This window comes from Pseudopodoces humilis, chromosome 1 (genome assembly GCF_049639895.1).
Source record: "Pseudopodoces humilis isolate 2021_Gansu_Grassland_sample_001 chromosome 1, ASM4963989v1, whole genome shotgun sequence".
In the NCBI taxonomy this organism is placed as follows: Eukaryota; Metazoa; Chordata; class Aves; order Passeriformes; family Paridae; genus Pseudopodoces; species Pseudopodoces humilis.
Window position 1 is genome coordinate 122767112 of NC_142200.1, and position 64340 is coordinate 122831451.

The 64340-nt window shown below is 39.1% G+C and overlaps 3 protein-coding genes across 3 annotated transcripts; 2 read left to right on the forward strand and 1 right to left on the reverse strand.

Annotated features, from left to right (window-relative positions):
* The first annotated feature begins 749 nt into the window (after nt 1-749).
* Nucleotides 750-9431, forward strand: AGR3 (anterior gradient 3, protein disulphide isomerase family member). Its single transcript, XM_005518853.2, has 8 exons — nt 750-799; nt 2764-2893; nt 5008-5071; nt 6381-6433; nt 7079-7155; nt 7409-7472; nt 8449-8532; nt 9297-9431. Exons 2-8 carry the CDS (start codon nt 2788-2790, stop codon nt 9344-9346), a joined length of 498 nt encoding a protein of 165 aa, XP_005518910.1. The 5' UTR covers nt 750-799; nt 2764-2787; the 3' UTR covers nt 9347-9431.
* Nucleotides 9432-34269: 24838 nt separating this feature from the next.
* Nucleotides 34270-39591, forward strand: AGR2 (anterior gradient 2, protein disulphide isomerase family member). Its single transcript, XM_005518851.3, has 8 exons — nt 34270-34355; nt 36021-36158; nt 36470-36533; nt 36608-36660; nt 37653-37726; nt 38105-38168; nt 38588-38671; nt 39268-39591. The coding sequence occupies exons 2-8, from the start codon at nt 36029-36031 to the stop codon at nt 39315-39317; spliced, it is 519 nt and encodes a 172-aa protein (XP_005518908.1). The 5' UTR covers nt 34270-34355; nt 36021-36028; the 3' UTR covers nt 39318-39591.
* A 4795-nt stretch (nt 39592-44386) lies between these two features.
* On the reverse strand, nt 44387-60429 carry TSPAN13 (tetraspanin 13). Its single transcript, XM_005518850.3, has 6 exons — nt 60305-60429; nt 48364-48531; nt 47238-47318; nt 46425-46538; nt 45981-46091; nt 44387-44846 (listed from the first exon to the last, which is right to left on the reverse strand). Exons 1-6 carry the CDS (start codon nt 60365-60367, stop codon nt 44772-44774), a joined length of 612 nt encoding a protein of 203 aa, XP_005518907.1. The 5' UTR covers nt 60368-60429; the 3' UTR covers nt 44387-44771.
* Between the last annotated feature and the right edge of the window lie 3911 nt (nt 60430-64340).

Here is a 64340-nt window from a genome sequence, read left to right on the forward strand (position 1 = left end):
ACATGGGAGAAGAAGAAGCAAAAGAGGATTGCTTCTAATTCCCCTGCAAAAGCTATTCAAGGAGGAAAAAGGTGATCCAGTTCATTCCTTCTTTGTGCAAAGGTGATGAATAAAGGACTTTACTTGTATTCATCAAGTTCAGTAAAATTATATCAAGCGTCATGTCCAAAAAAGTAGATATTTTTAAACTACAACTCCCAGGAGCAATAATCAGGTAGTTTAAACCATAGTTTTTAAATAAATGATTTAATTTCCCTCTAAAAAAAAAAAATAAAGTTTGCTTTATTTGTTAATTACACTTCTCTACACAAAGTAACCCTTGTGTCTTCCTATTAGGTTCATTCCTATCTGCAAGCACCAGTGAACTCTGCCATTCTCTGGGAACAAAAGCACCTCCAGTTCCAGCTTTCATCAGTGGTTTCTTTTTTCACTGGACATAAGCCAGACTCAAACTGTTTGAGGGGGGAAGTAGCAGACACACACAGCCACTATTTATTTCCATTCCTCATACAAGACACCTGATACAAGCCAAGATGAAGAGAAATGCAAGGATTCAGTGTACAAGCATGGGAACTTGCAAGAGAGAAAGTTGGAGGCATGGCAGAAAAGGAAGGGGGAGGGTGGAAACACATTATTTTGGTTTTCAGCTCAAAGGTTCCTCTGATTTTTTCCCAGGTGAATGTGCTGCTGTTGTTACACACAGACCTGGGCAGCTCAGGTGTTCTGTGCTTAAATCACTGACTTTTAGCTAACAAATTCCGGAAAAAGGACCTTCAATCAGGAGAATTGGTTGCTGCTGGTGAGCATGTATTTCTCATTCTTAACTCTCCTTTAGTAAAGCAATGAGGTTTGGTTCACAAATGCTTTACAAGGCTAGTTATACAAAAAGAAAAATGATAGATGCATAGAGATTAGCTAGCAAATGTTTGTTCTGGCAGGGAATTGAAGGCAATATATGTGGTGTTGGCTGTCCTTTTTTCCTCTGAATCAATTAAATAACATTGGATCATGTAGCATCAAAAATACGGAATATTAAATTTAAACTGCCTCCAGCTGCATTTCCAAAGCCCTCTTGATTTTCACTGGAATAATAATAAATTATTAAGCTTCAGATGTTTTACATGTGATTTAAAGAGATTAACACTTTGATTTATTTTTTTATGAATGCATCATGAAAGACTATTTCTTACTATAAAATGACAATTCCTTTTTTTCCTAGCTCTTGCGTATTTTAATGTACAACTTTTTCTCCAGACACCTGAATAGGATGAATTTCTGTAATTCAGATTGCCAGTTATTAGAAATAGAGTTTTAATCTGTTCACAAGAGATTTAACTGCTAACAGTGATTCTGTGATATGAAGAGATTTATTAAAATAGTACTTTTCATACCTCTCGGTCCTAAAAAGTATGAAGCATTTTCTTTTGCAAGTGCTCAGGGTTGCAATACGATACTAATATAAATTATAAATACAAGTAGATATTTTCTTTATCACTATAAATATATATATAGATATATAATATATAAATATAATTTAATGTATTATATTGTAATAATTTAATTATTATATTAAATTATATTAAGTTATTATTAAAATATATTATTTAATAAGTTAATTAACTATTATAACATTAATTAAATTAATTAATTCAGTGACTGATTTATTTATTATTAAATTGTAATAATCTAATTTTTATATTAAATTAATTAGTTTTAAAATTCATAATAATTATAATATGTTGAGCTGTTATATATTAATATATTTATAATAAATATATAATATAAAATATAAATATTGATATATAGAATATATATCTTGAAGGGTCGTTGTAATTATTGTTCATTTGGTTTGGGGTTTTTTTATTTAAGTTGAAGTAATTTCTCAGTGAGGCATCCTGGTAGCTCCTAAAGCTCAGCCTCTGAAAAGTGGAATTTCCAGCAAGATGACTGGATGTTTTCCTGGCCTACATGCATTACATTTTTTAACTCAGTTGAAACCATCTGATATCCACCTGAATATCAGATCTTTAATGCCTAAAAGTGATTGTACTGGCAGCAAGTAGACTTATCAATTAAAAGCAATTTGGCTTTGTAACGCTTTTTCTCAACTCTTGCTTTTGTTCTCTGACTTTTATCAAGGTCAGTAGTTACTGAATTTCTTATAATGATCTTGGTGAGGAAGAGACTACTGAACCAGACAGAAACACAGATGAATTGTTTTATTCACTAAGAGTTGTGTTGAAATTCAATGTAAAAGATGAAGAATGGGAAAATTTTTAATGGAGACTTAAAAAATTACTGCAATTTCAACATTTTGGATGGATTTGACATTTAAAGAATATTATTCTCAGAGCAAATACTTGCCAATCTTTCTACTTAATTAAGTAGCATATTATAAGACATCTTTTGACAAAAAAACTCCAGCATAAAAAGAAGTAAAAATCCCATGCTGTTATGTTTCACTGAAATTAAAAAGCCTGGAGCAGTGTCTTGAAATTGTTGTCATCAAATATCACAACACTGTTCATGAGAATCACATGAGAACAGTACCCTGCAGCCTAATTTTGACTGCTGAAAGTAGCATTGCACAGTAAAATTAAACACCTCTAGTTTGCATTTTCCTCACAAAGACAAGCATGTCCAAAAAATAACCAAAAGTGTCTCTGAAGTACAGATTGTTAAGATGCCATTAACATATTGATCTACTCTGAACCATGTGACAAATCCATGTGACTAAAGCTTCTAAAGTTTTTTGTTTTCCAGTTTCCTTGCATTGGAAGGGAAATAATGCTCCATTCTACCTTGGCCTTGTCCCTCCTGCTAATTGCAGTCACTTCCAACCTTGCAATGGCAATTAAAAAGGAAAAAAGAGCACCTCAGACACTATCAAGAGGTATTGTAAGTTCACTAAATGTAGTTACCTCCTTACCCCACCATATAGACCAGCAAATATTTTTATTTTCAATGAACATGTATAGAATGTGTATCTGTACATATGCACACACATGTATGTTTATAAAACATACATAGAATGCACATATATACTTACTGAGGTGTATGTTCTTTAGTGTTAAGTGATGTTCTAATTAATACATGTTCTAATTTCACATCATTTGACTCCATCAGTTTATTCTTAAGGATACAACTGAGGGCCTCATATAACCTGCATAAATTTATATAACTCACAGTGATCTAACAGAAACAAATAACCTAAACTGAGTCTCTCAAATCAAGATGCGCAGGTAGGACTATCAGTGAAAAAATATTCTTTCATAGACTGTTTGAAATATGTTTTATTATTGTAATCTATCATAACATCAGTTGCTATGGAAAAAATTTTCTACAGACTCATTTTTGTACACAGAACAGTTTGAACCACTGGTGGGGTTTTCTGCATGACTTTTTTTTTGCTTTTCTTCAGATGTCCAGTGCAAAGCATGACTGTGTGCAATTCATTTCCCTGTGGTGCAAAATTTTCAACTTGTTAAATTGTTAAATAATGTTAGAGGTTAAGATCCTGTTTTAATTTATTTATATCTGATCAATCCTTAGAAATACAAGCAGAAAAATAGCTTAGCAAGCTCTTTTTCCCTTCCCCATCTTTTTTCTCCTTTTGGGACTAATAAAAAAAAATAAAAAAATCTCCATTTCCCTTCCTAACCTCTTCTGCAGGCTGTACAAAGCCTGCAGATCCCACAGCTCACCTCTGAGTTTTCCCTATCCTAGCAAAGTTGCACATCTCTCAGGGGTTCCATTTGAGCCTAATTGCTCAGAGACAACTTGACAAAATCATGTACCACCTGGACTAGCCTAAGAGAAATTTAAAAATATTTTTTATAAACAGAAACCCTGGGAAAAGGTTCTTATCAATTCAGGATTTATTTCCCAGTTTGCCTTGATCAGGATTTATTTTTTCCCAGTAAGCCTAAATGGACAAAAAAAAAAGATAACCAAATCATTTATATTATGTCGGTTTTGGAAAAAAAACAAAACCAAAAGCAAGCTAACTACAAAGGAGTCACAGAAAACAGATGTAACTTTTCTAATGCTGACTTCAGGCCTATTGGGATGCCAATTCCAGGGCTAGGAAGGCACTGGTCAGCATCAGCCAGACAGACCTGTGTACTGAAAGCAGACCTAGGAGCATCACAAGCAATTGTCCTGTGAGAAGTCCAACAGCAAATCTGGGCTGGTCCAAGCACTGTCCAGACAGCACAGACAAAACAGAACTTTAACCTGGTCCAGGTCCAGAAATTGTTCTACAATTCCCATGAGAGTTCTCATGAATGGAGCAACACTGCCTAGGATGCAGGGGTCTGCTGTGCAAGGGTTGCCGTCCTTGGGACCTGAAGGCACAAAACCAAGTCAACAATATGATTTTTGGGGTCTGCATATTCCCAGCTATGGATGAGCTATGCAGCTGATGTTTGTTAGGATTTGTTTCAGTACAGATTTTTATTTAACAGACATTACTTTACTGGATTATTTAATTAAATGAAGGGTTTGCAACTTCAGGGATTGAAGTGATTTTGGAGTTATTTCTATACTCCAAGACTATTCCAATGACATTCATATTAAAGCTGATCCTATTTGAGCTGTCATATTTTATTTTTCTCTCATTATATGCCAGCTTCTCTTTAAGTCCCAGGGTCTACATGAAATACTGAGCAGACAATATGAAAATACAAAGGACTTGGGGGCTGATTTAGGGACCTCTGAGGATTTAGAAAGATAACTAACAAGTCTATCAAAGGACTTGAACTGAGTATGCAACCAGCTGTGATTTTTGGGGGGGTTAGGTTGTATGGTTGAGGTTTTTTAACCTTTTAGTGTACCTATCAGGAGATGTGAAATTAGCATATCCACAATGTTAGAGAACCTTCGACTAAAAACTCCAAATTTATTTGTATACAGAAGTTAATAGATGTAAAGAAAAAAGATAAAAAAACTGAATTTGTTATGAGTTTCTTGCCTGGCCAGAAGCTAGTCCTTCTATTTTATTTCTAGGGTGGGGAGATGAAATTACGTGGGTACAGACTTATGAAGAAGGGCTTTATCAGGCAAAGAAAAGGTAAGAGATTAAAAATTAGTATGAAGACAAAATTGTTATTCTGTCTTTCTGGAATATACAATAATGAGACAGAACAAAGAAACACCATGAGAGCTGATCTGCAGGCCACCCAGCTAAATAAAACAGACTCTGTCTATAAACAAAAAGACTTGTAGGACTCATGACTCTGAAGTAACATCATGGGCCAATAATGTAATGCTGTCATTTCTTTACCACAAAAGAGGTGTTGTCATTTTAATTATCAGTCATAAATAGATACCATAATTTTTTAACTACATCTATTGTGTTTTAATATCATGTACTTCTGATCACTTCCTTGAAATCTGTTACATTTACTCTTGCATGATGATCTACTGCCTTTGATGCTTCCCCCAACACTTTATTAGCTGGAATACATTTGTCTTAGTTTAGGGAAAATTAGGAAGGAAAACTCCAAATGGGGATGATATATTTTCTCACTATCTTGATAGAAATAGAAGTTCCAAACTCAGTCTTCTCTGAGACTCAGCTACAAATATATTTGAGAATTCATAACAATACCTATTTAAATATCTTTTACAGGTCATTGTAGATCACAATAGTGATGAACTATTGAAGGCAAATTATTAAATTGAAGGCAAATTATTTGTAAAACATAAAGCAATTTCATCTACCCTATGTGAAAATGGTTAGAAATTAACTCCTGACATTGAAAGCAGACTAAGCATTAGTTACTGACCTGCTGAACAGTAAATATAGTTTAAAAAAATGTAGGAGAAAATGCACAGAATTTGTGTTTTAACATCCAAAATATAAAATTGTAACACTTTGTCAAACTATTTACAGAAAAGAGGTAATATACTATATACATGTTCAAGAAAGCTTAAAACACAAGTAACTTTTCATGGAAAGTATTTGATGTTAAACTCAATCTTATAAAATCTATTTTATTACAGTTCATACATATTACTTTTATTTTCTTAATCCTGGGCAAATTCACACCTAAGCAACATTAAATACCTACTTAGTCTAATTATTTACTGTCTGGGAATGAAATTATGGTGGGTCTGTTGTTTCTTCTAGAATCTCTTACTACAGACAGCCTATTTAGACATAGAAATTCTGTTTCTCTGTTTCTTCCTTTATGAAGTGTTTATGCTCTTTTCCCTTGCTCAGAAATTTCTGTAATATTTTATAGAATGTCTTTATGGTTTTACTGTGGGTTAACATAAGATTAAATACAATTTGCCTTTTTCAGTCTGCTTGTAAAATCACCCATCTGAATACATGTCAAATGACTTAACTACATCTTTTATTATTATTAATAAAGTAACAAGCCACTGATGGTAATTCATCATTTGGAAGACTGTCAATACTGCCAAGGTAATTTTGATTTTTTGTGTGTTAAAATCCTGTGAATATTTTTATAAGAAACTGAGCCTATCTATATATTTACATTGCACTTACTGAAAATTATTCAGAGAAAGAGGTAAATGAAAATGTAGCTGAAAATTGAAAAATTTATTACCATTATTTACAAAAACTCCATTATGAAACTATGCAATAAAGAACATAAAAAATTCTCACTGCTGCTGTATTGCTATTCCAAATGCAGCACTCAGTCTAAATTATAGGGCACAAATTGGCTACTGACTCATTGAACAAATTTAATATTGTTTAGCCCTCCTGAAATGGTAACTGAAGAAGGAGGCAAGGACAGGACTGCTGAAATTGAACTAACAAGAATTTTCTGAGAATAATGCACTTTTGTCAAGCCAAGACATGGTATCCATTGAGACAACAGGCTTCATAAATAACTGAAGAGAGCTTCCATTTTCATAGCCAGAGGCTGTAGTGCCATAGGCCAAAAAGCCCCCAAAAGCAGTGATAGAGACTTAAGTGTCTCCTCAGGAATGTGAATCAGCAGAGACAGGAACAATATGGCCCAGTCTCTGGCCAATGTGGTCCCAAGCACAGAGGGAAGGGCAGCGTTTGAGATGGATTTCAAAGTGATCCTGTCTTTTCTAGCACTGAAGAAAGCTTTCGCAGAAAATGAAGAAATACAGGAAATGGCCCAAAATAACTTCATTATGCTGAATCTCATGGTATGAAGGGTTTGGGGCTATTTTACTGGTATCATTTCATGGTCTGTGTTTTCTATGTCCTGTTTTTTCATGTTGTTTTCAATAATATATCTGACATTTTAGTTATTTAAGTAGAGGCATTTGTGCATGTGTATTCACACACGAGTAGTACCTTTTTTGGTTTTGTCTTCTAGTACCAGGTTATTCATAGGTGGTGTTATTTCAGCAAAATTTACAGAAACATTTTAACAACTAGCCTTAATTTTTATACCAGCATGAAACCACAGATAAAAACCTGTCACCTGATGGACAATATGTGCCTCGAATTATGTTTGTAGGTATGTAAAATATTTATGTATCATCAAAGTTGTTATACCTGAATTATGCCACTGTCATCCTGTGGGGACATCAAAATGATTCATTTTGCCAAAAGAAAATTTCTCTGCCTCAGTTGTATGCTTTGACTCTTGTAAACTTCCTCTGGTTACAGATATGTCCTGAAGGGTACTAATTTGGACTTGAGAGCAAGATGTTTAGAAGTCTGTTAATATCTGGGCTTTTGCTCTCGGTGATGCTTGCTAGTGCTGTTACATGACAAAGTTCACTGAAAATGTCAAATATCTGACTGAATGTAGACGGCTATAAAGTGGACATTACCACAGAATAAATCAATAGCCAGTGACATCTAGGGATTTATTCCATTGTAAAGCTGACTCCTGGAATGGCCAAATTAATCATGCCCTAGAGTGTCTGTTCCTTCTGGCTCGCTGTTCAGGGAGCCTGGAGTGGCTAGCTCTGTGGTGGCATTAAAAGTTCAGCCCACACTCAGACAGAGAGCAGTGTAGTTACAGCAATCAGTAAATTAATAAAAAACTTGGAAGGGTAACTGAGAGAAGAGAGGTTCACAACTTGTTCCCACTCTGGGAACATTAGGAATCAGAAGATTTTCATTCTGAAGGGTCTAGGTAAGTCATGCTATTTATTGCCATAGATAGGCATGACCTCCACTATGTGTGCATCTGGTCAGATTAACCTCTTCTGATGTAAACTCAGAACCTGTAAAACAGGATATTTTTCTTTAAATATAAATTAAATTCACTTGTAACCTAGCATTTAAAAACAGCTGTGTAATATAAAAATTAGCTTTTGGTGAGGATTTTTCCAAGAAAACTGCAGTTGTTTGGAGCAGAGCATAATGGCCTCATAATTGCTGTGTTGATGAAATCAGAAACGGGGCTGCCAAAGTAATGCCACCACATCACCCTCAGCTCTTGTGGGAATGGAAGGCAGTGTTTAACCCAAATACTTTTTCAGACCCATCTCTCACAGTAAGAGCTGATATCACGGGAAGATACTCCAACCGGCTTTACACTTACGAACCGCAGGACATGATGTTCCGTAAGTGCCCCTTTGCCCTGTTACACTGCATTTCACATTGTAAGCAGCCAGATACCCCCCATCCTGACCACTTGTGCTGGAGAATCCATTAGGATCTCAAAGTAAAGAATAAATACCGTGTGAGAGAATTTGCAATAAATTATAATGGTCTAACTTGTTCTGGCAAAACAATCACACGCATTGTCCCATTGAATTTATTGGGACTAGTCAAGCAAGAAAAATTGAAAGGTCATGGGTGAGAACCCTCAGGATCAAGATCTGAGCAATTTTATGGAGAATGGTGAAAGTCACTATGCTCAAAAGTATCCGACTGTACAATGTAAATAGTCACTGGTGGGAGGGAATCTGTAAAGAAACGCAGGTGGTTGTGTCCCTACCCCTAACAGCCACATTTCAGAAAGGAATGTGATTTTTCAGGTTGAGCCAGTTCTTACTCTATGCCATTTATTTGACACCAATGCAGTATCTCACCACAAATACACACATCACATCTGATTACCAGGCTTGCTGTTGAGAAATGAGGGAGTTGAAAGGATTCTTTTCAAATCCCTTAAGTTAAACATTTTGATTAATGAAATTTCTTACTTTCTGTTTTAGTACCAATGACATAATTTTCAAAATACAGATCTCTGAAATAAAATGTGTGATAATAAATCAATTTCAGTGTGAATAATGTACTAAATCAAACTAGGTTGCTTTTTTTTTTTAATTGTACAAATGTACTTCTAATCCATTTTCACAGTTCTTATTTCTTTTTCTTTCAGTAATAGAGAACATGAAGAAAGCACTACGCCTCATTCAGACAGAATTGTAACCAGTAAGAGTGAAATGACCACAACATCCACGAGGTGAAGCTGCACCTCTCTCTCTCTACTTGCAAACTGAGCTTTTATCAAGCAGATTTTGTATATCAGATTTAAGAAATGTATATGTACAACTTGGAGAATAAAGACAGAAAGAGTAAAGCACCCATTTGGAAAACATGAGGAGAAATATATTAAACATCTTGAAATTAATTATCTAAATAACTAAAAAGGATGGGTTTAAGTGCAGCAAATTTGAGCTGTATTTTAGCAATCCAACTATGACTGTTAGGTCAGCTATGACTTCTGAAGAGGAGTTACTAGCAACTTTTTTTTTTTTATGTCTATTTGCAATTTATAATATGAGTTAATATCTGCATCTTGTGCCTCCATTTTAACTTCTATTGCAAGAAGCTTATTAGTTGTTAATGTACCCCTGCTTTATACAGTCATTTCTTGTTAAAGTAAAGGAAACTTTGCTGTCAAATCAGACTGGAATGCTAATGCTATACATTTTGGAATAGCTTACATAGAAAAAAACAAACAAACAAAAAAACAACAACAAACATAAAACAAACAAAAAAAACCCCAAAAAACCAGAAACAAACCACCCCAAAAACTAAAAGGAAAACAAAACAAAACAAAAACCATACTCCAGTGTTCTGGGCTTATCCTTCTTCTGTACACAATCCTTTAACTTTTGTTGTGGTTGCTTAAAACAGAGAGACTGAGCATGAAGTCCCAGTGAGGTGATAATAATCAAAGGGCAGCTACACATTTTGCTCCAATAAAGATACAGTGAAGCAAGAGAGATGGAAGGAGATAGACCCAGAACTCCAATCCTGAGGCTAAGTGATGTTTGTAAATTCTGGCATGGGAAAAATGAGAGGGTTATCCTAGCTCTTTGCATTTAAATGGCATTTCAGTCATGTGAAGCTCATCCCAGGTCATTCCCCCTCCTTTTCTGCAGCATTCCACCATGAAGGTGGCAGCTCACTGAGGGAATCTGGACATACAAAATCTTGGCAGAATTTTCGCAGGATTACTGTATGTAAGGGTGGACACCTGCTTTGAATAAAAAGCTGAAGTCAATAGAAATGGTTAATTATCCCAGCAATGTGAGTTTCTGTTAGAGCAAAATAGACAGCAATTCACCTGCAGTAGTAGCATGTATTTTATCTATAAAGCACCTGTGTCATTTGTTTGTGCCACCGTGCTTGCTGTGATGCTGCCTGTGAACACATAATAGGTGAGAGAAAGATCTCTGCAGGAAAGCTTTGCTAATTTACAATACCTAGTATTAATGTCATAAGCGAGTTATATTGCACACATCCGCATTTTAATAATTATGTAAAATTTGAATATAAGCGTATATTCCAATGGAGTGGAGATAAATGACCTGTACACTAAGAGAAAAAAAAATTATTTCAGTCATTAGAAATGTATTGTCTTTACAATCAGCATGATGTTTTTAACCTATGGGGAAAATGCTAGCATTAAAATTAAACAGCAAATCCTATTCCTTTGATTTGTGCTGAGCTCTACTCATTTATGTCTTTATCTGTTCCAGATTTGGCAAGATTTCCCTGTCTGGGGTCATGCCCTCTTTTGAGCATTCCAGAGATATTCTGGAGAAAGGAATGCAAACTAGCTGCCAGAGATGACCCAGGGTAGGCATAACAGCCATTCATCTTCCTTTTCTCCAGGCTAAACAATCCCAGTACCCCCAGCCACTCCTCATGAAGCATTATGCTCCAGCCTCATTGCCCTTCTTTGGACACACACCTGCCTTACTGACCTTCCCCCAGCTCTTGCCCATGGACACTCAACCCTGTCATCACCATCACCAAGCTCTAGGCAATCAAAACTCCCTAACATACAGGGCCTCCCCTTCCTTGCCTGTCCCTTCTGAAGAGTTCATAGCCATCCAGTGCAGCTGTGCCAGTCATCCCACCATGTTTCCATGATGGAAACCTACACCAGTTTTCCTGCTTCACAGGGGCTTCCAGTTCTTTTTGTTTGTTGCCCATGCTGTTTGCTCTGTGTAGATGCACTTCAGCTGGGCTATTGATCCTCACACATTTTTGAGGTGAGATCTCACGAAAGCTTAACTTCATAATCTGTCTCAGCTCAGTGCTGTAAAAGGAAATAAATGGTAGAATTACCACTTATTGAAATTGTGGAAGAAACAAGTAATTCCAACCTTAGTCCTGGAAGGCTACTGTTGTTCTGCTTATTTTTGGCATTTGATATTGAGCCAGCAGACAGGAAACAAACTATGTGAATTAAACAGAAAAAAACCCCAAATTTCCAGAACAATGCCATGATCACTGACTTAATTGTCAGACAAAAGCTAGCCTTTAAGTTTACACTGCAGTAAATGTTGTTGTAACATTTGAAGAAAATCCAGATTAATTTCCAAAGGTATTATTGATAATGATTACATCTGTAACCTTGAACAGTATTTGCTGCTGTGGAAGTTTGTAACAGTTTTAACAAACCACTCACTCAAGGAGAGAGTAGCCACTTTCTAGAGATGTCACAGGCACATGAGTTATGCTGAGTCAGATGAAATCTCTTTGCAAAGTAAAGGGGATTTCAATCTTGTCTTTCATTCTCAAATCCCCATAAGTACCACGCTGAAATCTGTTCCCAGCCATAGGCTTCAGAAATGGGACTAAATCTTTGAGATTCTTAGAGACTCAGAACGAGTCCTTTTGGTGGAGCTAGATATTCAGGTAAAAGGCACCCTGTATGCACATATTTCTTTATTCACAACTTAGTTCAACACTCAGCCCTAATTTTAGAGCTGCTACTACATTTCTGCCTTCTCTTTGAAGACTCTTTTGCCAGGTAACATTTCCGCTGATGGAACAGAAACTCAGATCTCAGATGAAAGTCTCATTACTCTGAGACAAGATAGTAAGCCTGTAACCTCTTCAATAACAGACATATGACTCTTTCCCCTCTTTTTCCATTAAACAAACGGCATGATAATCTGCTCCCTCTTTTATTCCCTGCTTTTCTGCTTACACACCACACAAATTTATTCCTAATATTAGTTGGCAGATTTTTATTTATATTCTTTACTTTCCACTTTCTTAAGGAAAGAGTTGGAAACTTCCTTTTGTTCCTTGGTTATCTGGAACTAAACCAACCAGGTTAGAGCTGAAGGAAGAGAATAAAAGACTGAAAATGTGAATGTGAGAGCAGAAGTTGTTTTACACAGAATAAATTCAGTCATAGTATAAGGACCAATAGATGAGAAAACCTGTCTGTGTAGACTTTGTGCTTTAACAGAATTTATAATCTTTATTCTCTGTGTTTAGACCTTAATATTCACATGGGCATAACATAGCATCAGCTGTGGAAATCCATGTTTCATACAAAACGATTTCTCTGAGTTTTGTCTTTGGTATGAACACAACATATTCTGGGAAGCAAAATTACTGCCACCTGTTCACATATCCGTCTCTACTTTACTGTCTGGACTTATCTGGTGTAATCAGACCAAGAGCAGACAAACAAACGTGGATTTAACGTCAGTGAGGTGAAGCTCAGGAATCTGAGAACTGACAGAACAGGATCCTCCCCTGTGTATCCGTCCCAGCCCAGAAAGGCGTTCCCTTTTCCAGGCAGATGGCTGATCTATTGGTCTGTGGAGCTAAAACATTTTCCCATGTGCAAATATTTGCGCCTGACCAGAACAAAAGAAAAGGCACCATACCTTTATGTACCATGGAGGTGAGAGACTGTGGGACACATCAGCACTTAAAATGCAAAAGTAACTTGATCTTGCAGAATAAGACTGATATAGTTAGGCTTGTTTCATGTACTACACACTTTCTTGCCAAAGGCTGACATAGAGAAATTTCCAAATGCTGAGGTGTCCTCCACAGGATCAGCCAAGTCACTGATCTGCTTCCTTTTGTTTGTTCCTTTTTTCAAATGGATGTAGAGATCTACAGTACAAGTCAAAAGGAAATAAATCATCTCCATGGCAATTAAAAAGTCCAAAACCACCAGATAGAAAGGGAGGAATATTTACTTTCCCACCAGAAAATCTACATAATTTGAAGTCTATCTATTAATTCCTTTTCCTTGCTGCTTGAGACGCTAATACAATTCATCACTTCCATCTTCATTTGCTGCTGTGTATTGTAAAGTAACTGTCCCCCTAGTCACTAAAAGTCCATCTATTTCAGCTGACTGTTTTCTCTTTTGAGGTATCAGATATTTGCTGATCCCTTTAGAATCAGAGAAGACACGCAAAAACTCCTGCTTCCCCTATTTTTGTGTAATTAGAAAAAAAAAATCCAAATAAACAGAATCATCTTTTAGTTCATACTGCCATATCAAGAACTGCAGTTTGAAAATTCCCTATAGTGCCAACTCCAGCAGACATTCATTAAGTCACCCTTGGTATAGGTCTAAGTCTGACATGTGAGAAGGAGAAAAGACACCCTACGCAGTAATTTTCAATTTTATAAGACTCAAAAGACAGCACTCCACACGGAGTGTGTTGGTGTTTAGACTGTGTTACTGTTTTAGTAAGAACATAAAACTGTTTCAAAACGATCTGCTGTGTCTTCTGTTACCTTTCTGAGGTATCAGTCGTTATTCCTTAGCACACCCTGGCTACACGTCCCCAGGTGATTGTTTGTAAAAGGCTGGCACACAAGAACCCACCCTGCTATTTAGCACTCAGCCAGCTGCAGAGAGACAAGTTCACGGATGTATAAAAACCACCAGCCTCATTGCTCATGTTCGCACACAGGGAAGACAACAGTGACTACCTGGAGGAGAAGCTACACCCTATGGAGAGGAATATTGCATAGGATGGAGACAAAAGTAGCCTTGCTCTGCTAAGGGATTTTTTGCTTCAAGCCTATAAGTTGTTGGGGTTGCAATTTTACACAGCTCTTCAGCATTTTTATCAGAGCATAAGAACAGAAGGAGAGCATGCATCTTCCAGACCTCCACTGCTTCACTTGGAAGGCAACTCCATAACCGATATATCAAATTATTATGTTATCAAACACTTTTGTATATACATTCCTACTGAGGAGCATTCTTGCCCTAATTGAAAAAATATTCCCTCGTGACCTCAATGGCTTAGTTCTCAGTAATTCATATGCTCTCGACCTTGACAATAAAAAAAAATTAAAAAAAAATAATTCCTAAATCCCATAATAAATTCCCAAAAGGGAATTCAAAGACTCAGAGCAGCAGTTACCTTGGACCTGGAGATTAAATCTTTCCTTCTTTGGAAAAACACCCTTTCTTATTTACCTACCAAACAAATTAATACAGAGGGAGTCATAGTCCAGTAAAAATGTATTATGGGTTGTCCTGCATTCTTGGACTAAAGATATGAGATGCAGAACAACTCCATTAAAGAGAAATAAACCTTTAACGTTTGTTTGTAGTTTATAAAAGCCAAGAAACAGCTTTGTGGATATCTCATTTAAATTTTAATATTAAATAGAGAATTTTAAATAAATAAACATTATTTAATATGTTATTTCTAGAAGGCAACAGTGCAAATGTGAACTTTTCTGAAGCCTTTATGTGGTAGCCACTTTATTAACACCATCAAGTATGACCACTGGGGATACCTTCAGGCTGCCTTTCCTGACCAAATGTGTAGACTGCACAGATGGTGAGCTGAGCTTGTACAGCCCCAGGTACAGCTGTAGGGCATCTCTGGAGCACAAAGGACCAAACACCTTAAGCACTGGGCAAAGCTGTATCCACAGACACCTGCCTGAAGGTGTCGTACCACATAGAAGCAGCATTAAAGAGACTGACAGCTCCTTCGGTAATTTATCCTGAACTGAGTTGCAGGAGCTAAGGATGTTTAGTTTTCCATATATTTATACAGAAGGACCAAAAACACAAGCAGGTTAAGATCATACAAAAAGCATGTAGCAGGTCAAAGAACTGGGGATGCCTTTATCCAGCTAGTGGCAAAAATCACCAACTAATTAGCACTGACTCTTTCTGATTGTGTAATTTGTTCTAGCAGTCATTTGAAATCCTGGAATTAAGGGAGAAAAGGCATTGTGCTAAGACAAATGAGAGCATCCACAATTTTGTAACAGACACGTAAACCATAAAACGTTTCCTTCCTGCACCTAAACAAATCAAAGGATATATGTCCTTTGAGAGGATGACTCACCAAGATAGCTAAAGAAAAGCCTTCCTGTTCTATAGTTTCATAACATGGTCTTCTGAGCCATAAACCTAGAAGTAACAATGTCTTTGAAAAAGAGTGAATTCCTAAATACTTTTGGTAAACATAATTCCACAGAACATAATCCTACAGTGCTAGAGCGGTTTTAGTAGCTACCATGTCTCCAGGTAAGGCTGAAATTCATATAAAGAAGAAACTGTGGTTCCAAGTCTGACAATAGCAAGCATTGCCAGTGCCAGAAAATACTTTGGCATTACACTATATGTATATTTTAGTCATGGAGGCTCAATATGTTTGTGGCAGTATGCTGCTAAATGATGGAAATATTCAAACTACCTAGGGACTACAGGGGCAAGTTGCCAAAAAGCTGTCAAACTCATAGCCACATTTTGAAACAGCAAAGTTGAAAAACAAGCAAAACCTCCCATGAAAGTAATTATAATAATTTAACACAGTGCAGAGAAAAATTAAAATCTTGTACTTTTTATGCATCATTTGTGAAGGTATTGGCTATGCTTGCTAAATGGGGAATAAAGAATATACTTCTAGGGGTATTTCAGTTATGAAGCTGTAGATTGCTTTGCATGCTGATACAGGGGTGGGGGAAGGACAGGTGGCAGGATTGTGGCTCCCATCCCCTTTGTGGGTGACTAATACAACAGGGTGCCTCTCTATACTGCCTGTCCACAGACAAACATGGCCTTGGGAACAAATGGGAGGAATTAGAGGTCTGCATGCAGCTGCTGGGCTTACTGGGACTCTAATGGTAGCGTTCAAGGCCATCTTGGATGGGACCCTGAGCAGCCTGGTCTACTGGAAGGTGTCCCTGACCATGGAAGGGGCTTTGGAAATAGATGGTCTTTAAGGTCCCTCCCAACCCAAACAATTCTCTGATTCCATGGAGTGAGGACAGAACTCAGACAGCACCCTGACAGCACATATTGCTGACATGAGCACACTTCCCCTTTTTAGCCATTATGCTCTTCACATGCTACTTGAAGCGAGTGATTGCTGCAGAAGTAAATTGCACTATTCCTACTCAACCATACTGGCTCTGTCTTGATGAAGGGAAAGCTGTGGCAGCTGCCAATGTTCTCCTTGGTTCATCAATAATCATAATCCCTTGACTGTTATGAGTTTATCTAAAGTCTAACTAGTAACTAAATGCTAGTAGGCCTTGTACAAATTAAGGAGAGAAGCTTATGATTCAAGGGCAGAATATACACTACAGCCTAAGGCAGGTGGCAGGAGAAATAAAGGCTTGGCACTGTATCTACTAAATATGAAGCTGACTTCTATTTGGAGAACAACAATTGTCTCAGAGCAGAGCCTTGGCCTTCAGTGTGCAGCTGGTTATCGAGTCCTGAAGTTTCCTAACAAGTTCTTTCCTCTTATTTTAGGAGTATTACTCCAAAATCAGATAAACCATTAGCACAAAGTGCTTTGGTTTGGTTTGCCTGAATTCCCTATTGATGCCTGAAGGGAAGTGTGCACAAGCACATGAGGACCTGTGATTTACCTACACAAGTGCTTTCGTGCAATGCTAATACATATTTGGAACGTGCTGTCTCTCCTGTATTGGGTGGTAGTGTTTTTAGTGACTGATTTTATTACCTATAAGAAGGATATAAGTTTACTGTATGAAACATCAAACATATTGCCAGTGTGTTTCTGCAGTTAAATTGTGAGTGGTTATAATCTCTTGTTATAAAAAGCTTGCTATAGAAAGGCTGCCTCCTCCTGGCATATGTTGGTTCTAATCACTTCTTTATGCACCTCTTCACACAACAAAAAATATCTCTAATTATCCTCAAAGGTACCAAGGCATTTACTGTGTGGTCATCACAGAAAATTTTCAAACTCTTCTCCTATATAATCTAGACTTTGTGAAACCAGAGTAGAACAGCTACATAGAAATTAGCTTGTTTAATAGAGAAAGGACAGCTTTTACACAATTGAAGTGACAATGCTAGGCAAGAGAAGATCCTGAATGAAACACAGATTTCTTTGTTAATTTTAGGTGCAAATTGATGAAGTAAGTGATAACTTATATAAGCAACTTATATAAGTGTAGCCATTCTACGCATTAAACTTGAAAAAAGTATTCTCTCTCTCTAGCTGTGTTATTTCCTTTTCGTGTTGACAAAACCACTTATACCATATGGACCTAAAATTCATCTTTATGCTTCAAATAATTATTTGGATAAGACAGCAAAGGGGACTATAGGTGGGGTGATAATTCAGCAACCCGTGCTACTAAACCATGAGTTAATTTATTGCAAAATGTTGCATACTAGGGAACATAACAGTGATACACTTCATTAATTTGTTTTTAAAATGTGTACATGCATCTCAATTCTTCTGGTCATTGTTACCCTGTCTGAAAGGTAAAATGTTTATCCCCTCTTGACTTAAGAGGAAAAACATTAAAAAAGCAATGCCAAGAGTAAGACTGAATTTGGAAGACAGTAGAGAGAGAAAGGATAAGCTTTCACTGAATTCCTCACTGAAAATTTCCTCTGTATATCTTAAATTATATTTTCCTAAACTCTAGCCAGGATTAAGCCAAAAACTAAAGCCTTGAGGCTGTTATTCTCTAGGAAAAAAGCATGAGTCAGCTGTCAGTGACTGCCTGAGGAAAGCAGGGTCATCACTGACAGGTATTTAAGACAAATATTATAACATATAGTCTTGTCCTACTCAACAGAAGACGCAGTGATACAGGCTGTAAAGAACAACAGTGCAAAATGTGCCTTTATAGGTTCTTTTCTCCAGGGAAGGAAAAAAACCAAAACAACAACAAAAAACTGCATCAAAGAGAGGTTGGTCTGAGCTACTTTAAACTTCCATTTCCCAGCATGGATTTCCTAGGGAAGGAGCTCTGGAATCTGGCCTCCCCATTTACAGGGATTACATATTGCTCTCTCTCTCTCATATCTCCAGGCCATGCAGCTTCCTTGTGTAGGCAGTTTGTACCTATGTCCTCCTGGTCCTTCCTGGAATGAAGAAGGAAAGAAACTGTGGGCATGACCAAAGGAGGGCCACCTGGATTGATTGAGCTGGTAAATTAATCAAGGAAGTCAAGGATTTAACTTCCACAACAAGGGGTATAAATTAGGAAATACTTCTCCAGTGGATTTCTCTCACAAGCAATCAGAAACTTATTTTATCATCAGGGCACATAACCTAAGTAATATTCCTAAATCAAAGGAATTTTCACTATCAGAGAAAAACTACTATAATTAAAATACGTATTTTTAGGTAAAACTTAGGTATTATAGGGTTTTTTTCCCACCAGAACAGCATTTTGCACTTTTCTGAAATATAAACTCAATTGCACAATTAAATAACTCAGAAATGGGCATGTATCCATGACAGCAAACTTCCAGCTCCTGCACAGAATTTTGATTGTTGCTCAACATTTCTTTGTCATTGGTTTATTATATCACTGATTCTATTTATCTTCATTTAGAGATCCCTTTTTCTGAAACACCTAGGAGAACAGAAGTGAGCCAAGCCCTTCACAATGCAGCTATTCACTGTGGACTCTGCTAAGCAGTGGCTATGGGTCAGTCATGTCAGGAGTGGTTGCAATCGTTCCTTTTGGATGTGGGATTTTGGGAGGTTTTGTGGGAGACAACAGCATCCTTTCCTACACTACAGGAAGTTCACACCATAAGCATGTGCATCACCACCCTGACTTTTCATTTCCTCCTCCAGCACAAAAGTGCCTCCAGGCAGGAAGAGCTGCCAGTGACCATCACACCCTCCCTTTTTGGCAGAGAAAGCACAGGGCAGCTTTCTTTCCTTTTCACCACATGATGACTCCTGTGTTTCATCGAGGACCCTGTGCATGGCAGGCAAACCAGTCCAAGCTGCTGCCCGCCTTCTCCTTGTCTCCTGCATCCACCCAGCTACGCAAACAGGGCAAGGCAAAGCTGTGTTCAGCTGCAGCAGCTGCCGGCCTGCACAGCAATGCCACTCCCTCTGCAGAGGCACAGCTTAAGCTTATTTTCCAGAACACATCCATCCTCCCAGGTTGGCTTGCACAAAGCACTCTGTGTCCCTTAATTCTTTTCCACAGATACAAAACCTTCACTGAATGCACAGCAGGGCCTCAGCCAGAGCAATGAACTTAATGTGACCAGCTCGGGGATCAAAGGTCTTACTGCATATTTACAACACAAAAAGAGTTGTCAAACAGTATGACAAGAATGATCAAGCATTCAAGAATCATTCCCTATCACTTTATTTGATAGGATAAGCTGTTTCCTATGCTCTGTCAAGACCAGAATATTACAGAGGGCAAGAAGGCAGAATATTAATCTTCAATAATCAGGCAAGAAGGAAACAAATAGCCTGGGTCAGAATGACAGCAATGCCCCAGCGTGGGTATATTTAGGGGCTTTGTTGAACAGGCTACCATGTGAAAAACCTCCCAATAGTCCTCCCAGCACAGCAGCTTAGTGCAGTAGTTTAGTCTCTCATTTCTGAGCTCCTCGCCACAGGAGCACAATTAGAGCCAGCACGGAGGCATTCCTCAGGCTGGGCTGGCAGGGGTGACCTCCTGCCCTCCCCCTCACCAGAGAAGCAGTGATCTCAGCGAGCACCAACAACATCATTGACATCACACTAGGCACTGTAATGAGACAGCGTGTCCTTTGTCAAGGGGAAGATTCATCCAACTTGGCAGTCCCCAGTCCCAGGCATGGCTTACTGGTTCGGAAGAAATTCACACGGAGAGGAGCAGGGTTGTCTGATGACCGCAATGGAAAGACCCTCTGATGGGCAGTCTTGATGTCTCTCCTCACAAAAAGTCACCAGAAAAGTCCAATTTTGCAACAGTGAGAAGTGGTGTTAATATATATCAAGTGTTTAAAATGACCACCATGAAAGAAGCTTGTTTCCTGTTCCTGAATATTAACTGAAAAAAGGCCTTCTGCATCATTGCTCTGGCAAGACCTTTTGTCCTTGTCCTTTCTGGGCCTTGCATGTGTATGGAGATAGATAGAGAGACAGACAGACAGATAATATTTTTAGAATGTAGATTTGACAGACAGGGAAATTTGAAATCTATGGATCAGATTTTAATGATATATAGAGATTTGCATTTATAGAAACAGTAAACAACAGGAATAAAAGGATTAACAATATTAACAACAGGAATAAAACACAAGGTTTGGGACAGGTCTGAGATTCAGGACAAATTATTTAAGGCTAATCAACCTAGAAATAATTGCTTAATACTAAAGGAAGTTCTTTGCAACTTAAATTAGCAGCAGCTTGACAAATTGAAACCATCATTGATAAATATAGCATGGGTATATTTATTCCCTGAAACTCTTCTTGAAAACATCAAGTCAGTCAGGAATAGGCAGGCAGCCACTCACAAGCTGACACGTTTTCTCTCCATCAGTAAAAGTGATTTGAAAGGGATTTGCATTACAAGAACACTCAACAGATTTGCTATTGCTTAGCACAACATGCTGCAAATAGAACATTTGCAGCAGACTTATTATCTGACCTAGGTCATCTCCTGATTAAACATATATAGATTGGAAGAGATTAGTCATTAAACAAAGTAGAAGTACAAGCCAAGCTACTGCTTACATGAAGAAACTATATCCAATTAGCTTTGCAAGTGAGCTAAATGCAGGAATTAAGAGGAAGGTAGTTCCAGGACACTTCCACCAGCACATCCTGTTCAGGATGCCTGAACACACACCTGCTACACCACTGCATTATATTGAGTTATATTTCCATATTCTGGGCCACAGGGACAGTATTTCAAAGATTATGAAATATTGATATCACTATAATTGGGAAAAAATTAAGGATGAATATAAAAACTTGAATCAGTAACAAAGTTGCTCTGCCACATTGTTTTCATACCAAGAGTTATAATCACAAACACATACATCATACCCCCAGGTCATTCAGGGAGAGGGCTGAGATCTCACTCTAAGCTGATGCTTCTGTTCCAAGCCAGTCCCCAGGAACTGGACAGGAACCAGGACACAACTGAACACTAAGACTTGACACACAAGATGTACCTCAGGCAGCTTAACCTTAAAACCATGTCTGGCAGAAGTGAAACTCTTCATATAGATCTGACAAAGGAAGGGCTACTCAGCACTATGGCAAAGCTCAAGAAGAAAGGGAAGTACTTCAGTGACAGAAAAGTAGTTTAGGAATGAAGGCACTCGGCTAAGCAGTTAACAGATTACCCATAATGGTGAGCCCTGTGCATTTCATCTGTCAAAATGACAGTGTGATCACTGTGTCCCAAATAACCCCAGCAGTGCTTAGGCCAAGTTTTGCACATTATTATATCAGATAAGCTAGAATTTACCACTCAAAAGGAGAAGCTTTTCCAAACGTTTGTGTGGCTGTGTTGTGACCTGCCAATTACTCCGCTGCTGTGTGTACATACAACAGTCTGCTCCGGTAATTCTGGCATCAACCTCACAAGCACCCTGTGCTCTGACATCTCCAATTACATAATTTCTCTTTTTGTTATTATAATAGTAACACTTTGCCAACACAGTTTCATTACTGCATTGATCTATATGAGTAACTTTAGAGCTTGGTTATTTGGTTTCATCTTTGGAGACATAAATAGTAGAGCCCCAAGGAAAACCAGGATTCAAAGTGTAGATGTCATATTAAGATGCCCCACAAGAATTCTGGAATGACCCAGGTTCATGTCCAAAACAAACTCTTTCAGAACGGTAAAAGCTGTAGTCACTGTGCAGTGCTAAACGCCTATACCATATTTAACAAAGTGTTTCTAATCAACAAGAACATCAGGGTGACTTAGTAGAAAGTCACAAGTAAATTTAGTAACAGTAGGCACAAAATGCAAATCCGGGTTGTAGATCCAAGTGTTGAGTCCAATATTGCTGAGATTTCAGTGGCATTTTGTCCCGAAGTTGCAGGTTGAATGAATATCAATTTCAAAAGTTTGAATCTCTTGCTTTAACAATTTTTAAAGCCCCTCTACACTTAAAGGAGCACTTAAATTCTCCATTTTACTCTATGAGGCAAAATTCCACTCTGATTTTCTACCAGGAGTGGGAGACTCTATGGAAAATTACAAATTTCATCTGTCATGCTACATCTTACTGCACCATCTAATTATGATTTAACCAATTTCATCTAACCAATCTCCTACCAGACTGTTCAAATGGTTAAGTCTTTTAAACATAGACTTTTTAACTGACTCATGCTTTCACTTAGAGAATTATTCACACTATGGATCTCCACAACTAGAAATAGACAAGCAATTCTCTGTGACAGTCTCATTTTGGGAAGTGAAGCCAAAATAATTACTTTTTCTAAACAAATTTTTACTTTGAGAAATTTTGCAAAAAGTCTTATTTTTCATATCCAAATAGATTTTTTCTTTTCTTTTGCAAAATGACAATTTGACACAGCAAAAATGCAAGTATTTGATCAAGCACCTTTTTATAAAAGTTACATTTTTTGTTTAAAATGTTTAGTTGACAACAAATAAGTCTCTGGATCCCCAGTCACCTCTTCTAAAAAGCTTGCCTAAATAATATTTTTCATCCTTCTGCAGAAGCCTGAGGAAAAAATATTTAAAAATGAATGAACTAAAAAAGAGTGGCCTGAATCTGACTCCACTGTTATTCTGAAGTTGCATGGTGCAGAACCTATGAATAGGTCCAAGATAACTTCATGGAAACAAATAACAAGTGTTATTACTCCAGCCTCCAAATATGCATTTATTTTCCAAAATATCAACTCTGGCACCTGTAGCAAGTGGGCAAAGAGATGTTGGTGGGTCTTTCATTAATATCTTTGCTAAATTCATGAATTAAGTTCAGTTAGCCTGAACTGGCAAATAACATAATCTTAAAAACATAGAATAATATAACAAAACCCCCAAAACTGCAGGGTGGGGCTTTTGTTTGCATTTAGTTTTATATCAATTAATTTCCCCTTAGCAGAATTGCAGCAATATTTTTGGTACAACTTAGCTGCAAGCTGCTGTTCAACCAGAAGTGTAAACCCAGCATTAACTTTCATCCATCTCAGACTTCCTGACCAAGAGCTGCATTCCTGCATTAGGATGCTGTCTCCAACACAGTCAGAATGCAATACCCTCTTGCATAGAACACACAAAGAGAAAGTAAAAGGGTATCTTCCCTCATGGATAGAATAAACTTTGTCATTTATCTGCCATAATATTTAAACCTCGTTGCTGTTATATGCCACAGGTAGGCTTGCTCTCTCTGTCTCTCTCCCAACCCCCTCCACTTCCTTAGTCAAACTAAAGGTAGCAAGTAGGATATTTTGATTATGAATTAAACAAAGCCACTCCCAAATTGCTATGGTGCCACAGAGCAGAGAACCAACACCCAGGGCTACTGCTATTAGAGATTCCTGCTCGCCAGCTCTGCGAGTCATCCTGGGTGAGACTCATAACAAGGCAGGCTTCAGTGAAACCAAACAAATTGGAGAACTGAACTGTTCTGGAATTTGTTAGAAAGCTTTGCAGAATTCAGCTCCAGCACAATGTATCTTCCACTTGAACCAAAGGATTTTATCTAGTAAGGTTTCTATATAAAGTGGTTTGCAAGGCGAGCAGAATTTATCATACCATCTGATGCAGTCAGGAAAAGCAAAGGGTGTTCAGTTTGAGATTCACTTAAGGGCTGACTTGAATATTAGCATTCCTGTACAAAAATTTTAAAATGACCTTTTCATAAGTGGCCAAGAATAGAGCTTGACTTAAAATTTTTAGAAAGAGCGGTAGGACAGATGCATATAGAATTTTTGAGCTAAAGAATTTGGAAGCTCTCTGCTGAGTGTGAACCAGATCACTGAATGAACTCACAAAAGGTTTGTTTGCTCACCAAACAGGCAACAGGAAAGAAACATGGCAACATGGTGCACTCTCATGAGGGCAAAACTCTTGAGACTTTCCTGGCGGGGTCTTTGCTAATAGTTTCACCTTGCTAATAGAATCAGAGAAAAAGGAGTCCTTTTTCTTTACATGAGCAATGTTAGTGACAGGAAGAAAACCTTATGATTATGTAGTAAGAATAATACCCCTGGAACAATATTGCTTTTCAATTTCAATTACCTGTAAACACAAAGCACGAGTTTAATTTTCCCCAGACCTTTGTGAATGTAACACTTCTTTTAAATTAACATCTTTATTCTCTTAATCTGACCATAGAAATAAAGAATATGCTGAGTTGCAAGGGACTCACAAAGGTCATCAAAGTTAACTCCTGTCACTGAACAGGATGCCCCCAAGAATCACACCATGTGCCCCTTTAAGCACCTTTAGTCTTCCAAGGCACGTGTCAGTTATCTGGAAAAGATTTGTTAAATTAAACTCTTTTTCCTCATTTCCCAAATCCAAAGGAACTAAAAAGCCTGTGAGTAATGTAGACCCAAGCTCTACTACAAAAATGCACATTCAACAACAAATGGCCCCACTACCTTTGCTGGAGTGCCTCACAGTGTTAAAGCATCTCCCAGAAACTCTTACAGCCTGTAACTGAAATAGTTAAAAGGTAGAGCTACTCATATCAGGAGTTTTATATTCCTACATTTTCTGTATTTAACAGAAGAAAATGGGGTGATTTTATTTCAAAACCAATCTGACTGACTCAAGGAGACAGTGGAAAATTCTTATTATTACAGTGCATTCATGCTTAAGTTTCATTGACATAGCAGTTTCAGTCATCAAAAGGATGGTCTCAAAGTTCAAGATGCAGCTTGCTGCTTCTTACAGTAATTCCTAGGCTTTTATAATGACTCCATTTTAATTTACAAGCTAGAAGAATTTTATTTTTCAGGCTGAGCCAGGACAGTTAAGACAAAAAAGTAGGACTTGTTTCACATAACAGCTACATGAGAAACAAAGTCAAGCAAGCTAGATGCTGATCTGTTGCACACATCAACCAGGAAGTTGGCGAGGAAATACAGGTGTGACAATCTTATTGGTCAATAGAAAGAAGAAATACAAGTATAAGGAACACCTCTCAAGACTACGAAGGCATCCTTAGTTGAACTGATCATCTGATGGATTCCCTTTCTTCTAAAAGAGGAAGAAAAAAAGAAAGCTTTTATAGGATATCATACCAAAGGTCTCAGCTCCTAACCATAGAGAACAGCTCTGCACGTACACAATGTGACATTTGCAATACCCAGGTGTCCACATGACACTCATCCAAAATGGAAACTACTTTTTGGCTTTTTAGGATTTTCAGTTAGAAAGTACAGGCAGCTAGAACAGATAGTGGAACTTATAAGCTGTTTACAATTTATTATTTAACCATCATATGAACCAGGTGAAAGTAGCACCTACCATATAAACCTGTAATGAAAATGATAGCAATAATTACTGACTCCCATGCCTGTGGTCTTCTGGCTGCAGCCACATGAATATAGTATTGAATAATTGAATAATTGCTTCTCTCCAAATAACTGACATAATTTACATGACTGACATCCATTACCTTCAGTTTGCCTTTTAGCTTTTTGATATTTGACATTTAAAACTTAGGACCACTGGAGGGGTGAGCACTGAGTCCTGAACTGGCAGCTTGGATTCAGCCCTGCTAACCAGCCCACCGAAGCAGCAAACAGCAGAGCTCCACAATAGCCAAGCAAAGACAGGCATTTCCTCCATTCTTTCTGTGCTGCTGATTTATATCTCCTCCACTCATTCCAGAAAGGAGGTGGGTGCTACCAGCTGGTCCCTGGTTATTTCTGCCCAGCAGCACCTGCAGAGTGTAGGAGGCTGCTGGTTGCAGGCAGCTCTCCACCAGCTGCCTGTTTGCTCTGCAGCCCCAGCAGCTGCATGATATGAAATAGGAGGGCAGGAACTGAAATCCCAACCTGCTGGTGTTTGTAATGACTATAATAATTTAGCTCTGATAACCTAGCTAGCTACAGCAGGATAGCTACAGGTCTCTCAACACAAAAAAAGACTGTATTTTTTTCTTCTCATTCAGACATGTTAAAAGCAGAAATGGGTCCTAATAGGTAATTGACACAGGAGCTCTAGTACGTGCATTTTTACGTTTACGGTCTCCTTTTGAGTTATCTGCTTTCAGATCACACTCACATCTCCATCTTTTTCCACACAATTTTTTTGGCACACAGAAATTAGACTACCTTTGATTTGACTATGTGGGAATTCCCTGCCTCCCAGGAAATCTCCAAGTGATACAGCTCGATATAGGGAACAGCTGGATGCAAAAAGACCACACTGCTTAAGCTTGCTTCTATTTCAGTCTGTCAGCTGCTGGAATGACCTTGTGGAGGGGGAGGGCAAATGAGAGATGGCTGCTCTGTCCCAACTCCTGTGTGTCTGTGCCAAGCACAGCTGGAACATATATCAGCCCTTTGACCACTAAGTGTTTCACAAGATTTGGGATAGCATTGCTTATGCCACCTCCAGGAAAAAAAAATTCAAAAAGAGCAATTTAAAATGAACATTTTGCATTTGAATACCAAGACAGAGCCACGTTATCATCAAGCCATCAGCTGGAACTGTGCCAGCAGGAGAATGGGAACACCCATCCTCTATCAGCTCCCTGTGACTGATACTGCTTGTTTAGTGTCACCACCTGCGGGGGTGTGCTTACCACTTCCAGGCCATGACGTTTAAAAGAAAATTTAAGTACACGTTGCCTAAAGTCACTCCAATTGTCTTGAACAGCCAGCTAGCTATCCTGATAGGGACATTACAACTGTATCTGTACAGTGTATGACCCACACAGTGGGGAAACAGGAGCACCTCATAGGTAAAAGTTAATAACCATTCATTACTGTTCCAGCAACAATATTCTAACCTGTGACCATAGGTTTTTTCCCATTAATTTAGCTTATATTGGGCAAGAGATCAGGCATAGCTGAGAGTAGGATATGTGTGGGTTCAGTTATAAATTCACCTTTGTACTATTTAACCTTTATTTTATACATGCTACATATGTAGATTTACCAAACGACAGAAATGTTGAATTTGGCAGGCACCTCTGGAGACTGTCGTGTTCAAGTCCCCTGCTCAAAGCAGGGTCTCACCTACAGCAGGTTGCTCAGGGCTATACCCAGCTGAGTTTTGAATATGTCCAAGGATGGGGATTCCACAACTTTTCTGGATAGCCTGTTCCCATCTTCCATCATCCTCACATTACAAAAGGATTTTATGAAATAAAATTTATGTTTGCATGCAATTTCCTGAATTTCAATTGACTCTCATCATATCACTCGATGGCAGAGAAGAGTCTGGCTTTTCCTTCTTTACTTAGAGTCAAAGGATCATAAAATGGTTTGGTTTGGAAGGGACCTTAAAGACCTTCTAGTTCCAACCCTCCTGACGTGGGCAGGGACTTTCCACTAGATCAGGCTGCTTAAAGCCCCATCCAACCTGGCCTCAAACACTCCCAGGGATGAGGCATCTACAGCTTCTCTGGACAACATGTCCCATACCTTTTCCACCCATTTAAAGGATTTCTTTCTAATATCTAATCTGAATCTACTCTCATTCAGTTTAAGGCCATTATCCCTTGTCCTATTCTTACATGTTCTTGAAAGAAGTCCCTGTTCAACTTTTTTGTAGCCCCCCCATTAGGTACTGGAAGATGCTATAAGGCCTCCCCAGAGCTTTCTCCAGGCTAAAACCCCAAATCAGTCCCTTGAAGACATGGTCCAGCCTTCTGATCATCTCTGTGGCCTTCCTCTGGACAAGGAGGTGCCCACAATCAGGTATTGGTACACACTGATGAGACTGCCCTGAGCCATCTCTTCTGCAGCTCAACAGCCCTAGCTCTCTCAGCCCCTCCTCGAAGGACAGATGTTCCATCTTTTCTCCACCTCTGAACCTTTTTGGTGGACTCGTTCCAGTGTGTGCATATCTCCTTTACTGGGGAACTCAGAACTGGAACCAGCACTGTGGATGTGTCCTCACCTTCTTTGTCCTGCTGGTAATGCAGTGGTCTGCAACACATCATTAAAATACTGTATAACAGAAGGATTTCAATCATGTCAATATTTGAAGACAAGGATTGTAGTGAAAAGCTTTCAGAAGTACGTTCAACATTCTGCATTAGGAACCACCTCACAGCATGAAGTAGCTGGAACTGGGTGCTCTATTATTTCAAAGTTCATGTTACAAACAGTGTAAGGTCAGGCAGGATAAAAGTACTCTTTCCAACCCCGTCCCCATGCATGACCACTGAGTAATGGCATTGAAAATCAAATAAGTTTGTTGAACAACTCTTTGAAACCTGGCAGAAGACTTATCCCACTACTTCTCTGGGTAACTTGTGCCAGTGGTAAACTATTCTCCACACAAAGATGAAAAAACAATCCCCACACTCCCCTGACAAAAAAAAAAAAAAAAAAGAAAAAAGAAAAAAAGAAAAAGGGAAAAAAAAAAGAAAAAATGTAAAATAGGAAGGTGAAAACATAGAGGATTTGATATCCAGTCTACATTTGGAGAGTTAGTTTTACAACTTTTTGGCTGAGACACAGATAAAAATATAATATTCATGATCTGGAAAATCCAACTCAGAAATGAGGCTGCTAAATCCCAGATTTAATCTTGACAAGGCAACTAGAACTGCCCAAAGACCCCACCCAGTTCAGAGTGAGGCAGAGAGAGGAAAACGGTACCATGGCATGGACACAGTGAGGAAGTGGTGGGACATCTAGGACATGGCAGCTGTGAGAGCTGCTGCAGAAAGGACTCGGCACTGGAGTCCATGAAAACTGCGCAGTCTGTGTGGCTGACTAAAACTGCACATTCTGTGATGAATACACAAGCCAAGGCAATGTCAAGAACTTGGGAGAAGATGGAGGGTTCTGTGCAGCACATCACGCAGCCCAGAGAGTGTCAACACTACGAGAGCCTGCACAGCTTGGAGAAAAATACCAACACTGCCAGGAAAGAGAGAAACTTGACAGAACAAATGCGTACACCTCAGTGCAGAGGTCATGCTGATTGGGATATTGCCCCCAAAGCAAAAGCAGTGTTAAAAAACAGACATTAGCACACAAGCAACAGTGGGGCTAAGAAAGCAGTTGTGTCAGTGGTTTCAGCTGGAATTTCACTGAAATGTGTTCACTGCTCATTGAAAAAAAAAAAAAGTTAAAAAGAACAGGTTGGAAACCTTTATCTTTGCAAACTTTCAGCTAAGCTAGCAAGAATAAAGAGAATAAAGAGAATCCCATCCATTATTATTTAAGGACCGTAAATTCTGGGACATCATGTCACTGATATGCACTGGAAGCCAAAGGTTTCTGATCTTTGAGACAAAGCATGAGGAAATCTAAGAGAATCTGGGTTACAGATAAACAGACATAAATTTGAAATAAGACTGATGAATACAAAGGAAGCCTACGGAGAGATCACAGCAAGGTGGCAGCTCTGGGAGACTCATTGAATTATGAACATTGTGGCTCAACTACTTGCCTGTAATAGAGTTTAGCATCCAAGGACCAAGGCAGGCCAGAAACAGAAGGGGGCTTAATTAACAGAAAGGGGCTAGTTAAAAAATGTTCATCTGATACTAAATACAAAAATAAGCTGTTCAAAACATAAATGTTTTCCCCACTGTTCTCAAATATTACAGTATAACAAAATAGGAAAATCCTGGCTTACAGATTTCAAGTTTTACTTAAAACTCCTAGGGAGTTTTACAATTTTACAATTTGTACAATTTTACAATGACTCCTAGGGAAGGAGTCATTGGCTTCAGTTTTGTAGTATAGCAAATGTTCTTGCTTGAGACAGAGCTAGTTCTTTTAATTTATTAAAATGCATTTACTTCAGTATAAGAATTTCATACATGAAGCATTGCTGGTCATAACTGCCTTGCCCGCTTAAGAAGATCAGATAAAAAGTCTTCTTCATAAGCTGTGGTGCAACCCCCGTTTCCCAATCCCTCTCATCACAGAATTCCTCTTCACTCATTCACTGCTTCCCTGTGGGATGGAAAAAAAATATTTCAAAGTTAAATCTACATTCAACCAAGATCAGGCTTTCTCTTACCAAACATAACTGAGCAATTAAGTTCCACATATGCTGAAAACCTTGAAACTCCTTGGTGTAAGAGACCATGACAGTTTCCTTATTGTTCTGGAAAGGGCATTAAAGGATAAAAGAGCAAGTACATTTAATATGGATCTTCAAATGACTAAGTGATTTTGAAACGTGTCATTCAACAATGCCTTCCAGACATCTCATCACATCAAGACTCAAAAAAAGTATGGGATGAGAACTGGCTACATGACAAACCCACATCTTCATCTAAAACTATGTAAGGGATGGTCAATGTTTTTCATGACAGCCTGTATCAAGTGGTGGTGATTCGTGCTATAAACATCCACATATAAGTGGAAAAAAATGCCTCCAGAGATATCAAAATCCTCACAGATTGCTCTTTTGTTTTGCAAGCAGTAATTTAGAGTCAGATTATCAAATTTTAAATCCTTAGCATCTCTTCTGCTAGCCAATTTGAAAAATATTACCAAAAAACTGTAGATAGTGCAAGTTAATTGACTAATTTATTCAGCTAAATAGAGGAAAATGTTTGGCTGACATATTTTGAAAAACCATTGACCTTCAGGATAAATAATCAGATTCCTAGCAAAAATTTAACTGAGCTCCAGTTACCAGCTTTAGAGGTTCAGCAATAGAAATCTGCTGAACTTTTGTATTTCCGGCCATATATTGAAATGTGGCTTTGTAATGAAAATAAAGTAGACAGGGGATGGTTGAACCATGGTCTTCCAATTCTCAAGAGAATGACTGGACCACTTATAGGACATCAGTTTCTCCTTTAGTAATGCTTTCCATTTGCAAGCGCTAGCAAATATTTCCTGAGCCAATGTGAGAAAAATCACTTTCTTACCTAACAGATCACAGCTGAACAGGCCTGGGATTCAGTGCCTGCTCCAGAATAAATGCCTGTTAGACAAATAAACAGTCTTGGCATGGGTGACCGGGGACATTGATCATCCTGGCATATCCCAATCCAGACAGCACCTACCTGTCATATCCATGAAAAGGATTTGAACTATTTCAGGGCAAGAAAGAAACAAAGTGGAACCTGCATCTGTCATAGGTGTAAGAAGGTGTCTCAGCTCCTAAATTTTGGAGTAAAGGCTTTCTGGAAAATTTTAGTCAAATTTCATCCAAAGAGCTTTTGACCAGTTATAAAATATTTTTTATTTTTACTTTCAACCACTAGGTCTTACAATATACTGCTACTTTAAGAGCACTGGAAGACTGATTATTTCCAGATCTATCTCTGGCTTTGACTCAGAGCATTGCTGGTGTGGGACTAACTACACATCTCCTTCATTACTTCTCATTCCTCCCATATAAATTTCTGATATTTATTCTAAGCAGGAGATCACAAGACTTGAAAGCATATGTTTATTATGAAATGAGGAGAAATGCCTGAATTCTAAAACTTATGTATTATAAAATACAAGAAAAAACAAAGCACATCAGAAAATGCCTTCAGAAGAGATGTAACATAAGCCACCTGAAGCTGTGCAAATTTCTGTACAACATAATGAACAAAGGCACCTCAGAGCAGGGGAACCAAAACGATATTAAATATCTGATGACTTGTAAAGATGTTAAATATTAACAGTGTCTGCCAGATCTTTATAGAAAAAGAGGAAAAACATTCTGGAATAGTCCTATTTGAAACCCTCTGGGGCAGTTCCTCCAGTATTAGTCACTGAGGCAGAGAAAGTAGCCAATTATAAAAGGCCAGAAGAAAACCAAGCAGCTGGGTACTGCTCAGTCTCAGGGCCCAAGCAGGGAGCTGTGGGAAAGACTGAGCTCCCCCTCTCTTCATTAACAAGGCACAAAGCTGGTTTGGAGACAAGTCTAACTAGCTGCATCGAGGTCACTGGGTTTGAGCTGACAGGGAAGCCCCTGCGAGTAGCTGTATTTGAATTACTGAGACTCTTAAAGGAAACAGTTCTGTCAGAACAAAACAAGGCTATGTGGACACAGGCTAAGATAAATGCATCATCTGATAACTGGAGAAAGCAAAGGTGCAAATGAAATTGAGATATATCTAAGGCTGGTGCCAGGAGCAGGCAGGGACTCAGCTTTGGGGACGCATTTTTAGACAAAACTCAATTTTTTTATAAGGTGAGTGAGTGAGAACCCACTTGCTTATTATCTCCTCACAGCACCAGAGAGCAATTAGAACTTCTTTTATAGGCTTTAAAACTACCAAACGCTCTTAGGTGTGACCTGAGAAGAGAGTCAGCAAGAGCATGTCAAATAACAATTATGAATTGTCTAAGTTGGGACCAAAATGGGTACCCAAGGTTAACTTCTACATCTGCACTAAAGTGGATTTAGAATGTAACCTAAATTGTCCAAAGTGAGTGGTCCCATGTCCAAATATGGACCTTGGAGACTTCTTTTGATGTATGTTTTGGAAGAAAAGATGAGTGGATGTAGTTTGGATATTCAATATAGGAGCAAACAAATTACACCTCTAAATCTTCAGGAACAAGTGCTGGAGGAGACAAATCTATATGCAAATTCTTTCAGGAAAACATACTTATTTCATGAAACATTCAGAAACAGCAGTTAAGATGACTGATATGCCTGGGAGCTTGGGTTTCACCCTCCTAATGCTTCGAGCAGCTAGGCAAAGCAGGTCAATAAATTTTTTTTTGCTTGAGTTCACCATCTTGCTTCTGCACTTTGTTTTCCTAATTTCTATTAATGAAAAAAAAACCCAAAAAGCAAACCAAACCCACACTAAGATCCGAAGCTCTTAATTCTCTCAAGTATATTTGTAACAAATGGGTGCTTTTAACAGCCATCAGACAGCACTGTGAATTTCAAACAGGAAAATCCATATCTGATGGATTTCATCTACCCAGCTGAGTAATTTTAAGCATTCACTGCCCATGAACATGTGATTTTAATCTCACTGAAATATATGAGGCATGCAACAAGGAGAACATAGCATAGTTTCAGCATATATTGCTGAGGACAGACTTGCACTAACCTCTGCGGAAGGACCGTGTGCACTCAGTGCAGCAGTGGGAATGATCATCCAGGTCTCATTTTCCTGAGCATTGCACTGTATTACATATGTATTTGAAACCCAGGATGATTTGGGGTCATGTTGTAGTTAAAAATAAATGTCCACACAACCAATTAATCATGGAATTTGAATTCACTGTTGGTTTAGATCTCTGCTTATGAGCACAGGTTTCATATTATAATTTCCAAATATATTTTTGTGGAGACCTTTACAAACCTTTTTTTAAGTCTGATTACAATTCTATGTGCTATTATATGTGTATATGTGCACACATTTTTGTTTAATGTGCACAGTTATTTATCTAATTTACATCCACAGTTCTGAGTCATCAATTTAACTCCTTCTAAGGACTTAAAGAACAGGAACCCATACTGATTTTCCAACCAATCAAAAAAAGACAAATCACTCTTCAGGCAAATCAGGAGTCTTGACTTAAGCTTACCTGTACTTGGATCTTTGCCAATATTTTAAAATCACCTTTCAAGAAATACCCCAAAAGTCTACAGAAATGTCTCTGAGCTTTAGATACAGTATGTGACAGGTTATTTAATTACAAAACTAACTCTGAGTGGTTTGGTGGGGAAAAACTGGAAAGTTTAGCTCTCTGAAAGCAGTATTCAAATTCAAAGCTTGTGGGTGGAGTTGGGGTGTGAAGGTGCATAAATAGGCAGTAGGAACAGCAGCATTCACACTGAAACCAGGAACACCTTGGCTTCCTGGCAGACGTCTGGGAGAGTAAACAAGGTAAGGCACTATACACTCCCTGCTTCAGCAGGTACCCGGGGGAGCTGTGAGCCTGAGCTAGCTGGGAATGGGGAATCTGATCGGTGGAAAGACTGCAGCAAAGCAGGCATAATCCAGCACAGCTTGTTATGAAGGAAGATGTCTACAGAAGTATTGGCTTTTCAGGTTAAAAAAAAGGAGAAGAGGGGTTATTTTGGAAAGCTTTTCAAAAGTGCACCTGGTGTTCCAGAGGCAAAGCTTTTAAGGAGCAGGTCTAACGTTCCTCTGACTTTGCTTTCTGCATGCTGCCTCCACAACAGCCTAGTGTGCCTGATCTTCAATTTCTTGGTTGTCCCATACTTTTTTATTTTATTATTTTTACTTTTAAAGAAGCATTACTTCTGTCATACAGCTATAGCCAGAACAATTCTTGAGGCAGCCCTGACAATCAGGAGTACAATTGAACTTCATACAATTTTCTGCCTTGCCAAAGAGACTTTCTTGGGGAAGAAATGCAGTCTGCTGCAAAAGTTGTATTTTATACTCTTGAAACAGGGAACCTTTTGGCTGATTGAGCTCTATTGGACATCCCAGTAGCAGAGAGCACTCTGCCACTCATGGAAACTCAGCTAATGTCTCCTCCTGCAGTTCCTACCTGGAAAAGCACTTCTGTTTTCCTGGAGTTTGGTTTACATTGTCTGAACTTTAAGAACAGTCAGCCTGTTGTGGTGGGGGTTGTTTTATAGGCTTGGTTTTTCCTTTTCTTTTTTTTTCTTTTTATGAAACTTTTCAATGTTCTGTAATTCCTTTAGACCATCTTAAATTTTCTTTTTGTACGCATTATATTGGTTCTAGTTTAGGAGGAAATGCAATGAGAAAACATAGGGTCATGCTGCTGAAATGATTTTCCCCTTCAGCTGAAATGCTGAGGAGCTTTCCATCAGACCTGTCTCATCTCCAAGCCTGGCCTGGCTCAGGAAAAACTCTCTGCTTTGTGCTGTTTCCACCCTCAAATTCCATTTCAGTTTTCACTGAGCCACACATCTTTTTGTTATACATTCTACTGGGTTTAAGGATTAGATGATACTTTTAAGGGGAAAAACAGGATTGGAAGTTTCAACCACACCATTAAGCTGTGTCTATGCTAATGTTCACTCTAAAACCTAGCTTAGACATTCTGACTTCTCATTTGAGTTGCTTCCACACCAAAATGGGGGAAGAGCTGGGACAAATTAACTTTTCAGCACCTGCAGCTGGGTTACTCTAGCACTGGGAGATCAAGGTAGAACCGTGAACTTATTAGGACTTGCAAGGACTTCTGGAATTGCTGTGAATTAGTTATTTTACTGATCATATTCAATATGTGTAAAAAGAAGAGAGAGAAACTGGCAAAGGCAGACATGCACATCCTGACAGGGCCACAGCCCAGTGGCAAGAGCAGGGGAGTGGGAAGCAGGAGGCTCCTTCGGGGCAGTTTTCTGTGCAAACCTCACACATCCATGCCCCAAGACTGGGGACCCCCTGCTCCTGCCTGGAGCTGCTCCTTCCAGCCCTGGCTCACCCCGCTGCCTCTTTGAGACCTGTTCCACTGCTTTACCTGTGCTGTCCTTATCTGCTGTGAGCCTCGCCACCAGCTCCGACCTGGGAGGCACCACAGTGACCCAGAGTTTCTCTCACCTCCTCCAGGAGCAGCCATGGAGAAGGGTTACGTGTCCATGTTCTTGCTGCTCATTGTCATCTCCTGTGCTCTGGCAAAGGATGCAGGCAAGAAGGATTCAAAGGACACTACTGTTAAGCCAAAACTGCCTCAGACACTCTCCAGAGGTAAAACAAACAAACAACTAAAGAAAAACCCTCTACCAATTTTCTTTAAAAGTGCAATCTTGTGAATATTTCAGCTACTTTGCTGTTCTAAAAAATTAATTTTCTTGTAACTGATTCTGCAAAACATTTTTCTAGTATTTCCTAGCGCCCTCTCCTCCTTCATTCTTGATTTAAAGCCCTGTGGCAGCAGGTTTGCCCTAAGCCCCTCCGGCAGGGGTGGGCAGGGCAGGACTCGCCTGGGGTCCCCGGCCCCACTCGTAGGGTGCTGTGTGACCCCTGTAAGGTGTGTGTGTCCCCTGTCCCTCCCGCAGGCTGGGGAGACCAGCTCATCTGGACGCAGACCTACGAGGAGGCGCTGTTCCGGGCCAAGCACAGGTACCCCTGCTCCCCAGAGCCCCCCTGAGCCCCCTGAGCCTCCCCTGCTCCTAACCACAGCTCTTCTTTTCCAGCCAGAAACCCCTGATGATTATCCACCACTTGGAAGACTGCCCACACAGCCAAGGTAATCCTTTTGCACTCGGGAGATGGGGGAAAAAAAAGAAATAAATTTTAATTTTCTGGAAAACGCTACTTTGAAGAAAAAAAAAGAAAAAAAAGATCAGCCACCGTTCTCTTTAAACCTTTGTGAAGTGCTAGCTTGAACAAGCATGGGGAGTGTTCTTCAAGTTACTGTACCACAAAGGTGTTTTCCAATGTGTAGAAATAAAACAAAAATGGTGATTCAGTATAGCATGATACAAAATGGATACAGAAATAAGCAAAGGTCAGTAGGGTTTGACCTCTGAAAAATCTGAATTTGGTTCACAGCACACTCAGCCAAAATCAGTAGCAAGACCAGTAGCAAGAAATAACAATTTGTTGGAAAGATCATATTCAGGTCTTGGTATCATCAGTGATTGAGACTGAATCCAGCCAGGGACTAAATCAATCCAGGTTGAAACTGAGCTCTTCCAGGGTTCCTGGTAACTGGGACTGCTCTTTTCCCAGTGTCTTTGAATCTGTCTGAGGGCCCTCCTTCCTGCAAGTCAATTCATATGGCAAGATCTTTGCATCCACCCATAGCTCCAGTAACTCCAGATGGGTCTTTATACAAGTATTTTATACAAGTATTTAAACCCTTCTAAACATTTTAGTCTGAAGCCCTACATGCTGTGTTATCAACTGCCTTAAGATCTGGGGCCAGAAACCACAATAGTAGAACAGGAGGTTTGAAGGGTCAAATCCTCAAATTCAAACCTAAGCAGACAAATTTGAGAGCCAGCTGTACTCTCTGAAGGAAGGTGGGACATTTTGCACTATTGTAATTACTCTTTAATGCAGAATATAAATGAATGGATCATGTTCCAATGGAATGAACTGAAAATCTTTGTTTGCTGCGGTTGTAAACTGGAAATTTAAATTTTGTTTCATCAGTTTGTTTGAATTTCTTTTTGGAGGACAATATTATTTCAACAGCATCTTTTTAATTTTCTTTCCCGTTTTTTTCTACTCTAGCCCTCAAGAAGGTCTTTGCTGAACACAAAGATATACAGAAACTGGCTGAAAAATTCATTCTCCTGAACCTTGTGGTAAGTTTCCCAGTTAGACTTAATTTAAGTGAAAGTGACAAAGTTCTGCTTTTAATTATGGCTTCTCTAACTTGAGTTAAATAGCTAGGGTTGGCCAGGAAAATGGCCACTGCTGAAGCATAACAGGTTTCATAGTAAGTCTTTTTCATTTATAGCTATCATAAACTCAGAATTTGAGGCAATGTAAAGTTTAATGATAACATGAACTGTTACCAATTTGCAATTCCAGCTGTTAAAAAAACTGCATCCCAGACAGTGAAGTTCTTAAACTGCAAAATGTAGTATATTTGAGCTGTATTTCATAATACAAAGTATGGTGAAGGAAAAAAATATGTAACATACCCTCCTTGACTAGGAACCTTCTCTGTTTTCTTTAAGTATGAAACCACAGACAAAAATCTTGCACCTGATGGCCAGTACGTCCCTCGGGTTTTGTTCATAGGTGAGTACCTCAAGCATCAAAACTGATCTCAGAACAGAGCCTCTGCTGCACTATGCATCTCAAATCCTCAGGCTGATTGACAGGAATTTATTTCCTGAGAAACACAGAGGTTTGAGTTGGTTCTGTGGATCAAATATTGACCCAATACCACCCAGCTTTACAGGTCCAGCATTCCTTCCTCAATGGCTGATGCCACACTCGCTGAAATGGGTAGCTCATCCCATTCCTAATAAACCTGCAAACACAAGACTTAAAACTGAAATGTCAGTAACCCTGATAGAACAATCTCTTAAGTCAGCGGAAGCAGACAGAAACATTTGGGAAGCAAACAGGAGTGCAGTGCTGAAAGCTTTATTTCCTTCTATTTCCTCTGCTTGAAGGTTAACCTCTACAAATTCTCTCAACCCTTCTTTCCCCAGATCCTTCCCTGACCGTGAGAGCAGATATTACTGGAAGATACTCAAACCGTCTCTACGCATATGAGCCCTCTGACATTTCACTGTGTAAGTAGAGTGTTCTGACACATTCTGGAAATATTCTGAAAACAGTCACATTTTTCATGCGACAAGTAATAACACCAGGCATTACAGATTCTCGCCATCAGTACTTGCTGAAAGACATTCAACCAGGATTAAAATTAAACAGGATGCTAGACTTAAATTCAGTGAGATGAAGAAAATTATGGCAGAGCCCTGGAGCCTTAAGCATCCATCTGTTTTAAAAGCAAGCATACGTCAGTAGGAACTTGCATAATTCAGCAGCGTTCACTGCAAGCAACGGTGAGAATTCACACACGAGTCCCAACAGGCCAGGTCAGGAAACCTTCTGGGAGCAGGGAAAGATGTTTGCTACAGCCATCTTTCACTGCTGCACAGCTCCAGTTTCTGCCCATGTGTTGACATTAATGAATGTTCTCACCAGTAAAAATTAAACCCATGACGTTCACAAACTGCTTGGAAGAGTAAGTGCGTCTGAATCCCTATAGCAATAGGCTTGTGATTAAAAGCTTTAATAATAATGACATTTTCTCTGCAACATTTTTGGCTGCTGGCAGAGGAAGTTGCAGCAGAAATAACATGCATGAATATTTCATTTCTAGTGTATTCAAATATGCAGAAAGCGCTGAAGCTCCTGAAGACTGAACTGTAAGGGGAAGAAGAAAGCCCTTAAATATTATGAAGTCTTACCTTCCATCTCTTCTCCACACCTTGATACTGGTGAAGAGAATATTTAGAGTGAAATTTAGTGATGTGTAGTGATGGTTTCTATAAACACTACAGTTTTACATTAGCACTTTTGTACTGGGCAGCATTTTTAAAAGCTGGAGGCTTTTATTTTAAGGCGTACAGAAGAATACTGTATGATTCAACTGTAAAAATGATTTTTTTAAAAATAAATCCATTTCAAGTGTTTACATACAAAACATTGCTCTTTTCAATTTTTTTCCCTTATCTTCATCTACCATTATTAGAAATAGAAAAATCACCACGTTGCTTGAGACCATGGATTGCATTTTACATTCAAGCACTTTGGAATCAAAAAGGCTGTTGTGGATCAATCCCAGCCAGCAGCCCAGCCCCACACAGCCACTTGTTCTCTCATTCCACTCCAGTGAGATGGGAGAGAATCAGGAGATTAAAAGCAAAAAAAGTCATGGGTTCAGATAAAGACAGTTTAATAGGTAAAGCAAAAGCTGTGTGCAAGCAGAGCAGAACACAGAATTCACTGCTTCCCACAGGCAGGCCACCTCCAGGAGAGGAGAGCCCCACCAAATGTTATGGTAACTTGGGAAGAAAAACACCATCACTCCAAATATGCCCCCCTTCTTGCTTCTTACCCCAGTTTGTATGGTGAGCATGGCATATCCCCTTACTCAGCTGGAGTCAGCTGTCTCAGCTCTGTCCCCTCCCAGCTTCTCCCGCAGCCCAGGTCTACCTCCTGGCAGGGCAGTGTGAGGGAGCAGCAAACACCTCGACTCTGTGTCAGCACTCAGAAAACAACCTTGTGTTATCAGCACTGTTGTGACTGCAAATCCAAAGCACAGTACCACACAAGCTCCTGTGAAGAGAATCAACTTCATTCAAGCCAAACCCAGCAGAGGAAAGCAGCTTTTTATCTCCTGTTTCAGCAGCTAGCTGAGCTCATCCTACTTTATCTCCAATTATTTTTTTAGTAGCACCAGCTTAGGAGCAGCTTTCAGTAGCAGCCCTTTCTTTACAGCTAAGATAGCAAGAAGTGAAAATCTTTTACAGAAAAGTACTTGAGACTAGAGAATGGGATTACTTGCATACAGATCTTGTTTTTCTTTTGAACTGGCTGTATTCTGAAGTGATTAAAGATCTCCTTCCCTTAAATGGTCCTGCTTACATCAGATTTTAGTAAAGCCCTGAGATGATTAATAAAGGGATATCACATTGACTATGTGGTTGGTTTGATGATTGCTTATTTCTAAGCCCAAAAGGGACAAGAGAAGTCAGAACTAAAATAAATGCTGCAGATGACCATGATAGTACACATTACGTAAGACTTACACAGAAAGGAGACTTTCCAGCCCCAAATATCTGCTATCTCTGAACTCAGCAGCAGCATCAGTGAGAACACTTTGGCCAGGACCATGCCTTCCTTATTTTCTCAGCTCTTTGGCAGTAAGAGCATTCTTTCCATTTCTATAACCATTACTGCCAGTCAAGGTGAGAACTACAAGAGGAAAATGCTTGGGAGGGCAGGACAGGTGAGAGAAGCAAGGGTTTCAGCTCAAGGGAATCTCTCAGCAAAATCAGAAGGGAGGTACTTGCTAATAGGTCATTGGCAAGCAGTGTGAGCCCTGCCTACCAGAAAATGTCAACAGGTACCTGGAAAGGGTCCCAGACATGGAATTTAGCATTCCCTCAGCACTCCAGTAAGATGTTAGTTTCTATTGCAGCATCCAGAAGACAGAGGAAAAAGAGATGCAGTGGGAGACAGAAACAGTCTCTAGAATCATGTATCAACCAGAAAAAGTAAAAAATGCAGTCATATCACTTAGCAGAGGGAGAGCACAGAGAGAGGCCAGAGCAGCTGGTTATCAGAATAATCTTTACCTACTCAACCCAAAGTACACTTGCTAGAGCTATGTGACATGAAACAAAGGTGGCCTGCACCATCATGTTTTACAAAGCTGTTTTTGTAACACTATGGACGTATCATCATTTCCTCAGGCAGAGGTACTGATGCTAAGAATAACATCCAGTAAATGGACATAAGGTGCAACTACAAGGGTCTACTAATATACATGCCTAGATGTCAATACACAAGCTAGTCCAGCCTGAAAGTATCAAGAAATGTTTCTGAAAATAAAATTTTTCCTTTGTGCACTCAAGGCTATGCTTTTCTCATCTACTTTTCACTGTAACCAAATTCACAAGAATTGTAATACATAAATGGTCAACTTTCAATCCTTTCCTCTAAATACAGATTTTCTTTTTAGGCTTACAGAAGCATCAAGCCAAGCTGAGATACCTAAAAAAAGCCTCTTTCCATTTATTTGGAAAACCTGGGAAATCATTGCTAAAATACATATGATCATTAGATAACCCAAAGTACACAGGATGGATATAGGGGTTTTAAGAATTCCACTAGCATTCAGACAATCTTCTAATTAATTAGGTCTAAAATAATAAAGTTAAGAACACTAACACATTCCTATTCACTTGTCAGCTATAGCTTTTAAGGCAGGTTTTTACAGATATCACTTCAAGTTATATAAGCTTTCCCTTTTGTAATAGTTACTTTCATGGGAAAGGTGGCAAATACTGTGCAGTATTATCAGGATGTTAGTCAATATCTGGATTCACTTTCTCAGATGGAGAAGAATTAGATTGTTTTATAGCCAATTATTTTTATATTATAAAATGTGTATGTGTATTGAAAGAAGACATCTTTCTACATTTTTCCAGAATAACCAACTTGAAGAAAGCATTTTAACAAACTAAGGCCAAAAGACATGTAATGTAAGCAGTAAGAATGCTCCAAGTTAAATCACTCCATTACTTTGACACTGTGCTGCTGTAAATAGCTCCTAGAAAATCTGGTTACAATGAAGTCCAAATCTCAAGCCATGAGGTGAAAATTAAAATACATCTCAAGAAAATAAACAACAACAAAAATTTTTTTGCATGGTGAAAATGTTTTTCAAGAAGAGAAAGCAACAAAGTTCAATGACAAAACCCACCAATAGGTATAGATAAGTGCTCTACTTTGGCATGTCAGAATAGTACAGCATTTCTTGGATAATCACACGAGTCAGACCTTCTCTGAGAGGCAACACTCTTCACGGTCCAAAACCAGTCAGACTTATTGTGTTTTACTGCCCCCTTCAGAACCAGGTTTGGAAAGCAAATCCACACCTTTGATTGGGAATTTCAACATTTGTGTGGGTGGATGGGTTTGTTTAACCACAATCCCAAAGAGATGATATATTTTTGATAGAAAAACTTTAATCATTCCATACAATCCACTGATCTGTCTTTTGACTACTAAAACAAATTCACATTATGAGACATGAGAGTTTTGGAAGTGGTAATATTATCAGTATTTTTGCATTGGTGCACATTTACACTCCATTATAAACTACCATATTTATGAAACCAGATCCACCCAAAATTAAACACTACAAAAACAATCAGGAAAAAAGTCAAAATTGAAGCAGCAATGTGCTATTATCTTAAGCTTCATCAACCCTCTCCAACTGCTTGGATTTATTACTGTAATGCACAAAACACAGAGCCTTGTCTAAACCAAGAAAATGAACTGTTCCTAAAGGCAGCCAAGAGATCATCACTGTCCTCTTGACATGTACTGGGAATGGCTAGGGAGCAACTGGGGGAAACAGGACAACAACTGGGAAGTGTTGTGTACATTTTATTAGACTTCAGCAGGCCTGAAGGCTCTTAAGGTGTTTCAGCACATGTGTGGCCTCTTACCCTGGATCTCCAGGTATGTGTGCTTGAGCCAGACACAGCAGCAGGGCAGGCACAGCAGCAGCTCCCAGAGCAGCTCCAGGAGAAGGTGCTAACCATGGATGCTGAAAACTCAGCTACACCTGAAGAGAAGCAGCTATAGCAAGTTATTGACACCCCTCTGCTCTCAGTTTCTGTTCTTCCCCTTCAAAACTTCAAGGTAATTCCGTCTTCAGGAACACTCAGCCCATGGAAGTATGAAAGTGCTTTGATGGGCATGTGTTTCTTTTTGCCTCCTCTGCAGGAGTAAGGAGGGATCTCTCCAGTAAAGGGCAACTGTATGAGCATCTACTTCTGTCTGCCTCCAGACTCCCTTTCCACCTTGCTCAGGTGCTGTATTCCTTGGCAGACAGCCTTAATACTCTCCCCCTTTTCTTCTAGACTTGTCTTTAAGACTACAGCAACTGCCTACCCTTCCAGCAGCAACAACTGAGTGAAGAAAGAATGAGGAAAAGGTGCAGTGCAGATCTACAATTCAGTATGATTAGAAACAAATGGAACACTGCACACCTTGGGAGTTTAGATGTCTGTTTCAGCTGATGCACCACTTCTTTTACAGACAGCAAGAGGGACCATGCTTTCCTTCCGCTCAGGCAATACTTTTCTATATGGATAATGTACCATTCTAACTTGAATTTTTTGTTTTCAGGAAACAAACTACTGGAAACCATTTTTTTTTGTTGCTGTTTTTCTTTCTCTTTTTTTTTTACACATCATTCAATCTCTCATGAAATCAAGACCGTTATCTGGATGACACAGAAATATACACTGCCGAGTTATTACAACAATGACTTTACACCATCTGAAAAAAGAGCTGTACAAAAACTTTCCAGACATCAAGTTTCTTACATCAGAGATGACAGACATTGATTGTGCAAATACCGAACTTCATTCACTTGTCAAGGGAAAAAAGTTTCAAGTTAATCAGCTGCTGATTACATTCTCCTGGTTTTCTTCATTCATTGTTCTCATAATGACAATATTCATTAACATTGTTTTTATTCTCAACAAAATTCTAAAGCTACCAGAAAATCAAAACAAACAGGGAAGGGGAGGGGGGGATGGGGGTGAAGACTACAGTAGTCATTAACATACACTTATGTGCACTATAGAAAATAACATCTCTAGCTTCTATTTTTACCTTAGCAGGAAAGTGGGAGACAAAAAAGTTTACTAGAGTACATCCTAAAATCTAAGTAAATCATACCAAACCATCCACCATAAATTTTTATCATTTTAATGAGAATTCATTGAATTTTTGTAATCAACCAATACAGCAGAAAATAACTCTGGGTTTTTTTTTTTTACACCAGATAACCCAGTAGTGCTTCAAAACTCATTGTACAGAGCTCACCACAACAATTAACAAAGTCTTAACCAGCAGTTCAGCTCTGTCCAGCTACTGAATGCACCCATCTACTTTAAGATAGAGATTCTTAGAAGAAAAATAGTAAAAATTAAATATGAAAACTACACATTTCTTACAGAACTTGAGTTTTATTTTGGGTACATGTAGAATACCTATTATGGAGAAATACCAAACTATGGAGAATCAGTATTTTTAAGTAGAGGGTGCAGATATAAGATTTAGTCCTTTATAAACTTATCAAATAAATGCACTAGGGTTTGCACGGGGATCCTTTTGGTTCCTGTATCTGTAAGTCAGCCAGACTCCCAGAATCTGAAAATAAAAAACAAAGATATTATTAAACAGAGGGTCTCCATCCCATCCTCTAGTTTTACAAAATTTGTTTTAAACATAAAATCATGACAATGAATTTCCAGTATACAAGTTTAGGATATTTTACTGTTGCTAAATTCCCACCTTTCTTAATTAGAAAAAAGGAATGCACCCTCTCTCTCTGAGAAAAATCATACCCTAGCAACAGAGAGAAAAGCAAAACAAAAACCACAAAACTATAAACAACAAAAGCCAAACCCATATTCACAATGCAATAAAAAATTTCCCATTGTTCTAATGTAAGTTAAATTATTTTTCTCCTCTTCCCAAATGATAAATACTCACAAAGCTGCTTTTAGCATAATGATAAAAAAGTCTTCCGAATTGCTTCATTTTACTGTTACCACTTAACTACATGGCTATTCTTGTGCATTTTCAAATCTTGCCATTCTCACAACTACCTTCCCCCATCCCAGCACCTTCACATTTTTAGCTGAGATGGCTGAGGTCAGCATGATTCTGTTTAAAGTTGCCGTATCTCTCTTGTTGCCATCATGTGTACAAACCTTCTAAAAACTGCACTAAGCAGCAGGAAGAGCATTTTCACATGCTCTACTCCTGGACTAGAAAAGACCTGCTCTGAGGACTTTTATACTCCAATTAATAAAGCAAGTTATGCATCATCATGGTACTAAAGCAAAGAGCCAAAAGGCCTTTTTAATTTTAACCTACTGTTTAAAATACAGTTCACTCCTCATGGAACTCTATCTTTGCACTACAGGTGGCACCAAAAAAGAAACAAACCTCAAACACCGTGTGCTAGAGTGGGGAATAGGTGGGAAGAAGAGGGAACAAGGTAAAGCAACAGCACTTTCTATTACTGTTGGAGAATGGTTTATTCTGAAAAGCTTAAACTTTACAGCACCACATTTTAATGCTGACAAAGTTACAAGAAAAAGCCTTCCTTTTTACAGACTTAAGCAAGCTCATAGCTTTGAAAAATTTGGCCTAATTAATTATTTGACTCCTGAGATGGGACTGAGGTTTCCTATAATAAACCTGTAAAATTGTGTTTCACAAAACAAAGCTTTAGAAGTGGGAAAAAAGCACTCAATTTTCCAACCACTCACTGACCTCTGTGAAACTGAAGAAGAGTCCTATCCCTCCGACAAATCTCAGTACCATTCCAGAATATTCTTCCATTATCGGTGCACATGGTCTACAGTGGAGACTTCTAAGACAATCCTGTAGCATATACAGAGAGTTGTTAATTTCCTGATGACACTTTGTTGTTTGAAAGCATCTTGTTTGCTCTAGAAGAGACTGCTACCCATGGACAAAACTCCAGTTGTTTTAGAAACTCCAAGAGAGCAAGTAGATATAAATAACAGTGGAGTACAAACTCTGCAGGGTGCCCTGTAATTGTCTTTCCAGTAAATTAAGAGAAGAGCCTAGTATCACTGTAACAACTACATTAAACATGTTAAAATGCAGCTTTCTGTAACTATGAAAACAGTTGTACATTTTTGAACAAAGCAGTGTGAAAAACTTATGGTTTTTCACGCTTGAAGAACTTACAGCGGCGCAGGTTTCATTTGGATAGAAAACTCTGAATCCACAACAATTCAGATTTCTCTCAATATCTGTTCTTGCGCTGTTGGTGTTACTCCATCCCACCTCTAGAAGTTCACTCTAGAAGCCATAAGCAAATACATATTACATTCATTGAACTGTTTTACACCGCAAAACAATAGACAAAATCAAGTTGATAATGCCATAACTAAAGCCTTCAGATCTTGATGCTTAACAGGAGAATATTCCTTTCCTTCCTTTGTTTTTGCTAAACCCAACAAGATCACCAGTAAAGGGGCATGCGACTAATCTAGCTGGGACTGCCCAGGCTATACACAAAAAACAACCTCATATGCAAAAACTGATTGTTTAGTCACTGTGCCCTTACCCACTTCTTATGCAGTAAGAACTGGTCTTCATAACACACAGAAGACTGTTTTACTTTCACACATAACTGCCTAATGTAGTCATGACCTTTCCAGTTACACAAGAACAATTCACTGACTTTATCAAATTTACACCGTGATTACTGTATATTTCATCAGCTTATCTGAAATTGCTGAACACAAGATCTGTTCAAGATATCATGCTGCTACACCTGTAACCATAAACCTAGAAAGGAAGCTTTAAAACAAATAAATTTAAGAAAAAAAAAAAGTCATTTTAGGAGCCAAATGCATTTATTTCTAGATACCATTGCCAAGCACTGACCAAGGTCTGGTCTTTAATAAATAGGACAATGCTGATTTTCTTAAAATATGCTCTCCCCATTTTATGGAGGACTACATACAAATACACATGCCAGGAAACTTTTCTTACCTGCTGTTCCTCATTTAGTGCCAAACAGGCACAGGAGACAGAAAACTGGACAATAAAGACTAGCAGAAGAATAATCATGTACTGGAAACAATCAATAGTTAAGGATAGACTCTCAAATTAATTTTGTTTTTATAACATATACACCTAATAGTATTCCTTATTTCACTGGGTAACAGTAAGTCCTTTAAAACAAAAGAACTATGGAAGCAAATTCTGACTGGATGTGGAAAAGATTACCTAAATAATGTTATCAAACCCTATCACCATGTATTATCTCTTTTTGGCTACTACTATACATAGCTGATATTTCCAGGTTAGGTATTTCTTGTCCAGCAAGAAAACATGAGCAGAGAGGTTAATAAAAGGAGCTTTGAGAGAAAAATCTCCAGCCATTTTCTCCAGCTTTAGGGACTCATGTAATTTCAATACACTTAACTTCAATACAGCAGTAGAGGAAACATTTTTCTGGAAATTGCATATTCAGATTACTTTTTTTCAGTGACAGAGTCCTGTAATTAATTACAAAAAATAACTTTAGCATAGATTAAAAATAAAAAAAGGTAAGGGTTGCTCTTGGAACACAGCCTCACACACTTTTGGACTACTGCAACTGATGATAGCATAAAACAAAAAGAATAAACTTTGATACTAAAGATCATATTTTGAAAGTTGGAGAGTAGTTACAAAATTTGGCTGCTGTGTTCAGAGGCAGACACTTCACACAATTCAGCTGTTTGTAAAGTGGAGGTCAGTTCTTTTTCACAGACTACAAAAGTTAAACATTAATAGTTCACCTATTTTAGCTCTGTGTAGGGTTGAGCACACAGTAAGAGGCACCTGTGACACAGTGAGCTACCATAAAAAGCTCTCAAAGAATTAAAATAGTCTTATTTTTAAAAAGAGATGTGAATACTTTTATCTTCAGAGCACAAACAATGGAGGGAAAAAAGGAAACTGAAATAAAGTTAAGTGGGAAGGAAGTCTAATTTAGACTGCACTTGACCAAAGTAAGAATGTGAATTTCTGTTGTTTCTGAAACACCTCCCCCAGCAGTCTCAGCTGACAAAGGAGGTTGTTTACATAGCCTGAACCAGGCTGCAATCAATGCAGTGCATCAGAAGGATACAAAGAATAGCAATACTTGATGATGTTTCACTGCACCAATCAATCCAACTAAGGCAATAAAGAAGAGGAAGACTCCTACTGCAATCACCACTCCAACAACTCTGAAACTAGAGATGAGGCCGAAGCCAATTCCCCATGCTGCAATTCCAATCAGCAGCAAGCTCACCAGCTGGAGGGAAGAGAAAACACAAAGTTAGACTGCATATTAAAATAGGCTGTAATTATAACCAGATAATTTTTTTACATTAAAGTTCTTTTTCGAATGGTACAATTTTTCTTTCTGGTGCAAAGAGAAGAAACACAACCCTAAACAAACCAATCCTCCATATAATTGTATAGGTAATTTCAGTTCAGATGTTTTAAGGCATACATATTCTCCCACACTGTCAATATGGAACTGTTACAACTCAAACTACCTGTAAGTCACGACATGTACTGTCAGCGACTGACTAGAGACACTAAACTGTAGATCATAACAAAATTGACAAATAAGCTAAAAATCACCAGCTTTAACTCAGAGTGGAAGAACAATTTCAGATGTTTTGTGAAACTGTGGCAGTATATTTGAAAAAAAAAAATAGAATATACAGCTACACAGCCCTGAATGTGTAAAAAAGGGCACTTTGCCAAAATTTACTATAATCAGCTGTATTAATTCACTAAAAAAGTTTCTACATACTTGATGATGTAACACAACAGTTAACATGATCACACAAAAATACATTTCAGATCTGAATTTCAAGGACTTTATGCATTAAAACAATAAGGTCATCGTGTCTCTTCTGCATATTTCTTCAAGAAAACAGCTCTACTATTAGTAAAGTGAATCCTATTTCAATACCCAAAACACTTATGCTGTTTCCTTCCTTTTAAACATGGTATTCAGGGAAGGCAGGCAGGAATCTGTCCCAGTTACTTCAGAGAAATATTGTTTATATGTGCAGGAAGCTCCAGCCTTTCCTGTTTCCACACCAAAAAAACACAACCCCAAGAAAAAAGAAATTCCAACAGGAAAAGCTGCAGAGAAATCTGTAACGAAATCCAGCAGGAGGGAAGCAGCAGACAAAGCCAACCCAGATGTCCAAGGCACAAGGTGCCCAAGACTCTATGGCTTGAGACAGACCCATGCATAACATCGCTCGTCACATTCTCTGACACCAATTCAACATGCAAGTTTTAACTTTCCAAAACTCTGATCTCACCAAAAAATGCCCAGCTTTATAGCTATTTTAAAAAAAATCCCAAGCAACAATATAAAACAGCAGGCACTTAGTCTAGTCCTACTACTTGGTTTCATTTAACAACAGGTATAGAGCAAGCACTTGCACTTGCTCATCATTTCCATTCAAACAAGGCACATTCTCATGACATTTTACTGCTTACCCAGAGGCAAGAAGAATTAAAAAAAAAAAGAAAAGAAAAGAAAAAAAAAGGTAATTCCCAATTTACCACTTTAGTATATTTACCCTACAGGTGGGAATTCTTGTTGGTTTTAATGCCAAATACATCTGTCTATTTTTTCCATTTAAGTACATTTTAGAGGAGTAAACTATGTAATGAAGCTTTTGAAACACAGAAATGTAAGGTAACATCATGAAAGCTAGTAAAACTAGAGATGCTCATCAAGATCAAAACAGGGCAGGTGGATTTTTTTTGTGTGTGTTCACACAAGAATACGTCTCAAAAAAACTTTTTACCAAAAGTCAGTAATCCACACAAGAAATTTAAGAGCCTGCAAGAACAAAAGCAGGATATTTGTCCTACCTACACTTGTCTCTTAACACATAAGGTGACAAAGTAAGACATAAAAAGGAATTGTTCAATACCAGCAGAGTTTTAGGATGATTTCACATTTGTCTTTGTTTCTCTTAAACAAAAAGCCTAAATTACCACATTTACTTAAAACCAAAACAACAGGCCAAGGTGTCATGAATCAAAATTATAGAGAGGATTAAAGAAAAAAATAAAATAAAACACCTTAGCTCTAACACAGACAATTTTTCTGAAACCATGCTGCACAAGGCTATAAACTTCCTGGTACCAGTACATTGAAAATTAGCCTTGCTAATCAGACAGTTTATTGCAAGACCTACCTTTTCTGATCTATGCCCACTCGCTTTATTTCAATGTCTTATTCCACTGGAAAGATTTATTTTTCCATGTAAGTACAAGAAGCAAGTCACAAAAGAAACCCCATAGCCCAATTTCCAATCAAAAAGCACTGTCTGACATCCCATGCTCTGCATCAGCTTCTAAGCACTGAACTCACACTGCCACTACATAGATTTTTTTTTTAAAAAAATTAAAGTCTCACAAGCAATGTCAAATTTCAATTTATTTCACAAAGAAGAGCAGATAAAACTTTGTTTCTAATGACTTCCACCAATACTTTTCTGTCTGAGGGCAAATCTTTCACCAATCTGCCTCCAGGATACCAAAATATGTGCTTGTTCAGCTTTGCTCATTTCATAAGAGGTCCAAAAGCATTACATGAAATTAGTTTGTTCTTAAAATACTGAAATCAAAACAAGAGACAAAATCTCTGTCTCTAAGACCTACTGGATAAACACAGTCCGAGGTGCAGGGTACGAGTTGCTTCCTGCTGCCATTACTGATCTCACCTTACATTAATCTGATGATACATGCATAAAATTAGTTGCATGATACTAGAAGCGTCCTGACACTCTGGCACAAAAAGCTTTTCTGGTAGAAGCAGCCACATGTTGAGTCTAGAAAAGGTCTGGTTTTCAATGAAGTGGGGAAAAAAGGCCTCTCTAGACTTTAAATCCATTATTGAACTCCAGATATTTATGAAATAACAGAAAATAGTTTAGTTTCACATTCGATCACATTCAAGTTTTAGAGCTATCAATATCATTTTCAAGTGTTACCTCCATAATATCAAGGCTCTGTTTTCTTTCACTTGACGAAGTTGTCCACTGTCCAATTCCTTAAAACATCTGGAAATTCAGCACAGATCTGTGCTACTGGGCTCTGGCTGACAAACTATGTGAAAATGGCTGTATCCAGTCAGGCAGATCCATGATTTGGATCAAAATCATTACTGGCTACTCTTTCTTGCCACTTGAAATCATGAAAAATTGACTGTTTCAAAACTGAAATGGAGACTACAGATTTACTAACCACTGTGATGTACTAATCACAGAAAGTGATTTAGTATTAAGTTTGTCTCCTCCACATTTTTAGTGAAAGATGAAATTATGGTTATTCCTTCATAATCAGGTTTGGCACAGACTATCTGAATGAGAGAAATAACTCTCTCTATATAGTTTTTTAGTGCCGTAATGCAAAAAAAACTAAAGTAAAAGCACACTACTACAAAAAGGAAAAATAACTTCAGCTGTTTTGAGAAGAGTTTTTACAAGTCTGTAAAACAATGCAAGGCTTTGCACTGTTTTATGCAAATAGTGTTATGCACTGTTTAGTTACTAGAAATGAACACTCAACAGTGCTTATTCCAGTGTTTTGAGATGAAACGATTTAAATGTAATTTTTCTAAACCTGAAGCTGCTATAAATTTACAGCATAATGTAAATTATACTATAAATTATAATTCACTTGAAACAAAATTAGTGACCCTAACCACTTCAAATGAGTAACATGTACATTCCAAACACACAAGCTTTACCTACATGCAAAAAGGCCATGTATTTCTGTCAAATAAAGGAAAAAGGACTCTCTACAGAGCTTCTGAATGTCACATTTTATTTAGCTGAGAGCACATTTCACAGCAGCAGAAGTCTTCCAAAGTAAACAGTGTCATCCTTGGAAGACTGAATTATGAGTGAAACTTCATTTTACCTATACGGATTTACTTACACAAATCTAGATTTGGTTAGTAACGCTTCAAATATTTGCTCTATGTATTTACCAAAAATATCTGAAACCACAGTGCAGTTTTTAGGGATTAGGGCTAATCCAGTTTCCCACAGGAGGGTTGGAGGGTTGTCCTGTTAGACTGAATGGCCACAGGCCAGACTGCTGAATTTGAAGAGCAGTAATTGATGGCTCAGCATCCAGGTAAGTTAGCAGGTAAGCACCATCACAAAGGCTGGAGCCAAAATCACACAGTATATTCATCAACAACCTGAATATAACACAAAATGAATTCTCAGAAAATATGTGGATGATACTACACAAGGAGGAGTGGTTGACTCTCCAAAGAGAGTTAAACTCAGATATACCTTGATAAACTTGAGGAGTAAGCCAATCTTAGGAACCTTGCAAAGTGAAAAATTGTGCTCCTGAGTGCTTCAGTGGAGCCTGTGATCAGACCAGTTGAGCAACAGCATTACTGAGATAGACATGGAGCTCAAACTGTTTGTCAGCTTGAATAAAATCCAGGAGTCAGCTCTCACTGCAAACAAGGAAAGCCAAGAGGAGTGCAATCAAAGGAAATACAATGCTGGTGAGACTGAAGCTCAAACACTATGTTCCATTTCAAGTCCCCCAGGTGGAAAAGGAATTTGAGAACCTGGTAAGAGTCAGTAAAATGGCATGGAGTCTTGAGAATTAGAGGTTTGAGAAGAGGTGATGGATCTGGGTATGTTTAATATGACAGGCTGCCTGGGGATAAGCACATACTAACTAAAGCTGAAGGCACATTACATAAACATGCAGTCAAGCTCTTCTGAGTATCACAAACAACAGCTTGGGAGGTTAAGACTGGAAACACATCTGCAAGGTGATGATCTTTGTTCTCACAGGTTTCCAAGACTCTGCAGACTAAGTCACAGACAGAAAGCTGCTGTTATTCATAATCCCGCTCTGAGCAGGAGGTGCCTGGACTGATGAGCCCCAAAAATGCCTTCCAACCAACACTCCCACACACCACAGCCAGCACTTTAACCATGCCACTCTCTCCAAAGCAAAAATCTAAATTTTAACGGGTAGATAAGAGGTGGATTTAGCACTGACCAAAGACTTATCTGCACCATCTAGCTCATTGCATAACTTCTAAACTATCTATCAGCAAAACACCTTCTTACATGCAGTAAGAAAGTCTCTCAATAAGAGAGCAACAAATTACTCTTCAGAAGTGGCATCCAAAACACAATTCTTGTGCTTAGAAGCGATTTAAAAGGTCACACTCACTTAAGGCATGCTCACATAAAAGCCAACAAGCATTACAAGCTAAGAATTTATAATAACCTTGAACTGGAGTAATTTGAGTACAGAATGATGCTATAAGCACACACTGTCCACAAACCAGAAAAACAATACAAAGCCAATACAATGGAAAGTGTATACATGTGGAGGGGTGACAGTATTTTGTATTTAGCATCTTCATTTACTATATATTATCTTCTCCACCAATTTAAACCCTAGCTACCTTACTTAAAGGCACACACATGCACAAATACAAGCTTAGCACAATTCAATATATAAACTAGTAATTTTGAAATTAAGTAAATGCTTTACCAGAATAAACCTTTAGGTAGCACAAATTCTAAGTGAAGATCAGTGGTTTTCCCGATGAGATAAGAGTATTTCTACTTTGAAGTAGAAAATATGGGGAAAAAAAATCAAGCATATTGTCAGTAGACAAAACTTTACTCCAATGTCAGTATCTGTATAGGGAAAATTTTAGGGAAGATTTAAGTTCGAGATCGATGGAAGAGATCAGACTCCAGTTTAGGTGATGTCCCCCTTTTTCATACACACATATGAACTTCAGGCATGTTCCAAAAAATAACAGTTTCTCTAACAAATCTCCTAATTTTCTCTCTTCTTTAAATCAAAGTTCTCTTGTGCGCATAGCTGTTCATTTCCCTCTTTCCTGTACTGGAAAAAACATATTTCTCTCCACAAGTATCCCTTCTGTACTTATGTGTAAGTTTACAGTCTACATTACAAAAGAGAAACAAAGATACTGACAAACTATTTCTCTATACAATGCCATGAGAAACAAATGCTAAAACCACTTCTTCCTTTCTATAACAGCAAGCTGCCAGCAAATCTGCTGTCTCGACTAACTGGCAACTTTTTGTTATTTCAACTAGCTGAGACTGCTGGCTAGGAAGGAAGTCATATGCTGAAGCTGGTGCTCCCACAGCTTCCTTATCACCTCTACAAACAGGAGTTGCTAAAAACTACATTTCAGAATTTAAATTTCATGAACTACTGACTCACCATTCCCAGGTAAAGTGATTATATAGCATTTATACTCATATCAGCAAGGGAAATATTTACAGAATAGCTGTCAGGGTGGATATGGAACAGGAACTAAAACCAGACAGATTACACAAATTATGAAATACATCCTCCCTAACCTCTCCCTCCGCGTATAAGTTCATATTCTACTACTTTTAAGGGTCCTTTAAAATTTAAATGCCAAATGGCATATATACTGAAGGTACAGGTTTCTATCACTCTCCCCTTCAACCTGGGCAATCATTTTTGCACAGCCATAGATAATCTAGAAGACAATTCTGATTCCTGGCACTTCATTTAAAAACACCACATGAAAACAGCAGGTGGTACACAGTGGTGTAACCATAACCTTTAGCAAGTTAAAACGAAGCTCAATTGGTTTCTATCACAGTTGTGAACTACTTAACCTGTAAGCAACTTTATTTCTTTACAGTACTACTTCTGCTTTACTGAGAGCAAAGGAAAGCTCAGGGTACCTCCAAAGGATTTCTAACAGAAAGCAACATCTTCCAACTTTACGTGACTTCCTTAAATGAAGAGTGATCAGCAGTCTGATTACTGGACAGCCTTGAGACACATAGTGTGGAACAAACAATTTACGTGAAAGACAGCATTCCTGACTCCTGTCACAAAAGCCTGTTCTTTCACTTTTAGGCCTTGTAAAGAGCTATTCACGTTATTGGCCATGTAACAAACTACTCACACATTAAAATGTCAGATTTAACCCCTGCTTAATACTCTCTGGTCTTTGGAAATGGAATCTTTCTGCTGTGCAGCAGGAACAATTATGTTCCAAAATGTTTATTTTTACTTGCATATTTATTCATTGTTTTTTAAGAGGTTATGAAATGTTTTCACAAAGCCTGGTGAGCCCACAGATCCTTCTTCCACACATCATATCTCCTTCAACACAAAAACAAGGGTACAAAACCCCACAACTAATGATGTAAGGTACAAGGCTTCTATGGGGCATTCAAAGGGGTTCTCAATAATTGTGCTGGTTTTAAAGTACACACCTGCACCAACAGGATGGCTGAAAAGATGAGCAGTATCAAAACACACTGTGTTCCATATACCCTCTTCCTCTGTGCCCTCGTTCTCCTGCTCTTTCCCTAAGGGCAGGTTGCCTTCTTAGCTCCAAATGCCACTGCACACTCTGCACCAGACAACGAAAAACCAAAATCCACTCCCAGTTAGTCTATGGACCCAGTACCACAAACCTCTGTCACTTTGGCTATAAACTGACACACATTATAGTTGAGGGCCTTTCCAAGCCCTGGAAAAACATCTTTAAATATCTATCCGTACTTTAGCTGCACTCTTCTGTGTTCTCAAGTGTGAGTACAGAAACCTTCCCAAAATGCCAATGAAAACAAAAAGGCCACAAGACCGGCATGACCAATATCACCTTCCTTGACTAATACCTGGGAGCTTCTGTACCAGTTTTATTTCCATGTCAAGACTAGATAGCCCAGCTTATACTGCCAACTTCAAAATGTTCTTGAGAACAACAGAAATTACTCCACCAGTCATGACAATGAGGGAGACCAACACAGAGCAGGCTGGGGCTGGGGCAAACTCTTGATGCTGCACACCTAAATGCTGACTGGAGCCTGTCAGACAGGGCAAGCAGCAGGTTATTTACTTCTTACAGCTGAAAACAAACTAAGGACAAACCAAAATGGAACTGCACTCAGAGATTGCAGGTTCACTCACCAATGTGAAAGAAATTGCCAATTGTGGCAAGAATTGTGCTTCTCTAACTCCTGTATGCTTGTACCTAGCTCTGTGTAGCCACTACACCAGTCAGGAAATACCTGAGAACACAAAGACACATTCCCTTTCTCGAGGAAAATCCAGATAATCACCCTGCCTCTAACACCAGGTTTCCCCTAAGCAGCAAAAAGATGAAGCAGATAGATTTGTATGGAAGATGCAACATTCCTCTGCATCAGGAACTCTGAAAGTATGACAAACATTATTATAAAATACTTTAGTAATTAAAAACCCTCTTAAAAAATCTTCAAGGCCAGGATGGATGAGGCTATGAACAACCTGGTCTAGAGGTAGGTGTCCCTGTCCATGGCAGAGGGGTTGGACTATCATGATTTTGAAGGTCCTTTCCAACCCAAATAATTCCATGATACCAAGCACACACAGTCCAAATCTGAGAATTTCTGTATTTATCTTTGCACATTTCCATAATACAGGAAAAGCAAGTTTGATAAAGAGGGCAGAAAGGCCAAAAGCATTTTCAATAATTACAGCACCCAGAGAACAAGAAACAGTGATAGGAAAAACAAAACAAAACAAGTCCAAAAAACTCTTTCAAACAATGCTTTGAAAATGGATTAGACACTTAATAGGCAATCAAAAAAACAGGTTCAGAGAACAAAGCAATATAAAAAATGAATTATTTTGATACGGTACTTTCTAGTGTTACAAGTAAATGTGAATGCTTTTATAGAATAACTTGGTGCTACTAAAAAAATACACATTTCTAATGGAAAAGGTGCTGTATGGTTTAATTGAAATCAAATGGCTGCTCTAGGTGTAAGAAAAACATAAAGCCTGCTCATCAAAATGTGAGATGCTTACATACTGCCAACAAACATTTCATGTTTTCTGCTGCAGCAATAATTAAGTAGCTGCTTGGGTGACAAAATCAGCACACACCACTCAAATGAACTGTCAGTATTTTTTTTTTTTTATTTGAATATTTAATCTTGTGCCTCACCTACCACTTCAACCTTTCGCCACTAGTTAGGAACTTCTCTCTCAGAAAATCAGATATGAACAAAGATATTAACTGTCTGCACTTCAACACAAACATTGAAGACTTCGTTGGAAGTTTAAGCTACAATCATATCCCTGAATTTGGATAAATTCTGTGGACAGGCATTTTGAACAGTTTGTATAGATTTGCTATTTGATGGGCAATGTAAATATGAGTGACTAAATAAAAACTAAATAGGCCAGATACCCAAAATTAGTATTTTAAAGGTTCTTGTATCCAGTTCTTCCATGTAAGGCTTTATTCTGACAATATACATCATCACATACCCAGTCAATAAATAGTCTCAATTTTTTTTTTCTATTCTTCCTCTACCCGTAAGGAACCATACTGAAGTCAGCAAGACTCAGCACAGATGTCAGAATTACTCATATAAAATAGACTGAAAAATAGAATCAGGGCCTAAGGACACCAACTTAGTCAGGAGAAGAAACAAAAGTCATCATCAAAGTAACATCTGAAAAGAACATTAAGTGAGCAATTACGTTACAGGTTTCTTGCCTTAAACCAGTAACTGATTTATTACTGCCAGGACATACATTTTTCTTGGTGTCCTACTAAAAAACTCAAAAAAAGCAGTACTAAAAAACAAAAAAATAAATTAAGCTCCAATATAACCTCTATAGTCTCAGAGTGTTTTAATGAAAGTCGGAATATAAACCGAAACCTCCAGTTTTCAGGGTTAATTCATGTCATAGAAACACATCTATACCTTCTTACCACCATTACTCCCTTCTCACCACTTACTAGCGAATCAACACTATTTTAAAGAGACAGTTATGAGGTCATTGCTCTGTCTCCCGTACTCTTTTTTCCAGCTGGGAGAAAATAAATCCATCATTCACTGTGCTGCTCCAACCCCTGTATTTCAGGTTTCTGTCTAACCAAGGAACAGAGAAGCCCACACATTTTACTAGAACAACTCTACCAAGCCAACTAAGCACCTTAAGTGTTATTTTTCCAACTATGGATTTAAAAGCATTATGTCTTGTAACTTGTCTATAATTAATAAACAATACTAGCAATAACAATTAGATATTCTTGTGACTATCATTTAAAGACGTCATTCCTTCCCTTCAGCAAAAACATGTTCTGTGTAGGTCACATGACAGAAGACCAAGTGACACCCACAAAGTAAAGTCTACTCGAGGAGATTAAGGTTGTAAATATACTGTACAGGTACCACAGACAGAACTACAGCAGTCCAAAAGTTCAACCCAGCCTTGCTGAGGCCAGATATGCACAAAAGACCTACAAGACTCATTACACCTGGTTAATACATGGCTATATGACTGCAGAAATAAATGATGGAGTCATTAGAAAGACACCTGCTGTCCATATCATATCACAGGAAGATTTGAGCATCCACCTGAGAATGATCCATACTTTTTTCACCCTTCTGTTACCCAAGGAATGATAGCAATGATAACAAAACAAGTATTGCATTAACTGAAAAGCAAAATTGGAAGGGGATAATGCACTCATAACTCACCTTCTGGGACAGGAAAATCCCATGAAAAGTTGACTGCAATGATCATCTGGGGTCTCTTTCAACCTAAGCTATTTAATGATTCTAACTTAGCTCCATCATGACACTCTACATACAATAAACTTACCTTCAACTACAAATATCAAACACCTATCTGCTCCCCTTTGTTCTGGTTGGACGTAGCCCAACAACAGGAGGTACCACAGGGATCCAGGCTGACTTTCACAGTGGGTAGGCTGGGCTGCCTAATAATGCTCCAGATTTTTTCAGGGACATATTTCATTCCTCAAGCTCCTCCAAGGACAGAGACCAAGTAATAGTGCAGCCTCTCTTATATCAAGGTTTCTCTTCTGCTCTTTTCAGAGGAAAAGGGGGGTCGGGTAACCCTGTACACCCAAGATTGTAACATCAACCAACCCTGGCTTCAGCACAGGTGCTTCCACATCCCTTTGTGCTCCATCCTGGTGAGCACCATCAGGTCCAGTTACTGCCAGCTACGGTTTGTTCTGATGAACCGCGTTAGACCTGCTCGTTCTACCGTCTTGCCTTCAGCCGAGATCAGGCAGTGCTTTTGGAAAAGCACAGATACAACTGCCCACAAACGCTGGCTGACCCCAATTTCAGTCTGCTCAAAGTCACTCCCAAGCACAGTTGTTAACATGAAATATTAGAGGACATTCTACCTCTCTAGATGTGCTGTGAGAGGAAGCCATTACACTTACTCCCGTTTCTTGCTATTTCTGAGCCCTTTAAAAATAGATGGCGAGGAAAAACATTCCTGTAGCTACACCACAACTGGAAATTTTGTTCTTATCTGTAGAAAACAAGCCCTCCAAAATGCTGGAACAAAATCAGGCACCTGTCTGGAGCTCCCCAGCAAAGTCATTTATTTCAGTTTAACATCCTACTTTTTTTCCCCCTCCTCACCTATGGTTCCCACCACCCCAGGCAGCCCGACTTGGCAACTCCCTGCTCCATCCCAGGGAACACCGGGGTGCCGGGGGCCTCGTCATTGACCGTACCGCACTTATCTGGGCGCTGATCCTTGCTGAGGAATAACAAAACAAACCCTTTCCCTGTTTCACGCCTGGATTAGTGCAGCGCCCTTTCCAGACGCAGAAAAAGGGCACCGGGGCCGCTCCTCCCAGGAGATGATCCGGCCGCCGCCGCCCCGGGCGGTCAGCGCTCCCGGGCCGCCCTGGATTTTGATCCCGAGCAGCCACGTCCGCGCGGTGACAAAGCCCGGCCTAACCTCTGTCACCTCCTCACCCCTCCCACCCCATCCTCCCCAGCCGGAAGCCGCGACCCCCCAGCGGCCGCAGCGCAGACCCCCCCACCCCCGCGGCCACATCCCGCCGGGAGAAGCGCAGCGAACCCCGCCACCTCCCCTCCTCAGCTCAGCCCAGGCCAGCCCAGCCCAGCCGGCGGCGGGAGCGGCGGGCCGAGGCAGCGCCCGCGGGCGGGCCGAGCGCGGCGGGCACGCACCGTGTAGAGCAGGTTGAGGGCGCACAGGCAGTTCTTGGAGCAGGCGAAGCCGCCGCACGCCATGGCTCCGCCACCGCCGCCCCGCGCGGCAGCCGCTCCGCCAGGAGGCCGCGGCCCCGCCCCCGGCCGCGCGCGGGTGCGGCCGCAGCAGGTGAGCGGCGCCCGCCGATTGGTCGCCGCGGGGCGCAAAGGTACATGTATGCAAATGAGGCTGTGACGTCAGTGCAGTCACCCGCTATCCGGCGGCTCGCGCTGTGCGGGCGGGACCCGCTCAGCTCTGCGGTGTCCGCGCGAGTCCCGCTCCCCCTGCCCCATTCCCCATTCCTCATTCCCCCTGCCCCATTCCCCCTGCCCCATTCCCCATGCCTCCTGCCCCCTTCCCCCTGCCTCATGCCCCATTCCCCGCTCCCCATTCCCCGCTCCCCATTCCCCGCTCCCCATTCCCCGCTCCCCATTCCCCGCTCCCCATTCCCCGCTCCCTATTCCCCGCTCCCCGCTGCAGTGGCCGTACGAGCCCACTCCCCGCTCCCCGCCCGCCGGAACCCGGCGCGGCGCCGTTCTGCTCCCCACACGAGCGGCGGCGCCTCGCCGGTGGCGGCTCGCCCCTATAATCCATGGCCTGAGTAATCCCAAAGAGAACATCCAGGGATTTACTTGTACAGACCGTGAAAGTATTCGGAGTGTTGGTAGTTCTATCAGCGCTTCATAGAATCATCGAGGTTGGAAGAGACCACCAAGTCCAACCGTCAGCCCGGCACTGCTGCTGTCCTCTTACTTCTATTTTGAATGTATTTATTTATTTTTACTAAGTCATCTTTCTACTGTGTCTCCTTACATACCTGTATATTTCCTTAGGTTGAGGGTTAAATATTTTTAATTACAATTAATCTACTTTACAAAATCTTCCAACTGTATTGATAATTTCCTGCTATTCAGTACCTAGTTTTTATTAAATGTTCCTACTTGTCTTGAATGATGTCCTGGTTCACAGCTATCCAAAATCCTGTCTTCACAGTCCCCGTGAGCTGCAGCCTGCTGAATGATGCTTTAAATACAACAGATCTAGTATCTGCCAGCTATTCTAGTGTGGACATGTATTGCAGGATTAGTGTCCAAGGCAGTTTCTTATCTTTCTTGCTGGGCTTCACAAAGAGACATGGAATTGCTTGTTCCTCCCTCGGGATGTCTGTAAGGGTACATGGCACAGTATTACTTTATCAGATTTTGGTGCTGGAGAACTTGTGATGGTCAGTTCCTAGTAAGCAAAGGAAGCTGTATCTACTTTCTGATGAATTCATGACAATTCTTAATAGGAACTTGTCATCAAAACAGTTCAGGGAGGAAATTCCAAAAGTGGTCTTTTTTTTTCCTGTAATTTGGCTGGCCTTCATCTGCTAAGGAAGCCCCAGCAGGCAAATAACCTTTGCCAGCAGTGAGATGTTGAACAGCAGCACACTTTGTCTTTCCTAGTCTATCACTCAGATCTTTTCTTTCTAGTTTTAAAAATCTTTTTTTTTTTCCATGCTTTTTGGTATTTTGCTAGACTTCTCCAATTAAATACAATACACTTTTTTTTTTTTCTCATGAAGTAACAAAGACTTGTTGCTTTTCTATTGAAGTATGTCTACCTTGCAGCTGCTAGATGGACTACAAATTCAAATTCTGCAATATTTGTGACCAAAAATTAAATCTGAATGCTCAACAGCTGCTGAAGCTTTATGTTTGTTTGTTTCTAAATTTGACATCCCTGCTGTGGAGCTTTGTGAAGTGAGAGGAAGCGTTAAAAATCTGTTGAGATTTTTTTTTTTTCTCTGATAATTAAACTGACTTAATGTTGTGGCTAATTTGGTCTATTGGGAATGCAGATTTACTGACTGGAAATACTGCCTTTACTGGGCCATGCTTCTGATCCTTTGGGCCCAGCTCTAGCAGAGCATAAACTCAGTATAAAGTCATTTGTTTCAGTGTAATTTTACTAGCAGCTTGCAATTTTGTTGTAAAGACTGGTTTCAGAAATTGTCTGCTTGATAGAAAAGTGTATTTTGGATGTATGCCCTTTCCTGAACACAAGCAGCCGTCAGCGTATCAAATGTTTTTGTTGGATTTTGTTGCAAATGCTAACATCTAAAGTTACTGTGCCATTGTTGCTTTGGTTATAGTGCTGAATTATTCAACACGATCATCCACTACCCTTCTTTTCAGAAGATCTCTTTCACTTATTAATTATTAAAAGCTGTACCTCCACTTTCTTAATTAATGCTGGTGTTTCTTATTAAGGGACCCAGCTCCTACAGCCTGTTGTGGGTGGGAAGTACCTTTTCATGTACATGTTCACTGCTTCAGGTAGCCACCTAACCACGTGTGATGCAAGGTGGTTCATACCCAGCTCTGACCATAAACTCTGGGCATAGTTCAGCTGATGTAAGCACTCAAAGGCTCCATTTAAGTAAATAGCTCTATGACAAATGTAGCAATCCTCCATCCCCCTCCCAGTTTTGTTCACAAGCTATAGTAAAAACTTGGAATAATATGGTTTGGATTTAAAATAACACTTTTGGTGATACAGCTGTTGGCTGTGCTGATGCCTGTGATTTCTGATGGTGGTCAGGAGGGTGTCTGTGCTCCCATTTTGCATCAGCACTTAGCTTGTATACTGGCTAGGACTAAATTGGCTCAATTCTTTTAAATGGCTAATTTTGACTTGCTAGTTATGGAAAGACTTCCTTGCAGTTGGAGAGAAATCTGTCCTTCTTTGTAGGGAAAATACAGATAGTGATATTTGGATATTTCTTTAAGATTGTTTAAGTACCTGGTCCAAGTGAGGATCCTACGTATTTGTCTTCTCAGCCTTTGTCTTTATAGGGGATAAATTCTGCACTCTCATGTGTTACACAAATCCAGAGCTGCCAGACAAAACCAAGAGCAAAATACGCCTTTTCCTTTTCTTTCCTCGCTTTTTTGTCTTTATGGTGCTTATTCTCCGCTTCCTTGCACAGTCATTGTTCTCCTGCCCTTCTATGGTGCGTTTCAATGGTACTGCTGGCAGCAGGAGGAGCTACAAACAGTGTGAATTAGTTTTTCTTTCATGGGAAACTGCAGTGGGGGGAGACTACACTGGGCACTTGTAATGCTGCTGACGTGCACTTACAAGACATTTACAAAAAGTAAATGCTTCTGCAAAGGGAGAGGGGAATGGAAACACAGAGTTACTGGGCCTCAATGCTGGCATGCTTCTTACTAGTCCAAAAAGCTTAAAATGAAGCTGTTTTTGTAGTTTACTCTTCATTTCCCAGTAAAGTCACATCAGCTGGATTGTTTTCCAGAGGATTGCTGCATTAAGCCTTTTACTGTAACACACTAAATGAAAACACAGCTTACAGGCAAATCTGTTCTGTTTCTGTAGGCTGTGGCCTCACGTGGGCACTGCTGGTTACCTATCATCTGCCTGAAATCTAAAGGTCTGTGTCACTTCTGAGGCACAAATTTGAAAAGTGAAGGCTCAAGTATGTACAAAGTTCTCCTAAAGTGTATACTATTGTCTTAAAATTAAGGCAGTGTGACCTTTTTCGTTACTCTCTACTATTATGGAGTGTCTAAAATGTTGTAAGTGAAATATTGTTTGCAGAAATTGATTTTTATCGCTTTATTTTTCCCAGGTTTACAATAAGCCATTGACAGCACTTTAGGTATTTAATTTCACTCTTTGTCTTGTAAAGTCATTTTTCTTCCCCTCATTTGTATAAAATTTCTCATGCACATCAAAATCAGGGAGGGGGATAATAGGGTTTAAGAAAGCCAGGTGTTTCTAGGAACAGTATTTATTGTGTACAGTTGACATATTAGATGTTTGTCTTGAGGTGAATACTGTATATGCACAACAAGACAGGGCTTCAGCTGGCTTTCCTTGGAGTAAATAAAGGGCTTATCCTTCCTTGGCAGTTGACCATTAAAGCATGTTCCCATGTTAGTATTTAAGTAGTTAAGTATGCCTGGAGTTTGGTGACGACCACAGTATCTGTCTGTGAAGTAAAATGCT

Coding starts and splice junctions, on each gene's coding strand:
- AGR2 (XM_005518851.3), top strand. CDS start 36,029: ATGGAGAAGGGTTACGTGTCCATGTTCTTGCTGCTCATTGTCATCTCC. Junction 36,534..36,607: donor CTGTTCCGGGCCAAGCACAG/GTACCCCTGCTC, acceptor CTTCTTTTCCAG/CCAGAAACCCCTGATGATTA. Junction 38,169..38,587: donor CCCTCGGGTTTTGTTCATAG/GTGAGTACCTCA, acceptor TTCTTTCCCCAG/ATCCTTCCCTGACCGTGAGA.
- AGR3 (XM_005518853.2), top strand. CDS start 2,788: ATGCTCCATTCTACCTTGGCCTTGTCCCTCCTGCTAATTGCAGTCACT. Junction 2,894..5,007: donor ACCTCAGACACTATCAAGAG/GTATTGTAAGTT, acceptor TTTTATTTCTAG/GGTGGGGAGATGAAATTACG. Junction 6,434..7,078: donor AGACTGTCAATACTGCCAAG/GTAATTTTGATT, acceptor TGTCTTTTCTAG/CACTGAAGAAAGCTTTCGCA.
- TSPAN13 (XM_005518850.3), bottom strand. CDS start 60,367: ATGGCGTGCGGCGGCTTCGCCTGCTCCAAGAACTGCCTGTGCGCCCTC. Junction 48,532..60,304: donor CCCTCAACCTGCTCTACACG/GTGCGTGCCCGC, acceptor TCTTCCCTCCAG/CTGGTGAGCTTGCTGCTGAT. Junction 46,092..46,424: donor CAAATGAAACCTGCGCCGCT/GTAAGTTCTTCA, acceptor TATATGCTACAG/GATTGTCTTAGAAGTCTCCA.